The 72,089-nt window shown below is 44.3% G+C and overlaps 2 pseudogenes across 1 annotated transcript; both read left to right on the forward strand.

Moving 5' to 3' along the window:
- Window positions 1–20,055: 20,055 nt before the first annotated feature.
- On the forward strand, window positions 20,056–20,149 carry LOC141571957 (U6 spliceosomal RNA; annotated as a pseudogene).
- A 1,616-nt stretch (window positions 20,150–21,765) lies between these two features.
- On the forward strand, window positions 21,766–43,129 carry LOC109450906 (DLA class II histocompatibility antigen, DR-1 beta chain-like; annotated as a pseudogene). The gene is made up of 4 exons (XR_016020351.1): window positions 21,766–21,965; window positions 28,124–28,378; window positions 41,994–42,275; window positions 42,968–43,129. The product of XR_016020351.1 is annotated as a DLA class II histocompatibility antigen, DR-1 beta chain-like (transcript).
- The last annotated feature ends 28,960 nt before the right edge of the window (window positions 43,130–72,089 follow it).

Below are 72,089 nucleotides of genomic sequence, written 5' to 3' on the forward strand. Positions count from 1 at the left end.
CATTCATTTCTGGACTCTCTAGTCTGTTCCATTGATCTATGGGTCTGTTTTTATGCCAGTACCATGCTGTTTTGATTACTGTAGGCTTGTAGTATAATTTGATGTCAGGTATTGTTATACCTCCCACTTTGTTCTTATTTCTCAAGATTGCTGAGGCTATCCGGGGTCTTTTATGGTCCCATATAAATTTTAGGATTATATGTTCTATTTCTGTGAAAAACGTCATTGGTAGTTTGATAGGAATTGCATTGAATATGTATATTGCCTTAGGCAGTATGGACATTTTAACTATATTAATTCTTCCTGTCCATGAACATGGTATGTTTCCATCTATTTGTATCTTCTTTCATTTCTTTCTTCAGTGTCTTATAATTTTCTGAGTACAGATCTTTTACTTCTTTGGTTAAATTTATTCCCAGGTATTTTATAGTCTTTGGAGCAATTGTAAACGGGATTGTTTTTTAATTTCTCCTTCTGATGTTTTATTATTGGTATATACAAATGCAACTGATTTCTGAATATTAATTTTGTATCCTGATACTTTACTAAATTCATCTATCAGCTCTAATAGTTTATTGGTGGAGTCTTTAGGGTTCTCTATATATAGTATCATGTCATCGGCATATAATGACAATTTTACTTCCTCCTTACCGATTTGGATGCCTTTTATTTCTTTTTCTTGTCTGATTGCTGTGGCTAGAACTTCCAGCACTATGTTGAATAGAAGTGGAGAAAGTGGGCAAACTTGCCTTGTTCCTGATCTTAAGGGGAATGGTTTTAGTTTTTCCCCATTGAGTATGATGTTAGCTGTGGGTTTATCATATATGGCCTTTATTATGTTGAGATATGATCCCTCTATTCCCACTTTCTTAAGGGTTTTTTATCATAAATCACTGCTGGATTTTATCAAATGCTTTTTCTGCGTCTATTGATAGGATCATGAATATAGATGCAAAAATCCTCAACAAAATATTAGCGAACAGAATTCAGCAATACATTAAAAAGATCATACACCATGATCAAGTGGGATTCATCCTTGGTATTCATTTTGTTAATGTGGTGTATCACATTAATTGATTTGCGGATGTTGAACCACCCTTGCATACCAGGGATGAATCCCACTTGATCATGGTGTATGATCTTTTTAATATATTGCTGAATTCTGTTCGCTAATATTTTGTTGAGGATTTTTGCATCTATATTCATTAGAGATATTGGTCTGTAGTTTTCTTTTTGTGTGGTGTCTTTGTCTGACTTTGGGATCAAGGTGATATTGGCTTCATAAAAAGTGTTTGGGAGTCTTCCCTCCTTCTGGATTTTTTGGAAGAGCTTGAGGAGAATAGGTGATAATTCTTTTTTGAACGTTTTGTAAAATTCACCTGTAAAGCCATCTGGTCCAGGGCTTTTGTTTGTTGGGAGATTGTTGATTACTGATTCAATTTCCCTGGTGGTAATCAGTCTATTCAGGTTTTCTGTTTCTTCGTGAGTTAGCCTTGGAAGGTTGTACGCCTCTAGAAAATTGTCCATTTCTTCCAGATTGTCAAATTTGTTGGCATATAGTTGCTCGTAGTAATTTCTTAAAATTTTTTGTATTTCTGCGGTGTATGTTGTCACTTCTCTTTCATTTCTGATTTTATTAATTTGGGTCCTCTCTCTCTTTTTTTTAATGAGTCTGGCTAAAGGTTTGTCAATTTTGTTTATCTTCTCTAAGAACCAACTCTTGGATTCATTGATCTTTTGTATTGTTTTTCTGGTTTCTATTTCATTTATTTCCTCTCTGATCTTTATTATCGCCTTCCTTGTACTCCCTTTGGACTTATTTTGCTGTTCTTTTTCCAGATCCCTTAAGTGTGAAGATAAACTGTTGATTCGTGATGTTTCTTGTTTCTTTAGGTAGGCCTGCAATGCTCATAATTTCCCTCTTAGGACTGCTTTCACGGCATCCCATAGATTTTGGGTCGTCGTGTTTTCATTTTCGTTTGTCTCAAGGTAACTTTTGATTTCTTCCTTGATCTCCTGCTTGACCCATTCATTATTTAGTAACATGTTATTCAGCCTCCATGAATTTGTGTGTCTTCCAGCTTTTTTCCTGTAGTTCATTTCTAATTTCATAGCACTGTGGTCAGAGAAGACAATTGGTATGATTTCAATTTTCTTAAATTTATCCAGACTTACTTTGTGGCCTAACATATGGTCTATCTTGGAAAATGTTCCATGTGCGCTTGAGAAGAACATGTATTCTGCAGCTTTGGGGTGAAATGCTCTGAAAATATCGATTAAATCCAAGTGGTCCAATGTGTCACTTAAGGCTGTTGTTTCCATATTGATTTTCTGTCTGGAAGACCTGTCCCTTGTTGTCAGAGGTGTGTTGAAGTCCCCTACTATGATAATGTTACTGTTGATCTCTGTCTTTATGTCAGTCAATATCTGTTTTGTATGTTTAGGTGCTCCTATGTTGGGTGCATAGATGTTTACTAGGGTTATGTCCTCTTGTTGGATCGATCCCTTTATTATTATAGAGTGCCCATCTTTGTCTTTTAATATGTTCTTCATTTTAAAGTCTATTTTGTCAGATATAAATATTGCAACTCCAGCTTTCTTCTCATTTCCATTTGCATGAAATATCTCACTCCAACCCTTCACTTTCAGCCTGTGTGTGTCTTTTGATCTGAGGTGAGTCTCTTGTATACGGCATATACAAGGGTCTTGCTTTCTTATCCACTCAGCCACCCTATGTCTCTTGATTGGAGCATTTAATCCGTTTACATTTAAAGTGATTATTGATAGGTACATAGTTATTGCCATTTTTAAATTTGTAGTTAGATTGTTTTCATCTTCTATTTACAGAAGTACTTTTAGTATTTCTTGCAATGCTGGCTTGGTGGTAATACATTCCTTTAGCTTACTCTTTTCTGGGAGGCTCTTTATCTCTCCATCAACTTTAAATGATAGCCTTGCTGGATAAAGCAACCTAGGTTGTAGGCCTTTGTTTTCCATCACTTTGAGTATGTCCTGCCACTCCCTCCTGGCCTTCAATGTTTCTGTAGAAAAGTCATTTGATAGTCTTATGGGAGTTCCCTTTTATGTAACCCTCTGTCTTTCTCTTGCTGCTTTTAGGATTCTCTTTTTGTCTTTAACCTTTGCTATGTTAACTATAATGTGTCTTGGTGTGGACCTGTTTGGGTTTATCCTGGTTGGAACTCTGCACTTCCTGGGCTTGTATGTTGGTTTCCTTCATCAGGTTAGTGAAGTTTTTGGACATTATTACTTCAAATATGTTCTCAATCCCTTGCTTCCTCTCTTCACCTTCTGGTATTCCTATGATGTGCATGTTGTTGCACTTGATGTTATCCCATAGTTCTCTTAAACCACCTTCATTGTTTTTTATTCCTTTTTCTTTCTGTTGTTGTTTGGGTGATCTCTGCTAACTTGTCTTCTAAGTTGCTGATTCGATCCTCTGCTTCATCTAACCTGCTGTTAATTCCTTCAAGTGAGTTCTTTATTTCAGTAGTTGTATTCTTTAGTTCTAACTGGTTGTTCATTATGATTTCTACATCCTTCTTTATGTTGTCTCTAAGCTCCTTAAACATTCTTATCATCAGTGTTCTGAACTCTGTCTCTGATAGGTTGGTTACCTCTGTTTCATTTGGTTCCATTTCTGGAGGTTTCTTCTGTTCTTTTATTTGGGACGTTTCTTTGTTTCCCCATTCTGGCTGACTCTCTGTGTTTGCTTCGATGTATTAGGTAGATCCCCTAGAGTTCTTAGCTCTTGCTGGGTTATCTTATGTAGTATGTGTCCTTTATATTTGACTTGCACTACTTCGTTCTTCTCCTCTGCGTGTGCTCCAAAGGTGACTCTTGTGTTCTGTATATTGTCCTGTTAAAGTTGATCGTTAATTGCTTTTCACTTGTCAGTATGTAGGGTTAACTCCTTGGCTGACTAGTTGTGAGACTTGGCTCTGCCCACCGCAGGGTGTTCTGCTGCGTGAGGGTTGACCGCTTAAATGTGGTTTGGCCCCTATGGGCTCTTGTGTCTGTAGAGAATTCCCTCTGGGTTTGTCACTTGTAGGTCAAACCCGGTAGTACTCTGGTTTGGTCTGGAGTTGGCCTCTGGGTGTGTTGAATCTTGTGCCTCTTAAGCTGGGCCCTGGTAGGGCAATTTCAGAACAAAGCAAATCACCAAGCACAACAACAACAACAAAGGAAAAATCAAATACATTCACATGTAAAAACAACCGACAACCCACACTCGACACAGGCAAAGATATCAAAGATATAAAAACAAAACAAAACAAAACAGAAAGCAGCGCCAGTCTTGGCTTAAGCCCACCAAGTAATCTCCTGGTTGTCCTCTGCTGTACCAAAGAGTCCCCTGCGTATTGTGCAGGCAGAGCCGGTCACCTGGTGCCCAGAGTGACATTGGGACTGCAGATTTAGATGTGTGGGGCTGAGGGGTCTGGATGGTAGTTTCTACAAAGTCTGCAGTTTCTCCTCTTGCCTACACATATGTGCACTGAGAGTAGCACCACTGTGTCCAGTTCTCCTGAGTCTTAGGGCACTTCTTCCGTGTGTGTGTGTGTGTGTGTGTGTGTGTGCGCGCGCACGCAGGGCGGGAGATTTCTGAGCTGCTGAAAACCCAGAGCTGCATCTGCCGCTTACAGCTGATCCCTGGGTGTGTCAGCACAGTTGTAATTGCTCTGTCCTAGGCAGGCCAGAAAGGGTGGGGGCTGGGAATGGAGGGGTCTTCTCTCTCCCAGCCCAGCCGTGTCACACTCTTCCCGCAGGCCAGAAAAGGTGGTGGCTGGGGGTGGAGAAGTCTCTTCTCTCCTAGCCCAACAAAAATCACACTCTTCCCAGCCTCTTCCCTGGGTCAGAGCTGCATGCCAATCTTCCCAGAGCCTGAGCACTAAGGCTCTTCTGTAATCTGACACTACTCCTCAGTTCAGGGGCCAGTTTAAGTCTCTGGAAGGGTGGGGTAGGATTGGAAGAGTGGGGGATGGGCCCAGGTATGGAGTTTGTGTCCTTTGTCTGGCCTAGGGCCCAACTGGAGGTCTCACTGAGGTTATTGCCTCAAATGCTGGATATGCTGCCCCCTCGGCGGGAGAGATCAGCTGTGGGACGCAGGGAAAGAGCCCACCTCCTGGCTTTTGTGTTTTCTGTTCTGTCCTGGGATCCCCTGCATCTCTGCAGCTGTGGATGGCTGCCGCATTTCCATAGCCACAGGTGTGGACCACGTCTCCACTCCGCTCCCTTCCCTCTTCCCCTGCTTGCCCAATTTGCCCACCTTTAAGGAATCCTTGCATGAGTCTCTTAGCTGTTCTGCGTGATGAGCAGAGAGTCCTTTGATGGGTTATAGATGTCCCATTTGTGATAAGATCTGGAGGAGAACTCAAAAAGTGTGCCCCGCTGCCGCCATTCCTAGGACATCAAGGATATTCTTCACTGCAGAGCATTTCAGAGCCTTGGCTAGAAAGGAGTTTACTGGGATTCTACAGAATGCAGTTTCTCTAACTTATGTGACCATGGAAGCCCCTTTTGTAAGGCACATTTTGTGGGATTAATGTTTTATGGAAAATACTGCAAGGAATCAAATTTTCGTCCCTGTCCCAAGGTGGCCCCCTGAAAGGGGGTGTCCTAGGCAAATAACAGGTCATGTCCATCCCCTTGGGTACGTGGCCACTGGTTAGATACACTGTGGAAAGTTTATCTAACTACTATAAATCTGCTTCCTGAAGGTTTGACTCACCTGAAACAAGTCCCCTGGGCCTGTGCACCCTGGATGGACCAACTATAATTGAATTTCCGTGGTTGATGGGCCTCACCATGCCTGGGACCACCATCACCCCAGGTGCCTGGCTCTCAAGGCCCTGGTTCTGCCCAGTCAGCCCCTTCTCAGGAGGAATGAGCCCCAGGAGGGGCAAAAGGAAAAAGAGAGAAAAGGGACAGGACTAGAGAAAGGGAGAGAACAGGAGAGGAAAGAAACTGTCAGGAAGCAGACGGCACCTCAAACAGGAGAACAATCTCCCAAAGGCACACACCAGACTCTGGAAAACCGTCGAGGCTGGTGCATGCCTGGGGCTGGAAGATCGGGGAGCCATGGCCACCCCTACACCTGCAGGGGCAGGGGAGGGTGTGCCCAGAGAGGGTGGGCATGGAGGGGCTGCTGCCAGGGCTTGGTGCTGCCGGTCATAAACACCCATCCTGTTGTCCTCCACCCTCTGATTTCCTACTGATGCCTGGAACCCAATCAGACGCCCACAGGGCAGGGAGCTGCTGGTGCAAACAGCACTGGGCAGGGTCGGGAGGCTGAGGAGCTGGGCTGAGGGGCAAATGGAGATTGTCCAGCGCAGGGAGAACTGGGAGACGGCTGTGGGAAGCGGAAGAGGATGGGGGCGGGGGTGGGGAATGAAAATGCAGATCAAAAGGGAGAGCCTTAAAAGAAAGAAGGGGAGAGAGGTGAGGAGCCCCAGGGGTGGAAGCAGCTTTGCTCAGCCCCTTCTAGAAGGATGGGGTCATTGCCCACGTCTAAACCCCCAGATCGCTAAATTTTAAAACAGCCCTCCCTGGAAAGCAGACACGTGAGCACAGCCCCTGCAGGCAGTAAAGCCATAGCCTCTCCCCACACCTGCCAGCTCCCACATATCTGGTGGGTGGATGGATCTCTGCTGAGATCAGCTCAGCAAACCCACCTCTGATGTGCGCAATCCTCCCTTTATACAAGCCATGAGTGCTTGAAAGGTTGGGAGCATAAATCAATGCCAAGCAAAAAAATTCTTGTTGAAATTCACCAGGAAAACTCATCGCTGAGAATTCTAGAGTTAGTTCCTCTCGATAGAGAACAGTTGTCCCCTCATTTGGTTTTTGTCTAATAGCAGATGTTCAGATACTGGAGTGGTTGAAAGCGGGCCTGCTCTGTCTATAGGATTTCATCATGGGGCCATTCTGGCTGGACTGGGAGAGGTGGTGGGCTGCCTGTCCCTCCCAGGTCCCCAGGGTTGGGGGAAGCTTGCTGGCTCTCACACCTCACTCTCTGCTTCACCCCTCCAAGTTCTGGTCCCTGTGGGGAGGGCTGGACCAGCACTCAGAGACCACTCAGGCCTGTCAGCCGCCCCGCCCTCACCACCAGCTGCCTCCCTGGACCTGGCCAGGTGGGGACATGGGGAAAGTCACCTTCCCTGTTCATTCCAGCACAGCAGCACCAGCTCCTTCAGCAAAATAAAGCTGGGAGCACTGTGACCAGGCCCGGGAAAGTGATCTCTGAGGCCAGGAAATCCATCACAAGGAGAGGCAGCTGCTGTAGATCAAAGCAGAGTCCCTGGTCTCTGTACCTCTATATCATCATTAGCAGAGGGCAGAGGTAGGGCAGGCTGGGGGGCAGGAGTGGGCTTGAGGAGAGATCTTTAAATCTACCAAGTAAAGCTGATGCCCCAGGGGCACCTGGTGGAGGTGAGGGGGCAACTCCAATGCCCTCTGAGCCCAGGGTGTGGTGGGTGCCCAAGGAGGGGCTCCATGTACTGGTATCCAGTACATGCCTTGGGTAGGCAGACACCTATAATGAGGGAGTCTTCACCTTTGGGAGCTTAACAGAAAGATAAGGCACCACCAGGAGAAGTCTTGAATCCAGAGACCCTTCATAAAGTGCCCATTAATGAGGTATATAGATGGGCAACCAGGGAGGGCTTCCTGGAGGAGGTCAGTCTAAGCACCGCTTTAAAGGAAGGGAGTAAAGAGAGAATGTAGACCTGGCAGACCCTCCAGCTCCACGCCTTCATTGCTCCCAGGATCTCTCCTCTTCAGCCAGTCTCAGTTTGAGGTGGTATGCCTCTCTGTTTAATTGGTCAATTAATGTTTGCCATTCTCACTGGGCTGTGGGCTCACAGTTTTGCCCACCTTCGTGACATAGTGAAAGCTCAATCAATGTTTTCAGAATGAATGGCCCTAATTCTCATAAAGTCCTAGAGGTGGAGTGGGTGAGTGCCATGCAAGGGGCGGAAGTCAGCAAAAGGCTCTGGAGATTTCTAAGTATAAGTGGAGCCGGGATGATTGAGCTGGGCACAGGGCAGTTTGGAGCAGTAGGACAGGGTTTGTTGTACTTGTTTTGGGGGACTAAGGACAACTGGGCAGAGAACTGGGAAGGGGGCAAGGTTAGGACTGGATATAGAGCAGACCATCTAGAACCGTGGGGATGGCTGGGGCTCAAGGCGTGGAGAGAAAAGGAATCCCAGCATGAAGCCAAGTCTTGTATCATCAGCACCCCAACCCCGTGGCCTCTCTCCCCAGCCCAGGATCCCTGGGAATCACAGTGCCCCTGACTCTGGTCTCCCCCCCGCCCACCTCCTTGGTCTGATTGCACAGAGTGATTTGTGGCCCTGACAAGTTGAATTGTGGGTAAAGCGGCTGTCCAAATGGGGAGCAAATTGGAACTGCAGCTCCAGCGGGCGGGCCATCCATCACACGGAGAAAGGCTCCGTCAGCACCTTGCTGCCCAGCCTGACCAGGCCCAGCCCTCAGTGTGCCTGCCCAGGGGCACAGGGGGCTCTTCCTTCCTCCCTGCACTCGGGTCTGAAGGGACCATGGGGAGTGGGCAGCCTGGCCTAGGGAAGAGGAGGACTGAGACCCAGGGTGTATATTTACAGGGTCTACTTTGGGCTTCTTCATAGCATTTTAATGCTGTTAATGTCCCATAAGTCTCCCAAAAGGTGTATATATTTACAAATTAGGAAACTGAGGCACAGTGTCCTCAGGCGACAGGCCCAAACTCGCATGGCATTTAACAGAAACTGGGGCATGAAATTTGTTGCTGTAATACCTGGAATTCTTAACAAAGTGGCTTCCTGCAACATGGAAAAATTCAAAAGCAAATAAACATTCCATCTGGCAAAACTCCTAGTCCTTGGAGGTGACACTTCAGTGACTCCATTATGAGCCAGTGAAGTAAAGGAACCACAAAAGCACTATAACCCCCAAGCCCTGCCTTGGAGGACTGCCGCCTGCGAGAAGAGCAGGATGTCCGGGATTGGTGTGTTTGCTGTGCCCCACCTGCAGCCCCTCCTAAGCCTTCACTGCATGGCACCCATGCCTCCATCCATGTGATCCAGCTCCGGGCCATGGCTTAGACCAGAGGTGGTCACCAGAGCCAAAGACTCTCCCTTCATAGGTTGGTCACTGACCTTGAAGTGAGGCCTGGCTGAAAAAGATGAGCTAAGCCAATCAGATTGAAAGTATTGGGACTCAGCAACACAACAGATAAAAGAGTGAGCCACGCTGAAAAGTCACATGTGACCTCAGAAGTCATCTTTCTCAGGGGCCCAAACTCTCTACCTCCTGCTTACTTTCCCTCTGCCTCTCCCCCAAGTCCTCCTCCAGAAAACTCTGTGTGTAGAAGGGAGGAGGTGGAAGAAGGGTAGGAAACTTGCTCTGTCATCCTACCTGCCCAGCGTCCTGAGCTGTTTAGCCACATGAGTCATTTCCGTTTCTCCTTGAGGGCTGCGATTTTGAAATTCAAAAGCCAGCCAGGCCAGGACTGCTTGTTTCTCTCTTTATGCTGAGTCATCCCTTCCCTGAGACAAGAGCTGTCCTGCTGGCTACTGCATGAAATGGCCAAGGTCGGGAATGGGGGTACCACAGAATATGAACTAACGTTTCAACATGTCATCCTGCCACACAAAGCTATGTGTGGCCAGGGACCCCCAAATACTGAAGCATCAGGAAGGGAGAAAGTACCCCTCTGCCTTCTCCAAGGCAGTATGAGTGTGTGTGTGTGTGTGTGTGTGTGTGTGTGTGTGTGTGTGTGTGTGACCATCTGCAGACTCTGTAGCTCCAATTTCACTTTTTCGTGGTCCTTCCAGGCTGCCTTGGTCCTAGGACCCCTCATGGCCTGTTAGCTTCGTGTTAAAACTCTGAGCCATTAGCACAAAGTGCCTTTGTGACTGTTTCTATCAGGATCCAGGGCAGGAAACAGAAGCCGTACGAGGATTTTAAGCAGAGATGGAATGAACAGGGAATTGGGTGCTTACAAAGTCATGGAAGTGCTGTAGGGGTCAGCTCCAGGCTGGGCGTCCAGAATGAGACACAGCGCACTGCTGAATTGGCCACCTGGCGAGGCAACTCCCTCACCCAGCAGGGACCCGGGGGCCGCCGCTGGGACATAGGGCTGCAGCTGCAGTCTCAGGGTCTGGAAGCCACTGTCACCACCACACTTGCATCTGGGATCCCAAAAAGCTGGTGACTGGACATGGGAATGCTGTTGAAGGAAAATCCATGTGCCATCAGCAAATAGCCAAAGAAACAGGAAGCTGGCTGCATTTCACTTCTGCCTTCCAGACCTCATACAAGTGCATCCATTTAGCAGAACCTAACTCTGGAATTAAAACCTTAAGTGCATGGGAGTCTGGGAAACACACTCTTTAGCTTTTTAGCTTCTGCAGTGCCAGAAGGAATAGAATGAATGCTGAGTCCAAACACATATCTCAGAGCTCAATTCCCCAGAGACCCTATCTTCTACAGCCAGTGCCAGCTCACTGCCCTTGGTTGAGGCCTGGCCTGGGGGAAGCTTTGTAAACACAGAAGGGTTTATCTGGCCACACAGGGTCAGGGCAGGCAACTAAAGAGCTAGATACGTGCGTGCACATACGTGCACACACCTGGAGGAAAGGAATCAGGGGTTGGGAGACCAAACCCAGCTCTACCCACATTTTCACTGAGCCTCTGATAACATGAGCAGCCAAGGCAGTTAGAATCAAATGTGAAAGTCAGAGGCAAGGTGGACCTCATGAGTTCCCAGGTCTCCCTCGAGCCCTGAGTCATTAGAGTCATTTCTGATAAACTGGAGTCTTTGTCTCTCACTGAGCTACAATTGTTGTGGGGGTCCCAGAATTTATATTCAAAAGCAGGGTACCTAGAATGTCCCTCTCTTCAAAATAGAATTGTGACACAAACACTCTGCACCCAGGTTTCCTGAGGGAACCTGTGCTGGGAGGAGGCACAGCAGCATTGGGGTGCAGACCCCAGACAGTGGCCGGCTGTCTTCAGGCCACAGGGTCAGGGTGGGAGCCAGGGGGAGAGAAATGCCAGAGCCAGGAGCAGTGTGGCCTCGAGGCTGCGGCCTCCGTGCTGAGTCCTCAGCGGGACTGCTCTCTCCCTGTACTCATTACATAGCTCGTTCGCTTGCTGCCCTCACTGCTCCCTGGGAAGATGCACTGCTACAGAGGAGGGAGGCACCTCCAAGCTGAGCGCCGCTTGCTGCAGGATAGGCACAGCCCTCCAGGAATGTAACCTGCTATGAGGCAAGCAAAATAGCCTCGCTTTGCCCTCCACTCCTCAGAGAAGTGCTCCAGCCCATCTTGCCTCAGGTGTGACCTACGAACAAGGAGGGGCTCAGAGGTCAATGAAGGGTTTCATCACCATTACCTCAACTCAGTACGTCCCACATAAAATGGCCCCTTCTCCCTCGCCCTCAAATTGCCTCTTTCTCCCAACTGACTTGTGTGTGTCACGAGGGCCCCCAGGTCTGCAGTCTCTAAGACCTGCTGCTTTGTCCCCTGAGGTGTCTTTCAGATGTGGCCCCTCCTTCTCATTCCACCCTTGGGCCCTGCTCTCCATTTACCCCTCATTGCATTAGTCACCTTGCCCGTGCCCTCCCTCGCTCAGCTCTCTCCTGTCCCCATTAAAGCCCTGTCCGGGTCAAATGACTTCTTGCTCTAACACCCCTGGTCTGTGATCTCCAAATAAAGCTCCAGAGACTCAGCCTGACTTCTGAGGCTTTCTGCAGCCTGCCCCCCACAGACCTTTCCAGACTGTCTCCCACACATCCTCTACCTTCTTACCAAACTATCGAGTTGGACAATTAAGTTCGCAAACTCATCCTAGAAAAAGTGCTACATACCTCATTGCTGAATATCACTACGGTCACCTTCAAAGTACTCCCCTTGGGAAGCTATGCACCAACACCGGTGCCTAGCCCACCCTTCAAAGCAGTTTTGGAACTCTTTTTATGGAGTGGCCATCAGAGCTGTCACCGTATTACCCTTGATGTCCTGAATGTCATCAAAATGTCTTCCTTTCAATATTTCCTTTATCTTCGGATAAAGAAAGAAGTCATTGGGGGTCAGATCAGGTGAGTAGGGAGGGTGTTCCAATACAGCTGTTTGTTTACTGGCTAAAAACTCCCTCACAGACAGTGCTGTGTGAGCTGGTGCATTGTCGTGATGCAAGAGCCATGAATTGTTGGCAAAAAGTTCAGGTCGTTTCGTCTAACTTTTTCATGCAGCCTTTTCAGCACTTCCAAATAGTGAACTTGGTTAACTGTGTGTCCAGTTGGTACAAATGCATAATGAATAATCTCTCTGGTATCAAAAAACGGTTAGCAACATTGTTGCAACAAGTTCGCAAACTTAATTGTCAGACCTCGCATTATTTGTTACTTCAAAAACAGTGGTTAAGAGCACAGCCCTGGACACCTGTCCCCTTGGGTCAAATCCTGTCTCTGTGCTTCTTACCACGAGAACTTGGGAAGTTGCTTAATTGCTCTGTGCTTCAGTTTCCTTATCTGTAAAAATGGAGATAACAATACATCACTGTCATGGGTGTTATAAGAAATAAATGAGTTAGGATACGCAAAATGCTGTGAACAGTGTCTGGCACATATAAGAACGCGGTGAAAGTGGGAAGTTATTATTATCACTCTTATGCCTTGATGCTCCCATTTCTGAGCCTTTGCTCAGGCTGTATCTCTGTCTGGAATGCCCATCAAATCCCTTCCCATCCTTACAGCATATATATTTTGCCTGCCATTCTTTGGAGAGCCACCCTTCCTCAATCCCTAGGGATACCACTTGGTCCATGTGATTAGAGAAGGCTGACCCCACTCTCCAGAGGCCAGGTTAGAAGTGTAATAGGGCCTGACCAACCAGAGACCCACTGTGCTCTGGCTACAGTGATCAACTTAAGAATGGACATGTGACTCAAGCTGGCCAATTAGAACCCTCAGCTGGAACTTTTGCCTGAGCTGGTCTTCTGGGATTCTGAGCTATAGGAAAGGTATGGTGGACTGAAAAAACGTCTCCTTCCCAAGGATACATTAACTTCCCTATACCCAGAATCTGAGAATATTATCCTTATGTGCCAAAAAGTGAATATTATTCTACGTGCCAAAAAGATATGACTAAGCTAAGGATCTTGAGAGGAGAAAAGTATCCTGGATTATCTGGGTGGGCCTTAAATGCCATCACAAGTATCCTTGTAAGAGAGATCAGACAGAGAGGAGAAGGCGATGAAAAGCAAGCAGAGAGAATCTGGAGAGACTGTTATCTGGAGCCCCAATTTTTGAGACTGTCAGCCAGCGAACACCTCCAGGTTGTCTGGTCTGGTGGTTAGCAGAGCTTATGATTGTGGTTCCAAAGAACTGTATATATTTGCATGCTTTAAAAGTTATAACCTGAGGGTCTAATCAGCTTGAATATAGGTGCTGACTGAGATCCCATCCTTTGGGACACTGACAGGTCTTGGCACATGCTCAAGAACTGGGAGGTATTAGAAATAAAATGGTTTTGTGGACGATCACAAAGATTTGAGAGACAATTGAAAGCTTGTGCAAGGTTGAATGAAAGTTCTCCCACACAAGGCTTCTCGTTCAAGACAGAGAGGTGGCTATTTCACCTAATACATAGAAACAAATGCAGAGAGTTAATCAAGATGAGGAAACAAAGGAATATGTTCCAAACAAAAGAAAAAATACATCCTCAGGAAAATAATCTTAATAATAAAATGGAGATAAAAATATAACTGATAAGGAGTTTAAAGTAATGGTCATAAAGTTGCTCATTGAATTCAGGGGAAAACTGGATGAACACAGTGAGAACATCAACAAAGAGATAGAAAATATAAGAAAGTACCAAATAGAAGCATAGAGAGGACGAATACAAAACTAAACTAAGAAATACACTAGGGGGATTCAACAACAAAATAGACAAAGCAGAAAAAAGGGTCAGTGAATTGAAGACAGGGCAAAGGAACTCACCCAATCAGAACAGCAAAAAAATAATAATAATTTAAGTGAAATAGCTTAAGGGGCTATGGGACAAAATCAAGTAGACTACCATGCACATTATAGGAGTCCCGAAGGAGATGAGAGAGAGAAGAGGAAAAAACTTACTTGAAAAAATGGTTGAAAACTTTCCTAACAAAGAGAAAGAAACAGACACTTAGATCTAGAAAGCCTAGAGAATTCTAAATATGATTAACCCAAGGAGACCCACAGTAAGACACATAAACAAAATGTCAAAAGTTAAAGACAACGAGAGAATACTAAAAAAAGCAAGAGAAAAACAATTTGTTACCGAAAAAGGAAGTCTCATAAGACCATTAGCAGATTTTTCAGCAAATCTTTGCAGGCTAGAAGGGTGTGGCACAATATATTTAAAGTGCTGAAAGAAAAAAAAAAAAAAAACTTCCAACCAAAAATATTTTACCTGACAAAGTTGTCATTCAGAATGGAGAGATAAACAGTTTTCCAGAGAAGCAAAATTGAAGGATTTCATCACCATTAAAACAACCCTACAATAAACATGAAAGGGACTTCCTTAAGCTGAAAAGGAACAGTAATAATTAGTATTAAGAAAACATATAAAAGTATAAATCTTACTGGTAAAGGTAAATATATGCAGGTGTACCTTAGAGATATTTCAGATTCGGTTCCAGATCACCATAATAAAATAAATATCTCAGTAAAATGAGTCACAAAAATATTTTGGTTTCCCAGTGCATGTAAAAGTAAACCATACATGGTTCAACATACGCAAATCCATCAATGTGATACATCACATAAACAAAATAAAGGCCAAAAATCATATGATTATATCAATTGATGCAGAAAAAGCATTTGACAAGATACAACATCCATTTATGATTAAAACACTTAATAAAATAGGTATAGAAGGAAAATACCTTAACATAATAAAGGCCATATATGACAAGCCCTCTGCTAATCTCATAATTAATGGAGAAAAACTGAAGCCCTTTGCTCTACGTTCAGGAACACGACAGGGATGTCCCCTATCACCTCTGCTTTTCAACATAGTGTTGGAAGTCCTTGCCAGAGCAATCAGGCAAGAGAAAGAAATAAAAGGCATCCAAATTGGGAATGAAGAAGTTAAATTATCACTCTTTGCAGATGACATGATGCTATATATAGAAAACCCTAAAGACTCCACCAAAAAGCTATTAGAAACAATCAACGAATACAGTAAAGTTGCTGGCTACAAAATCAATGCACAAAAGTCTATTGCCTTCCTATATACTAACAATGAAATCTCAGAAAAAGAAATACAAAAAACAATTCCTTTTGCAATTGCAGCAAAAAGAATAAAATACCTAGGAATAAACTTAACCAAGGATGTGAAAGACCTATATGCTGAAAACTATAAGACATTTTTGAAAGAAATTGAAGAAAACACAAAGAAATGGAAAGATATTCCGTGCTCATGGATTGGAAGAATCAACATAGTTAAAATGGCCATATTACCCAAAGCAATATACAGATTCAATGCAATCCCCATCAAAATCCCAATGGCATATTTTAAAGAAATAGAACAAAAAATCATCAGATTTGTTTGGAACCACAAAAGACCCCGAATAGCCAAAGCAATCTTAAGGAAAAAGAACAATAATGGAGGTATCACACTTCCTGACTTTGGCCTGTACTACAGGGCTACAATAATCAAAACAGCATGGTATTGGCAGAAAAACAGACACATAGACCAAAGGAATAGAATTGAGAACCCAGAAATAAAACCACATAAATATGGACAGATAATTTTTGACAAAGAAGCTAAAAACATACAATGGAGCAAAGACAGCCTCTTCAATAAATGGTGCTGGGAGAATTGGATAGCCACGTGCAAAAGAATGAAATTGGACTGCTATTTGTCACCATGTACCAAAGTTAATTCAAAATGGATCAAAGACTTAAGCATAAGACCTGACACAATAAACTGCATAGAAGAAAACATAGGTACTAAACTTATGGACCTTGGGTTCAAAGAGCATTTTATGAGCTTGACTCCAAAGGCAATGGAAGTAAAAGCTAAAATAAACAAATGGGACTATATGAAACTTAAAAGCTTCTGCACAGCAAAAGAAACCATTGACAAAATAAAGAGGCCACCAACTGAATGGGAGAAGATTTTTGCAAACAGTGCCTCCGATAAGGGGCTAGTATCCAGAATATACAAGGAACTCTTGCAACTCAACAACAAAAAAACAAACAACCCAATTGAAAAATGGGCAGAGGACTTGAAGAGACATTTCTCCAAAGAGGACATACAAATGGCAAATAGACATATGAAAAAATGCTCAACATCACTAATCATCAGAGAAATGCAAATCAAAACCACAATGAGATATCACCTCACCCCAGTCAGAATGGCTATCATCAACAAAATAAATAGTAACAAGTGTTGGAGAGGCTGTGGAGAAAAAGGAACCCTCATACACTGTTGGTGGGAATGCAGACTGGTGCAGCCGTTATGGAAGGCAGTATGGAGGTTCCTCAAAAAATTACGAATAGAATTGCCATATGACCCAGCAATCCTTCTCCTGGGTATTTACCCAAAAAATCTGAAAACATTTAGAGATAAAGACACGTGTGCTCCAATGTTAATTGCAGCTTTGTTTACAGTGGCCAAGACATGGAAACAACCAAAATGTCCTTCGATAGATGAATGGATAAAGAAGTTGTGGTATATATACACAATGGAATACTATTCGGCGGTAAGAAAAGATGATATAGGAACATTTGTGACAACATGGATGGATCTTGAGAGAGTAATGCTGAGCGAAATAAGTCAGACAGAAAAAGCAGAGAACCATGTGATTTCACTGATATGTGGTATATAAACCAAAAACAACAAAAGAACAAGACAAACAAATGAGAAACAGAAACTCATAGACACAGACAATAGTTTAGTGGTTGCCAAAGGGTAAGGGGGGTGGGGGGTGGGGGGTGGGAGATGAGGGTAAGGGGGATCGAATATATGGTGATGGAAGGAGAACTGACTCTGGGTGATGAACACACAATGGGATATATAGATAATGTAATACAGAATTGTACACCTGAAATCTATATAATTTTACTAACAATTGTCACCCCAATAAATTTAATGAAATTTAAAAAAAAGTAAACCATACATTTGCATGTAAACCACACATTAAAAGGATCATACACCATGATCAAGTGAGATTTATTTCAGAGATGCAAGGATGGTTCAATATCCACAAATCAACCCATACAATATATCTCCTTAACAAAATGAAGGATAAAAATTATATGATCATCTCAATAGATGCAAAAAAAGCATTTGACAAAATTCAACATTTATTTATGATAAAAACTCTCAACAAAGTGGGTATAGAGGGAACTGATCTCAACATAATAAACGCTATATGGAACAACCCCACAACTATCATACTCAGTGATGAAAAGCTGAGTTTTTCTCCAAGATTAGGAACAAGGAAAGGATGCCATGTTCACTCTATCATTTTATTCTCCATAAAGCAAATTTTATGAACTATAATAGGCTATTAAACTTGTAAGATACATATTTTTATTCATCATTTTTTGAGAGTAGAGACCATTGGGCAAAAGTAAAAGACTGAAACAATAAAGAAAATGTTACCTACGTAAGCTTCTCACAATTGGTATTCAGATTGGCTAAAGTTATTTGATGTTTTTCCCTGGCAATGTCTAGCATTAAGGGAGTTGTCCACAGAGACATAGAATGTGGACAGGAAATACTACAGTTAAGTGATATAAATATTTATCTTCCTTGGTTTTTGTTTATTTGTTTGTTTGTTTTTTTACTTATGAAAGTTTGGGAGTTTTACACTGTTTCTATTATTTGGTGATCATTCTAGAAATCACAACATACATACTTAAGTTCGAATTGAACCCAACTCCTGGATAACACATGGATCTTAGAATGATTTAACACCTTACACTCTCTCAAATTTACATTATTTGTTTTGAGTACTTAATTATATATTACTTTTAAACTCCACAGAATAATTTTAGTATTGCTTTATTAGTTGATGTATTTTAGAACAGCCCAGATATTTACTGCTCTTTGTTCTTTGTTTCTCATTTCATCCCAGAATTCTATCTGGAGCTACTTTCCTTCTGCCTGAAATACATCCTTTAGAATTTTCTTCATTGAAATATGCTGGTGGCAAATGATCTTGACTTTAGTTCACCTAAAAATCTTTTCCTCGTTCTTAAAAGATATAGTCACTGGGTATAAAACTGCAGGCAAGCAGTTATTTTCATTGGGCACAAGAAAATCTTTGCTACATTGTATCTGGTTTCCATTATTGCTGCTGAAAGCCCGCAATAGTCTAATTTTTACTCTTTGAAGATAATCTGCATTATAATCCCTCTGCTGCTTTTAAAATATTCTCTTTGTCTTATGTATTCTATTATTTTGCCAGGGCATATCTAGCACGTTTTCCTTTTCATTTATACTTCTTGGGATATTTTGAGCTTTTTAAATATGTGAATTGGTGTTCCATCAGTTCCAGAAGATATTTTCAGAAGAGGTGGCATCATCACCAATGCTCATGAAGCATTCTTCAACATCTTCAGGATTTGGTATTAGCATATGGCTGGCTGGCTACGGCATAGGTTCAATTTTTAATAATGGGACAATTGACCTATCAGCAGCTGGTGGCTACCATTGTTACCACAGTGAGTACACATCAGCTTGCCATATATCCTGATTAGAAAGATAAAAGTATCCTTGATAAATATAGCGTTACCCCTAACTGTGTCTGAATATAATCTCCAAACCCACCAAAAAATGATCTCTTAGACTGACAGTAGGGTAGTAATGAAGGGTTCTCTAGGTTAAGACACCTTATGTCAACGTACTCTCTGTCGAACCATGCTGAGACCACTGGAGTTGCTACATTGTTTTAACTGAGCTATTCTTATATTGAACTAACATTGAAGAAAAGTGTGACATATGTAATATTTAAAGCAGTACATTTTTGTCACTCATAAATGTGTACAACATACAGAATTTAGGTCATAGTCATTGGCCCATTCTTTTTAAAAATAAATTTGTGTGATCTGTAAATTACATGTCGAATTTATACGAACAAGTTTTGATAGTGCTCTCTTTAACTATATTTCAGTATGTTCTTCATATAGAATTCCTTTTGTTTGCCATTCCTTTTATCCTAATCTAAGGTGAACCTTAGCTTGGCTTTCCCAGATTACCACACATCACAATTAGTTTCTGAGTTAATTATGATTGTTTGCTTGTCAAATTAAATGTGACATTGTCCTGGTGGCATTGTACAACTGCTAATAGTACCGAATTATCACATCCAGGGACAATAGTGATTTCTTTCCAAACTCTCCAAGAAGCTTTGACCTTTCAATACTAATAGAAATATAGTTTTCCAAAGTAAGTGAGATAAAATTTCTATTCTATTTTTAGGTGTTCAAATTTGTACTTAATATGCTGAAAAACCTGGAATAATGAAAAATAGATTGGATTTAGGAATTTGGAGGCCATTGTTATCTTTAATGAGAAGGAGGCTTGTGCAGGAGCTACGGTGTCATTAATAAGATAAATATAAAATTTGTCATTTCCAGAGAAGGGTTAACAATGGTGATGTGGAAATCTTTTGAAGGAAGTAGAATCGCTACACTGTAGCTGCCTCAAATTTTATAACATGCTGTCATTCATTAAAAGGAGTAGTCTTATTGTTATGCATATCCATGAATTAAAGTGACAAGAATAGTTTTAACATAAGGACACTATTCTCTTCAGAAATTGAATACGGGGTGGTAAGATGCAATGGCTGAGTTTGTGGGGCTTGGAATCACAATTGCTTGGCTCAATCTGGAGTGTTCCATTCACTAGCTTTGTATCCTTGCAAAGGTTGTTTAACCTCCATCATTTTATTCTCTCCATCTGTGGGGATGAAAAGGGTACTTATCTCACTGAGATGATGTGAGGATTATATAAAATATGATACATAAAAAGCCCTTATATAATTCTAGGTACAGAGTAAAATGTTCAAAAATTGCTCAATAGCATGGCCCCTGCACAAGGATGACACGCAAATTCGTGAAGCGTTCCATATTTAAAAAAAATAATAATAAAAAAATTGCTCAATAAATTTTAGTCATTTTTTATATTGAGGTATAATTGACATATAACATTACGTTAATTTCAGGTGTACAACATGATTTGATATTGATATATATTGTGAAATGATCACCACAATAAATCTAGTTAACATCTATCACCACACATAGTTACAAACTTTTTTCTTGTGATGAGAACTTTTAAGATCCACTCTCTTAGCTTACATTGCATCTTCATGACTTATTTATTTTATAGCTTGAAGTTTATACCTTTTGATCACTTTCATTTACTTCACTTACTAAATTATAGTCATTTTACTGCAGCATGATGAGTATTCTGTCACTAGAAATATGAAGGCACACGAAGGACTGCTTATCAGAACTACGGTAGAGGGTGCATGAATGCAGAACTTAGATATGTAGTTGTCCTTTAAAGTCCATTCAGGATTGAGATATTACATTTATATTAAAATAATGTGTAATAATTATATAAAGTAGAATTATATGTTTTAAATTATATGATTACATCACAGGATGTAATTCATAGTTCCGTAGTGTTCCATTTCCTGAACACTGTATAATAATTTCATTAGCAAAGTCTTCTTGTATCTTTTCTTTGAATAAAAGAAAAGTTGAATAAATAAGAGGACGTGTCCCCAAGAAAATGAGAAAATCATAATGGGAAGCAGAAATAAGGAATTGAACGTTTTTTCACATGAAATATTAATTATTCTAAAGCAGAGCTGCTGTGCCGAGAGCTGACCTGGAGTCCTTTATCCATCTCTCAGTCCCCTGCATACTTTGACTTGGACAGTTGGCTCCATCACATTGTTAGTTTAAGTGCGATACAGAGGTACTTTCAAGACCCTCCATTCCATATAGATCACCATCTCTAATCCCCTTTCTCTATGTGTGTTCTGGAGGTGCCACTAACTCAGCGACAGCAACAGGAGACAAACCTGGAAAACCCTTTCACTCAGGTCAATTTATTGATCAACTATCAATACCCTTCAGTTGATCAGAGACCTCCTTTCCCGTGAGGAGGTGCAGACTACACTCTCCAATCCACAGCTGTAAGTCAGTCACATCATCAGTTACTAGGGGAGGCTGCTCCGCCAGGTGTCCACAGAATCACAGAATGTTCCAGTATTGAAATACCTGAGAGACCGCAGTGCCTTCATTTAATCTGAGAGGTTAAGTATTTCCCCAAACCTACAGCACTAAGTTATGGTGCAATAAGGACCAGATTAAAGGTCTCCTAACTTGGAATCATCTTCCCTCCACCCTCTCAACTCCTAACACTCACTCATACATTTGTCAGAACAGCTCTGTCTTCAGGTGAGAGAGATGAACGCTCCTAAAAGGCTCGAACTTGTGTGCACATCATGGACCAGCGCAGAGCTGGCTCACAACAGGGGCCCAATGCTTCAGATACAAGTGGATCAAGCCTTTAAAGCACCAAATTTAAACAATCCTTTTAATGCAGGAATTTCTAAGTTTCAGAAGAGGACCTTCTCACTGAATCTCTGCCCAGCAACTGATGATGCTATTCATCTCTGGTGCTGATTGGTTCTCCAACACTGAGGTTACTCAATTCAGGAACAGAGAAATGAGGGCCTTGGTTTCTATTATTTGGGGTGATGCTGGAGGAAGGCCACAGTCCCCTCTGACTGAGACTCGCCTGCTCCCTGTGCCCTGTCCTCTCCGTTCCCCAGCATGGTGTGTCTGTGGTTCCCCGGCGGCTCCTGGACAGCAGCTCTGACTGTGATACTGATGGGGCTGAGCCCTCCCCTGGCCTCGGCCAGGGACACCCCACATAGGTGCACACCTTGGGGGGTGAGCTATTGTGTAGTGGATGAAGGAAGGGCCGTGTCCCTTAGAAAATTGTGACATTGTTTCAGTAAACACATATACTTATCATATGCCTCCCCAATTGTTACATACTCCTTAGCAGATTCCGACTTCTGTGGCCACCGTCCTGCTGTCTATATCAACCAACACCTTTTCTGGGGTCTGATGAGCGTGGCATCGGGCGTCTTAACCCGGCGTTGGGTTCATCTCACTGCGCCATTTGTCGTGCAGGGCGGCCTGCGTGGTCTCTGCTCCCGCTCCCCACATAAGAACGCAGGACATGGTGAGGCCAAACAGGAACACCCACGGAGCCATAGGTAGGGGAGTCATGCTACTATACTCTTGCTGGCGGCTGGGTTCACATGACGTGCAACCTGCTGTCTGCTTTCTGCCAACCAACCGACTCTACTCTCCCCAGCGCAGCCAAGGCAGTTATATCAGTGGCCAATTGGCCAACCGGCTACAGCCGACGGCCATCTACTACCCGAGCCAGCACCTTTCCACGTGAGGCCGAGAGCCTGGAAACTGCTCTCTGGGGCTCTGTCCCCACAATTACCATGCTTGGTTACCTCCACTTCCAGGTCTTCCCTATTTTTTCTCCAACTATGTCCTCACCATTCCTGAGAATCCCCAAAGTTTGCACAGCCCTCAAGCTCTATAACAGATGTATCAGACGAGATGAAACTTAATGAAATTTTCTCTTTCTTAAAACACCATTTACTTACCTGTGATGTTTCTTTCAACTAGTAGGAGGAGAAAGAGGAAGTTTGTCTGAATTTCTCACAGGAAGCGGAAGGGATATAAAGTGTCATCAGAGTAAAGACTGTTGGGGCTTGAGCCCCTTCTCGCTTTCCAGGATCCCCACAATGACCAAGCCCCAGCACCGCAGGTTTACTCATGTGGACCACAGGTACCCATCTGAGCACAATTCTGTACTGGGCTGTTCTAGGCTCAGAGAATTCTATTTGAATAAGAGAAAAGTCCCCTATCATGGAACTTACCTAAAGTCAGGGAACAAAGTACAATAAACATTTAACAAAAATATTTCAGAGAGTAATATGTGCTCAGGAAAAAAAAATCCAGGATTGTGGGACAGAGAGAATTGGATTCACCTGACTTCAGTTCAAGTGGCTGGGGAGCCCTCCTTGAGAAAGTGACATTTAGAGACATTTGAGACATGAGTCATGAGAAGCCAACCGTGTGAAGACCTAAGGGACAAGTGTTCCAGAGAGAGGGACTGGGGGAAAGAGCAAAGTGTGGGAAGATGTGTGCTGAGTTTAAGGGACAGGAAGGCTGAGGTGGCTGAAGCACAGCAAACAAGTTCAGGGTCGCACAGAAGAGACTGGAGAAGTCAGGAGACAAATCATATTTGGCCCCAACGGCCATGGTAAGAAATCTGATTTTTATTTGAAGAGATATGTGAAACTACTGCAGGGCTACAAGGAGAGCCAACTTACATTTATTTTAAAAACTAATTTTAGCTACATGTAGAGATTGGATTGTGGAAGTTCACAAGTGGAGTCAGGGAGACCATTTAGGAGCATGGAAGATTTCTCCAGGGAAGACATGCTATGGCTTCATTTAGTGTGGCAATGACAAAGACAGCAGTAAAAATAATGTGAACAGACCTGAGATAGATATTTGTATGACTTGTTAATGAATGAAACAGGGGAGGCATAGAAAATCAAGCTTATCCGCAAGTATTTTGTCTTGAGTAATTTGAATAAACTTGGTGCTGCTGTTTATTGAGAGAGGGAAGACTGTGGAAGAAAATAATTTGAAATGAGTGGCTAGGAATAAATATTTTGTTTAAGTTTGAAATGCTTTTTGACATTTGTGTGGAGCTGTCAAGAGGTCAGTTTAATACAGGAACCTGGAGTTCAGGGCCAGCCAGGGCTGGAAGTATGTATGTTGGTGTCATCAACACATGTATTATATTAAATTCCAGGAAAGTGAAGGAGGTCATATAGTGAGAGAGAGAGAGAGTGTATGTATAGCAGACAAGAAGAGGCCAAGGGCCAATGAGTCAGCAAAGGGGACTGAAAAGGGGTGCCAGTGTGTTAAGGAAAACCAAAAAAATGTGATGCATGCAAGTGAAAGACAGTAGATTTTTTTTTCCAGAGGAGGGAGTGGCCAGTGTGGTGAGAACCACTAAGAGGTGGGTAAAGGGAGCACATGACAGAGAAGTGAGCAGTCAGTGGAGCATACAAGATAGAAACTGGATTGGACCATCTGAAGAGAGCATGGGAGCTGAAGAAGGGAAGGATGGATTACAGATGACCTCTTTGAGTAGCTGACCTCAGGGGCCGTCTGTGATCAGGGTCAGGGAGTCAGCTGGACCTAAAGTATAAGAGTAAAAGAGCCTGACGAGAGGCTGAGAGGACTTCAGTCATCAGCAAGGAAGCACTAGAGTGACCTTGTATGCAGAGGTAACTGGTTAGGCAAAAAGACATTAATTATACAGCCAATAATTATTAGTGACCTAGAGTATACCAGTCATCAAGTTAGGTGATGAGGCTGGAGTGATGAACAAAATAAATCTGCTCTCCATCAGCATGGAGCACCAAAACATTTTGCAGTTCAGTATATAACTCTTATACCTATCCTCTCTTAACTGTAGCAAATAAAAGCATAATAATCTATAGACTAAAATTCAAAGTGTTTAAGAATCTTACCCAATGTCATATAGTTAATGCTAGAGCCCTGATTATAAAAATCTGAATATCTAAAACTATTCAGATTTTAAAATATATCTAAAAATAAAATCTAAATAAAATCTAAATCTAAGTAAAAATAAATATCTAAAAATAAAATCTGAATATCTGAATACCCTGATTATAAAAATCTGAATATCTAAAACTATTCAGATTTTAAAATATATCTAAAAATAAAATCTAAATAAAATCTAAATCTAAGTAAAAATAAATATCTAAAAATAAAATCTGAATATCTGAATATCTTCTATGTCAGCATACTCCTTTTGTATTACATTGATGTATATTCCATTATTATACATAAACCAATGTTTCAATGTTTCACATAAACCTTATGTGTTCAAATTGGTAATTAATGATAAAATTAATTGAAGATGATTGCCAAATGATAATGAGATATTTGCTTTAAGAAGTTAAGGAATAGAAAGATCTTGTGAGCTTGCATCCATAAGGATTATAAGAATTAAAATAGCAATATATTTATTGAGTATTTATTGTATGATCAGCATTAGAAAGAATCACTATTTAATTTCACACTTAATAAATATCCTGTGAGGAATATACTGTCATTAAATCTATTTTAGAGATAAAGAAAAAAGGTCCATGGATGTTAAAATCTGACCTATGTGGAAAAGCTAATATTCAAATTTAAAATGTCTAATTCTAGATCTTGTACTTCTAACTACCACTAGTGAGCAATGGCTTGGTTGAGTCTAAATTATTGATAAAATTTCTGATGTTCCTGTGTAACAGTGTGTGACTTAGGGTTGGGGGCAGGGAGACGCAAGGGCTGCTAGTTCCAATAAATGGGAAATTTTTATTTATTTTACATTTGTTATATGAAAAGTTGCATATGGGCTCACACTATGTGCAGGCTGTCATAGGCAGGTGTGGAAGAACACAAAGTATTAAATACACTCCTTCTGAGATTTTATTAGCAAGTTGGCCTCGGGTTGCCAAATAAAATACAGGATGCCCAATTAAGTCTGAACTTCAGAGAAACAAGAATTATTTATCTGAAATTCAAATTTAATTGAGAATCCTGTATTTTTATTCGCTATATCTGGCAACCTTAAGTTGGGTACATAAGCATGGATTAACAGTGCTAGCCATACAGGCTACAGTGAAAAATAACTCCACACTTTTTTATTTTTCACCTTTCTCATGTGTTAAGGAGGTACTAGAGAATATGTGAATAGGAAGATAGACCTGGTCTGACCAGAATCCACTGCTCTCTGCCCTCATTTCTAAGCAAAGGTCTCTACTCAAAGTCTGGGACCTGATCATTTTTTATAAACTGTCTATATGAGAATGTCATCTTCTTCTTAGTGTTTCCACTTCTGAGGGGACCCGACTACAGAAATGAGAGTTCTACATCTAGCCTAAGCTGGTCATTTGATGGCTACTGGTATTATTGGGAGTAGGAGACAAAGTTAGAACACCAATTAGTTGAGGCATTAAACAAGAATAAAATGGCTGTGGCTGTAGCTTAGTACTATAGGTAAGTACTGAACCAGTGGCAAAGAAATTAAGAAAAAAGATGGTATGAAGGATAAATGATATGACTTGGTGATTGGTTGGCAAATCAAAGAAATGGGTAAACCTTGGTCCTGAATAAATTTATCTTGCTGGAAAAATAGTTCTGCATTGGGACCAGATTCCTGAAAAATACAACTTTCATGTAAGACCAAGATGTTCAACAGATATGATATTCGCAAAACTTTCCATATAATTCTCAGCTGCTCCATAATTAACTGTTTCTTTCACCACAGATTTTTCTGATGGTTCACACCAGTGGAGCTCATCCTGTGAAGGTTCTCCACCCCTCCCCCCTTCCCAACCATCCCAACATCTGGCAATATCTGAAGCCATTTTTAATTCTTACACGGGGGTGTTTTCTGATAACTCGTGGTGAGAGAGCCCAGGGATGCTGGTAGGCCTCCTACTAGGTAAAGAACAGCACCCCCAACCACAGAGAATGATCTGGTCCAAAAGGCCTACAGTCCCAGGTTGAAAACACTGCTTTACACTGTGCTGCTTCTAAAAGTTCTAGATTCACACTTTATTCGTGTACACACATTCATATTCCAATTCAGTTCTTCATGGTGTGTTTTAGCTTGTCTCATTACCACACAGTTGTAAACATTCAGCACTTTCTTGCTGAATCCATTCAGTCAACTGAAGTTTAAGATTTTCATTTTTATTTTTTGCCTCATGCAATGCTTTTCAAAATATCGTGAGTTCTTGGCCACTGTATCTCTCTTAACTTCCAACAGCATGTTTATTTTAAGTCACAAATAGTGGTGACTACCACAAATATTTTTCAGTAAAATGCCTCAAATTTCTGCAGTAATTCTACTTTCCACACTATTGGTGAGATCAGAAGCTTCAATTTATCCATCTCACTTTTCACCATAGCATCAGTCTTCTGGTTTCTGCGCTTTCTTGGTTTGGAAATGCAGGAAAGGGACGTGGACTTGTATTGGGACTATGGTTCAATCTCTTTTAAAATCTTGAGTAGTTTCTTGTTATACTTCTTATATAAAATCCTACCGTCACCCACAGGCTTTTCAGCACTATCCCGACCTGCTTCTCCAGTCTAATCTTTCCCCTCCTTCCTCTCACTGTGCTTCAGAGAATTGTTTTCTTTTGGTTTCTGGAGGAAGTTCATCAATCCTTTCAAGCTTTTATCTGAAATGTGCCTCCCCTTCTTCCAAACATATACACACACACTATTTTCCTCTAGCTCACACCAACTTAACCTTTCACGTCACATCTTAAATGTCACTCAGAGACCAGTCTTCTGACACTCTGACACCTTAATGTAATTTAGACCATCCTACTGTGTTAACGCATCTGACATTTTTCACTACTGTTTAAATTCTTGTGTATTTAACTATTTTTCATCACCTTCACTGAATTTCGAGCTCCAGGAGTGGAGGGAAGATGTCTGATTTTCTTTCTTCGGATTCCCAGGGGCAGCACGGGCCTGGCACAACATCAGCAGTAACCAATGCTTACAGAATGAGGTGGACATGTTTCAGGAATGGCTAAAGAGCTGTGGGGTGAGAGGAGGAAGTGGTATCTTTAGTGTGTAGGTTTCTCGAAGGAGGTCGTGCAGGAGGAGGTGATGAGGCAAAACTCTGTTTAGTTCCAACTTGGGGGTCTGCAGCCATGCAAGGAACCGGAATGGATGCCAGTAGCTCCTGATCTGAGGTGTCTCCCCTGCTCCCCCTGCCTCCCTCCACCCTGAGATGAGAGGTGAGCCGGTGGATGCTGGTAGTTGGGGGCGCAGGTGTCCTGCTGCCCTCACCCTGCCTGGGGGCCCTGCATTGGGGAAGGGGGGGGCATTGCCATCAGTCTGTTCCCAGGAGCCTGCCGGGTGAGCGCATCTTTCCTGTCCCCACAGCACATGTCATGTGGCAGGGTAAGTCCGAGTGTCGTTTCTCCAATGGGATGGAGCGAGTGCGTTTCCTGGCCAGAGCAATCTACAACCGGGAAGTGTACACACTTCAACAGCAGCATCGGGGAGTTGGTGGCAGTGACCAAGCTGGGGCGGAGGGCTGGGACGCGGAAGGACTCCACTCAGCAGATGCGGACCACAGTGGACTGGTTCTGCAGAGAAGCTACTAGATTTCTAAGAGATTCCTGGTGCATCAGCGAAGTGAGCACGGTGGGGGTGGTGTGTGTGTGCGTGCGTATGTGCGTGTGTGTGTAGTCAGTGGGGTGAGTGTGTAGGACTGTGAACGTGCAGAAGTTCTGAGGGGACGTGTGAGGGGGTGATGTCCGGGACACAGTGTGTGATTTTTGTCCGTGTGTGTGTGTGTGTGATTGTGAGGCGAGTGTGTGTGAGGGGTGCATGTGCGCTGAGGTGGGACAGAGAGTGTGTGTGGTGGGGGGGTGGCCTGGGGTGTGAGGACCCGGCGGGCGGGTGGGGGTGCGAGGACCCGGAGGGAGGGTGGGGGGTGCGAGGACCCGGAGGGAGGGTGGGGGTGCGAGGACCCGGAGGGAGAGTGGGGGTGTGCTGCAGGGAGGCTTCAGGGGACCACGGTGGCCGCTGTGGACAGGTGACATGGGGGAGAGCGGCAGTGCGGGGGCAGGAGGTGGAGGAAGCATTGATGGGGGTGTCAGAGGTGAGGGAAGGGAAATTTACCGTGGTGTCTGTGGTTGGGTGGAGGTTTAGGGGAGCAGAGATGAGGAATGTGAAAGGTTGGGGGGAATGTGAGGCGGTGAGTCACCGTCTGTCTTGGATACACGCTTCTTAATTCTGAAACCGTTGGAATAGGGTGATGTGTTTGTGCATAAACATTTCATTGAGAAAAAGTATTAGACTAATTTTTGAGGAGTGGGGGGAACCTCTGAGACACCACTGATCTTTCTGAGGCTTCTTTTAGTTCCAAATTTCCTATTTTTTCCCTTAGTATACGTATTTTTACATAGCTGAAATGATTGTGAAACCAGCTTTTTGAATTATAATTTTGTTACTTAGCATACTGTTATTATAATGCTAATAGTATTTAAGTAGTTACATGTTATTTCTTTTTATAATTGTAACAATGTACCTCACATTCCCCTTTGTTACATCTTTTTTTAATATTGCCAAATAATCCGTTGAAAATGTACATTTTTTAAAAAAATTTTTATTTATATATTTTTTTTGTTTCTAAGGTTCTTGAACATTTTTCACATATTTGTTGACTGTTACTGCTCTAAGAATTATCTGTTGTCTATTATCTCTGGGGTCCTGTTGTTTCTATCAGTGGTCTTATGTGTTCTCTATACAGGAAGATTAACACTTTGCTAATATTTGATTCAGCATTTTCTCCGGTTTGTGGTTTATATTTTGGTTCAGTTCATTATTTTCCATGTTATGAATTTAAACATTTTTGTTTATGAAATATACTGCAAAATTGTTAGCGATGATTTACCATCAGTCTTAAATCTTGTGGTATTATAAAAATGTTTCCCCCTCCCCTCAGGTTTCTCCTTTAAAAAAAAATTAGATTGGCAAGATGGTGGATTAGATAAATGTTATGCCTAGTGCATCCCAGGATCACACAAAAATTACAAATAAATTATAAAACAATCAACCTCAAGAACCATCTGAAGACTATCTGAACAGAACCCCCATAACTAAGGATATAAAGAAGAAGCCACATCGAGACTGGTAGGAGGTGTGGAGATGTGAAACCGGCTGAACCCAAACCCACAGACAGTGGTTGAACACTGCAAGGAACATCTCAATGGTGGAAGTCCACCTAGGAAGAGGGAGGGATCCCCACATACTGAACTCCCCAGCCTAGAGGTCCTGTGCTGGGAAGAGGAGTTCCCACAACATCTGGCCGTGAAAATCAGCGAGGACTCTGTCTGCCTGTCCTGGTGAGAAGGAAAGTGACTGGAAATTCAGATGCCCTCTTAAAGGGCCTGCACACAGCCTCACTTGCTTACAGACACTCACTTGGTCTCTGGTGGAGGAACAGCAACTCAAGAGGCATCAGAGACATACAGGGAAAGACTGAGTTGTGTGGCTTCAAGGCAAGGGCTAGAGGGACAGCAGCCATTGTCCCTGTCTGGAGCCTGCTCATGTGCAGCCTACAGGAGACCACCATCTTTTCTATATTGAACCCGCCCCCAAAGGCTTCAAATACTGCCAAATATAAGACCGCATTGGTATCATAAAATCTTCATGTGAGCACCACTGTGGTGACACCCTGGGTCTCCTCCCCAAGCAGCTAGTCCTGCATCACCTGGGCACTCTCAGCTACTGAGCAGCAGGATGGCCCCACAAACTGCAGAAACCTTTTACAGCAGCAGGCCTCCTGCAGCACCCCAGGAAACTTGGTGGGGGGCAGTGAGCCACAATCCACACTGCAGCCTCTTTTGTGTGTTTCTCAGGGACCTGCGGGCCTAAGATGAGTGGTGGCAGGCAACAGTGTTCTCAGGGCATTTTTGCGAAGTGGTCATGGACCCGCACCAGTGCAAGAACCAAAACTGCACTAACTTTGTAAAAACCACTGCTCACACAATGTAGCTCCCTAGGGCCCCTCCCCACCCACCTAGAGCTGCATTGCTGGTGGCATTCTCAGGGCCTGAGCAGCTGGCCCTGCTCCACAAGCTATGGAAGACTTTTATAACAGCAGATGACCTGAGGCTGCCGGGGAAACTTTTGGGTAGGAGTGAGCTGCAACTTGCATTGCAGCTTCTCTTGGGCAGTTCTCAGGGATCTGTGAGCCCAAGGTGAGTGGTGGCTGGCTGCAGTGTTCTCAGGGCATTTTGCAAAGTGTTCACAGGCCAATGTAAGAACTGAATCTGCATTAACCTTGTAAAAACCACTGGCCATGCTTCTTGACTCCCAGGAACCCCTCCCCACCCAGCTAGTGCTGCATTGATGAAGGCACTCTCAACATCCAGGTCAACCAGCCAGGCCTGTGCACCTAAGGAGGCTCCTTCAATGGATGAGCCTTACATACAGCTGACAGGTGGCAATAGGCCTAGGGAACCCTGGGCCTTTTGCTAAGCTGCCGCTGGCCTAATACTGGTGGCAGCTGGCCTCAGTTCACAGCAAGCCCACCACCACATGCCTCCAGGTCCAGCACAGGCAGCAGCCAAACACATATAGCTTTCTAACTCCTACCAGGTAGTTGCAGGCCAGTCACAGGCAAGGCTGAAACTGGCCTGCAAGGGAGCCACTCCCAATACACACCAGAAACAACACACCCAGAGGCCAGCTTCAGACCACACCAGAGCACTACCTGGTAACACCCACAAGCAGCACACCCAAAAGGTGGTCTCAACAGGCACAAGAGCCCAGAAGGATGAATCCACCTCTGAGGGGTCAGCCCCCACACAGCAGTTAATACATTGTGGGCATAGCCAGTCCCCACAGTCAGTCAGCTTGGGAGTCAGTCCCACCCACTGATGCACCAAAAGCAATCAAGGCTCAACTACAATAGGAAAGCACACACAACACACAATGACACTCCTGGACCACACATACAGGAGATTAGGGAGATTGCGCCATTGGACCACACGGGACACATACTACATAAGGTCACCCAGCAAAGACTGAGAGACATAGGAGATTTACCTAATACACAGAAGCAAACACAGAGAGGCAGCCAGAATGAGAAAACAAAGAAACATGTCCCAAATAAAAGAACAGGTGAAACCTCCAGAAATGGAACTAAATGAAATGGATGCAACCAACCTACAAGAGACAGAGTTTAAAACACTTGTTATAAGAACGCTTAAGGAACTTAGTGAGAATTTCAACAAAGAGATACTAAGCATAAAAAAGAACACAAAAACCATAAAAAAGAAATAGTCGGAAACAAAGAATACAGTAACTGAAATGAAGAACACACTAAAAGGAATCAACAGCAGATTAGATGGAGAAGAAGATCAAATCAGCAATTTAGAAGACAAGGTAGCAGAAATCACCCAAGCATGAAAACAAAGAGAAAAAAGAATTAAAAAAAAAAAAAAAAAAAGATGGCTTAAGGGACCTGTGGGACAACATCAAGAGTAACGACGTTTGCATCGTAAGAGTACCAGAAAGAGAAGAAAGGGAACAAGGGATTGAGAACCTACTTGAAAAAATAATTGAAAACTTCCCTAACCTGGTGAAGAAAATAGACATATAAGCCCATGAAGTGCAGAAAATCCCAAACAAGATGAACCCAAACAGTCCCACACCAAGACACATCATAATTAAAATGGCAAAAATGAAAGACAAAGAGAGAATCCTAAAAGCAGCAAGAGAAAGGCAACTAGTAACTTATAAGGGAGTTCCCATGTCAGCTGATGTCTCACCAGAAACTTTGCAGGCCAGAAGGGAGTGGGAGGAAATATTCAAAGTAATGAAAAACAAGAGCTTACAACCAAGACTACTCTACCCAGCAAGGCATTCGTTTAAAATTGAAGGAGAGATAAAGAGCTTCCCAGGCAAGAAAAAGCTAAAAGAATTCATTAACATCAAGCCAGAATTACAAGAAATTTTACAAGGACTTCTTTAAGCATAAGAAAGGAAAAAACAAACAAACAAATGAAGATAAAAAAATATGAATAATAAAATGGCAATAAATATGTACCTATCAATAATCACTTTAAATATAAATAGACTGATTGCTCCAATCAAAAGATATAGGATAGCTGAATGGATACAAAAACAAGACCCATGCATATGCTGTCTACAACAGACACCTCTGATCGAAAGACATGTAGACTGAAAATAAAAGAATGGAAAAGATATTTCATTCAAGTGGAAATGAGAAAAAAGCTGAGGTAGCAATACTTACATTGGACAAAATAAACTTTAAAATGAAGACTATAATAAGAGACAAAGAAGGACATTACATAACAATAAAGGGATCAATCTAACAAGGGGACGTCACCCTAGTGAACTTTTATGCACCCAACACAGGAGCACTGAAATATATAAAACAAATATTGACCAACATAAAGCAGAGATCGACAGTAACACAATCATAATAGGGGACTTTAACACACCACTGACACCAATATGGACAGATCCTCCAGACAGAAAATTGACACAGAAACAGCAGCCTTAAATGACACACTAGACAAGATGGATTTAATTGATATTTTTAGAACATTTCACCCCTAACCAGCAGAATATACATTCTTTTTTCCCCCCTTTCTTCCACCTCCCCCCCCACTACAACCACCATCACTCCGGTTCAAGCTGATGTTTCTCAGTCTATTTGTGTAGGACACAGCTCCCTGGCCCATGCTGGTGTTATGAGCCTTGCACTCCCTCCGGTTGAGGCAGTCGGCCGCCACTCGTCGGTCAGCTGCTCCGAACAGCTCATGGCAGCTCTTGCCAGCTGCCGGCGCTCATGATGGCTGCCAGCCACTCACACTGGCCACTGGCTGCTCATGGCAGCACATGGCAGCACACAGCAGCCCACGGCAGCACACAGCAGCTCACACTGACCTCCGGCTGCTCACTGCAGCCCACCTCCAGGGAGAGCCATTGTTCACAATCTTAGCTGTAGAGGGCGCAGCTCACTGGCCCATGTGGGAATCAAACCCATGACCTAGGTGTTAGGAGCTCCGCGCTCTAACCACCTGAGTCACCAGGCTGGCCCTATACATTATTTTCAAGTGTACATGGAACATTTTCCAAGCTAGACCACGTGTTAGGCCACAAAACAAGTCTCAATCAAATTAAGAAGACAAATCATATCAAGCATCTTCTCTGACTGCAATAGTATGAAACTAGAAATTAATTACAAGAAAAAACTGAAGAACACACAAACACATGGAGGCTAAATAACACGCTACTAAATAATGAGTGTGTTAACAATGAGATCAAGGAAGAAATCAAAAGATACCTTGACACAAAAATGAAAACATAACGACCCAAAATCTATGGGACACAGTGAAAGCAGACCTAAGAGAGAAATTCATAGCAATGCAGGCCTACCTCAAGAAATAAGAAAAATCTTAAATCAATAGTCTATCTTTACACCTAAGGGAACTGAAAAAGGAACAGCAAACAAAGCCCAAAGTGAGTACAAGGAAGAAAATAATAAAGATCAGAGTGGAAATAAATGAAATAGAGACTAAAAAACAATACAAAAGATTAATGAAACCATGCAAAAGATCAATGAAACCTGGTTTTTTGAAAAGATAAAAAAATTGACAAAACTTTTACCAGACTCATCAAGAAAAAAAGAGAGGGGACCCAAATAAATAATCAGAAATGAAAGAGAAGTGACAATGGACATCACAAAAATACAAAAAAATAAGAAAATTCTATGAGTGGGTCAGCCCGGTGGCTCAGGTGGTTGGAGCTCTGTGCTCCTAATGCTGAAGGCTGCCGGTTAGATTCCCACATGGGCCAGTGGGCTCTCAACCACAAGGTTGCCGGTTCAATTCCTTAACTCCCGTAAGGGACGGTGAACTGCACCCCTTGCAACTAAGATTGAACGCGGCACCTTGAGCTGAGCTACCGCTGAGCTCCCAGATGGCTCCATTGGTTGGAGCGCGTCCTCTCAACCACAAGGTTGCCGGGTGTCTCCTGCAAGGGATGGTGGGCTGCACCCCCTGCAACTAACAATGGCAACAGAACGTGGAGCTGAACTGCACTCTCCACAATTACGATTGAAAGGACAACAACTTGACTTGGAAAAAATCCTGGAAGTACACACTGTTCCCCAATAAAGTCCTGTTCCCTTCCCCCAATAAAATCTTTAAAAAAGAAAGAAAGAAAAGAAAAAAAAGCAAATGCTACGAGCAACTATACACCAACAAATTGGACAATCTGGAAGAAATGTATAAATTCCTAGAAGTATACAATCTTCCAAAGCTGAATCAAGAAGAAACAGAAAATCTGAACAGTCTGACTACTACCATGAAATCAAACCAGTAATCAACAAACTCCCAAAAAACGAAAGTCCTGGACCAGGCGTCTTCATAGGTGAATTTTATCAAACATTCTAAAAAGAATTAATACCTATTTTCCTCAAACTGTTCCAAAAAATCCTAGAAGAGGGAAGACTCCCAAGCTCATTTTTCAAGGCCACCATTACCCTGATTCCAAAAAGACATTATAAAGAAAGAAAACTATAAGCCAATATCTCTAAAGAACTTAGATGCAAAAATTATCAGCAAAATATTAGCAAACTAAATTCAGCAATATATTAAAAAGATCACACACCACGATCAAGAGGGATTCATTCCTGGGATGTAAGGTTGGTTCAATATCTGCAAATCGTTAACATGATACACCACATTAAAAAAATAAAAAATAAAAATCATGTGATCATATCAATAGATGCAGAAAAAACATTTGACAAAATCCAGCATCCATTTATGATAAAAACTCTCAGCAAAGTGGGAATAGAGGGAACATATCTCAACATAATAAAGACCATATATGACAAACCCACAGTTAACATTATACTCACTAGGGAGAAACTAAAAGCATTCCCCTTAAGATCAGGAACAAAACAAGGATGTCTACTTTCACCACTTTAATTCAACACAGTACTGGAAGTCTTAGCCAGAGCAATCAGGCAAGAAAAAGAAAAAAGTTCATCCAAATGGGAAAGGAAGAAGTAAAACTGTTATTCTTTGCAGATGACATAATACCATATGGAGAGAACCCCAAAGATTCCACCAAAAAGCTATTAGAACTCATAAATGAATTCAGTCAATGAACAGGATAAAAAATTAATATTCAGAAATTAGTTGCATTTTTATACACCAACAATGAACTATCAGAATGAGAAATTAAGAAAACAATCCTATTTACAATTGCATCAAAAAATAAAATAAAATACTTAGAAATAATTTAACCAAAGAAGTAAGACCTGTACTAGGAAAATTATAAATCGTTGGAGAAAGAAATTAAAGAAGATACAAATAAAGGGAAGCATATACAGTTCTCATGGACAGGAAGAATTAATGTAGTTAAAGGGCCCATACTACCCAAAGCAATCTACAGATTCAATGCAATCCCTATCGAAATACGAAGGGCATTTTTCACAGAACTAGAACAAATAATCCTAAAATTTACATGGAACCATAAAAGACTCCAAATAGCCATGGCAATCCTGAGAAAGAAGAACAAAACTGGAGGTATAATGCTACCTGGTATCAAATTATACTACAAAGCCATAGCAATCAAAACTTCATGGTACTGGCATAAAAACAGACGCATAGATCAATGGAACAGAATAGAGAGCCCAGAAATAAATTTATGGCTATATAGTCATTTAATATATGATAGAAGAAGCAAAAATTTACAATTTACATATAAGGACAGTCTATGCAATAAATGGTGCTGGGAAAACTGGACAGATACATGCAAACAAAAAATGAAACTGGACCACCTTCTTACACCATATACAAGAATAAACTCAAAATGAATTAAAGACTTAAATGTAAGACCCAAAACCATAAAACTCCTAAAGAAAATATAGGAAGTAAACTCTCAGACATTACCCTTAGTCGTATTTTTACTGATATAGTTTCTTGGGCAAGGGAAGCAAAAGAAAAAATAAACAAATGGGACTACATCAAACTGAAAAGTTTTTACACAACAAAGGAAACCATCAACAAAACAAAAAGACACCCTACTGAATGGGAGAAGATATTTGCCAATGATATATCTGATAAGGGGTTAGTATCCAACATTTATTTTTAAAAAAACTCATACAACTCAACACCAAGAAAACAATCTAATTTAAAAAATGGGCAGAAGCTGTCTGAATAAGGTCTTGGAGCTGCAGTCTCCCCCTTTGTTATTTGTCTTGGCACCAGAGTATCCCCTGTTGGCCACAGGATGTCCACACCTTTTGTGTGAGGTGGGCAGCCAGGGAGGGGTAGCCAGCTCCCATGCACCCTTGTGTTGCAAGACTCCCAGCCCACCCTGCTTGATGGTGGGACATCCTTACCTAGCTCCCGAGGACCAGCTCGTTAGCCCCAAGTGTCTCTCCCTCTTCTCCTCCCTCCCCTGCTCTCTCCACTTTATCCACCTGAGGCACCAGGCAGCTAGGTGGAAGTCTGCCCTAAGTAAATGCTGGCTCTGCCCAGTCAGTGGACAAGCATTGCGAGTAGGCTCGGCAGCTCGTGTTGTTCTCAGCCACTTCCCACCATGGTCAGCTACCTCACCTCTTCCTGCTTTTTCACCCTCTCTGCCTGGGTCTCTCAGGCCAGGCAGCAGCTGTGTGGTGCAGCATCTCAGCACCATCAAGTTGGTTAGGCCTGTCCAAGTTCTAGAAGTTTCCTAACCTTAAAATATCAGTTATTCTCTTCTCCTTGGATCTATGAAAAGTGTAGCCCATTGGAGGGAGGGTCGTGGCCTCAGCCCTGTGGGTCTGAGCTCAGTTTCCCCCTCAGTGAGAGGAAGCAGCAAGACAGAGCTTAGTGCCTATTCCATTGCCGTCCTCTGACCTCCTGGCTCCTTTGGAGTGTGGTTCTTCTTTTCTCCCTATCTCTGTCCATCTGTCACTTAAACTCTCACTCCCATTCCCAGATATCCACCTGAGAAGAATTACCCTCCCAACCCCTACCCCTACCCCCATATCCTGTCATGAGGGCTGCCCCAGGCACGTGTCTCCCTACCCACCACCAGGGCACTCACTAGCAGCTTTAGCCCAGGACAGAAAAACTGTGCTTCAGACAGGGGCACTCTCTGCCTCTTACTACCCAGCAGGCCCCTGCCTCTTACCTGTAGCTAGGAGGATGCCACAGTCTGTTACCACAGACTGGCTCCATCTGACCCCCTTCTGGGCACCAGGGACTAACGTTGCAGGCCTCAGCCTCGTCTCATCCCAGAGGCACTGGGACAAGAGGATGGGAATTCTGTCCTGCCACCGCAATGTGGTTTGCCACTCGTGGCTGCCTTTCTGAGTGTATTAAACACTTACTTGAGAAATCACCTGTTTACAGCCAGAGGAGAAACGTGCCCAACACTAGGTGGAGACCGCCCCTCTGGATAGGGGGCGGACTCTGTGGCATTGCCAGTGGTGGCCCAGAGTGAATGAAGGCAGAGAGACCAGGGGCAGGGGCTCACGCCCTGCACTCCCTCTGCCCCCTGACCCTGCAGTGCTAAGACCACTCCTCACCTTCCTCAGCTTTCTTTTCCCTGGACAACCCCCGCCTCTCATCCCCTTCCTCCAAGATTCTCAGCTCCTTGACATATCAGTTGTCTCCTGGAGAACCACTGTTTGGAGCAATAAGATTAATATTTCTCCTTGAGTCTTTTTCAATGAACAGGAAAAGAGCTGGCATCGTGGGCCTCTTCTTTCTCTTTATGCTACTGGCTGTTTACCTTCCTAAAAGACAGATCTTCATAGGATGGGTGTTTGGGTTTCAGGTTTGGGGTATGTTTTGGAAGCTTGGAGAAGCAGGAGTTGGGCTTCCACCCCCTAAAGAGGGGAGCCTAACTGTCCTGGCTTTGTTCCATGACACCTGGGCTTCCATTCCACCTACCAAGTATGCCTCCCACCCTTGGTCCTGCTCATGCCACCTCCCATGTGGGGCACTGGTGGCTCTGTCTCTCGTGGGACTCTTGCATTATTGTCCCCATGACTCCTCTCCCCTTCCTAGGTCTGTCTGGTGGCCCCCAGACAGACACACCTGTTGGGTCTCCTAGGAACTGGCAACCTGACAACAGCCAAGCTTGAACTATTCAGCTCTTCAGGCCGAGGGGCTTGGGGCTGAAGTCCAGAAACACTGCCTCGGCCATCCCCCCACACTGGGCTGAGGCACAGTCTTCGGGACGACACAGGCCGGTCTCTGACCCTGCCCTGCTAGGCCTGGAGGGCAGGGGCTCCTTCTGGAGAGATGCCCTCACAGGGAAGCAGGAGGTGTGACTAATGTAAGCATCCACAGCCATCACTGAGAGATGACCCGACTGCCAGTGGTTGCCCAGAACACCCCTAAGATTGCAGGGGGCAACAGAAGGGAGGCCCATCTTTTTCCATAAGAGGCCACAGGAGGAAGGAAGTTCATTTAGGGACATTTTAAAGACATCTTTTGTGCCTCAGGGGCTTCCTTCCATCAGAGCAGGGGAGTATGCTGCAATGATTTAATAGTCGTGTGCAGCTGACTTGGGTGAGAGGTTTCAACCCGGGCACAAAGTTCATTTCAAATACTAGTTAATCTATTTTCCTTTTCTTTTTTTGCACAGAAGCTGGTAATCTAGGACCTATGTGTGAACAACTTTATATGAATATTTTTTGGACTTGGTTTACTTGGGTTGGTCTGATACATTATATTTAAGTTCCTTGAACACTGTGGATCCCCCTAATGTGTGTGAATGACTGAGGCTTTGTAAATGAAGGGATATTTATGTGAATCAAGTTATTTGACAGGGTCAAAGAAGCCATATATGATTTGGAGAAAATAAAAATTGAGCAGAGGACCTGAATAGACATTTCTCCAAAGAGGACATACAGAGGGCCATTAGACATATAAAAAGATGCTCAATGTCATTAATCATCAGAGAAATGCAAATAAAAACCACAATGAGATACCACCTCACTCCGGTCAGAACCGCTATCATCAATAAATCAACAAACAAGTACTGGCGAGGATGTGGAGAAAAGAGAACCCTCGTGCACTGTTGGTGGGATTGCAAATTGGTGCAGCCACCATAGAAAACAGTATGGAGATTCCTAAAAAATTTACAAATAAAACTACCTTATGACCCAGCAATTCCACTCTTGGATATTTATCCAAAGAAATCCAAAACACTAATTCAGAAAAATATATGCACCCCTATGTTTACTGCAGCACTATTCACAATAGCCAAGATATGGAAACAACTGAAATGCCCATCGATAGATGATTGGATAAAGAAATTGTAGTGCATTTATACAGTAGAGTATTACTTAGTCGTAAAGAAGAATGAAATCTTACCATTGGCAACAACATGGATGGACCTTGAGAATATTACGCTAAGTGAAATAAGTCAGACTGAGAAAGACAAATAACATATGATTTTACTTATATGTGGAATCTAAAGAACAGAATAAACAAACAAACAAAACAGAAATAGACTCATAGATACAGAGAACAAACTGATGATTGCTTGATGGAAGGGGTATTAGGGAAATGGGTGAGAAAGGGGAAGGGATTAGGAAGTACAAATCAGTAGTCACAAAGTAGTCACTGGGATGTGAAATATAATACAGAGATTATAATCAATAATGTTGTAAAAACTATGTATGGTGTCAGACGGGTACTAGATTTATTGGGGGGATCACTTCATAAACTATATAAATGCCTAACCAGTGTGCTGTATGTATACCTGAAAATAATCTAAAATAATATTGAATGTCAACTATAATTATACACACACACACACACACACACACACACACACACACACACACACAGAGGGTGCCAAAAAATGTATACACATTTTAAGAAAGGAAAAAACTGATTAAAATTACGCTGATGGTAACCATTTTGAGCACCTCTTATATTATAATTGCAGAAGTCAAACATGACTTGTATCACGTGACTTTTGTTATCAGTATATATCGAGTATTACAATTTTAATACAGTTTTTTTCTTTCTTAAGATGTGTATATATATATTTTGTCATCCTCTGTGTACACACACACACACACACACACACACACAGAGTGACAGGATGTACAGTACAGCATGGGGAATGTATCAATGGAATTGTAATAGTTTATGTACGGTGTCAGAAGGGTGTCAGACTTGTTGGGGTTACCACTTTGTGAAGTATGTAAATGTCTAATCATTACCTTATTTTGAACACCTGAAACTAACAAAAAAAGAGAGAGAGAAAAAAAGTTGAGTTGGAAGGAGAAAAAATATATTTATTGAGGCTGGTAGTGCCAGGGATTGCCTAGGGCACTAAGCACACACATTAAAGAGTTCCAGGCCCTGCGCTGAACACAAATGTCAGGTTAAAAGAGAGAAAACTGCAGAATGATAACAATTCCAGTAATAGGTCTGCTTGTTGGCAAAGAAGAGAGATGGATCAGCTGAGTGTAAATATAAGAACTTTTTAAATGATTCACATTTTGCTCTTTTTCCCTCTCCTTCAGAATTCAGGCTTTTCTGGCACTCAGCTCACAGAGAATCACCTGTGTCTTTCCTGCTTCCCAGGGTAGAACCATTTCTAGGTGTTCTCAGGTGTGAGTGTAGCATTCCCAGGATGTCATGCTCTAGCTCACCATCTACCCGCAGCTGTCCCCCAATTTGTCCACACAGCTTTGACTGATATTTCCTCTCCAAGTGAACAAGGATAATAAATAGCTAACATATATTGAAGGCTAAATTCCAGTTATTGCTTTACATATTTGGGGTGCATTGATCCTTACATAACCCTAAGAGGTAAGTTAGTATCCCCTTTATAGGTGAGAAAGCTGAGGGAGAGAGGAATGTAAAAATTCTCCCAGGACCAACCAGTAAGAGGCAGAGCCTGAATCTGGACCCAGGCAGCCCTGCTCCAGAAATCACACTTTGAATTAATGCATTTGGTGCCTTGCAAAGATTTGTAAACATTTCAATTCAACAATGAATAACTACTTCACACTAGGAACAACATACCCACAAATGTCCTCAACACCTCTCAAATCTAATGGCCCGTGCTGTAAAGACTAGACCCAAGGCTCATGCTGACTCCTGGGGGCCACATGGCCAGCTGTGAGGGAGGCCTGCCTGAGACCTGATCTGGGAATGGAGCTGGAGGCCAGACAGCAGCCACCCAAGCAGACGTCCTCTGTCTTCCTCACGTACTCCCCCCACCTTTTCTCTCCTAGCGGAGCCTGCAGTGACTGTGTATCCTGCAAAGTCCCAGCGCCTGCAGCACCACAACCTCCTGGTCTGCTCCGTGAATGGTTTCTATCCAGGCCACGTTGAAGTCAGCTGGTGGCGGAATGGCCAGGAACAGGAGGCTGGGGTCGTCTCCACGGGCCTGATCCGTAATGGAGACTGGACCTTCCAGACCCTGGTGATGCTGGAAACAGTTCCTCAGCGTGGAGAGGTCTACACCTGCCAAGTGCAGCACCCAAGCCGGACGAGCCCCCTCACAGTGGAATGGAGTGAGAAGCTTTCTGAACTCACAAGTGCCTCACCCACCATGAGGGGACTTTCTTATCCCTGGATGTCAGGGTTCTCCTCTCCCCACAACATGTTTTCATTGGCTCATGTTCTCCTGTCCTTCAGCACAGGTCACGGGGGGGGGGGGGGGGGGGGGGCAGTGATAGTCTCTATAAATGCTGTAGCTCCTGGGGAGGCCCGATGCCTGGCAGGCAGGGAGGACGTGGTCCCTGCTGAGTCCTCTCACGATGTCGCAGCTCATGATTCTCCCTTGGCCCTGGGCACCCGTCCCTGCCTCGGGCTGGGCTGGCACTTCTGCTCTGTTGCTCTGAGTTGTTCACTGTGACCTGAGAAGAGGTGCATCCTCTACAACATGGGGACCTTCCTGACACGAGGGGAGTCCAGTCTCCGCGCTGCCTTCTATGAGCTCTGTCACGCTAGACCAGCGACTCAACCTCCCTGAGTCCCGGGCTCCTCGTCCCTCAGATGCTGCAGTAGTGACCCATGTTGGGGCTGTGATGTTTCAGTGAATTCAGTGCCTGTTCTTATATCTGCTCAGTGATTTTTAAATCTCTTTCCCAGAAATAGCCAATTATTCTAGTTCTTCCCCATTCACAAAGCTCCCAATCCCAAAGTCTCAATGAGAGAACTTGGATTTGGGGGGAAAATCACTAAAAGGAGCTTCTTGTCTCAGGGGCACAGCCTGACTCTGCACAGAGCAAGATGCTGAGCGGCGTCGGGGGCTTCGTGCTGGGGCTGCTCTTCCTCGGGGCGGGGCTGTTCACCTACTTCAGGAATCAGAAAGGTAAGGAACCTGTGGGCAGCTGAGACTCCCCATCGGCTTTATGGGGGAGGAAATAGGACTTTGCTCGAGTTAGTTCTCTGTATATCCAAGGCCTGTATAAAGTCTTTCTTTACATGGTCAATCTCAAATTTCCTGGAAATCCAGAAATCAACACTTCATGGTTATTTGTGGTTGAAACATAAGGAATTGTGGCCTATGGAGGTAAGAAAAGGGCGAACATGCAGAGAGATATTGGGTGAAGATCCTGGGGTAAATGAGGGAAGAGCCTCTACGGTTAATACAATTACACTGGATTTGTGTGACAGAAACTTCATGGGTCGCTGCTCTGTTTCTGCTCTTCTCTCTGCTCTGGCCTCATGTGATGTGGGTTGTGATGTTAAAGAAATCTCAGGTTGGGGGTCCAGGGCTGTGGACATTTTATCTGGGGACAGACGTGCCTCCATATTTTTTAAGTATGTATCTCCCCTCTCTTTTTCCCAGGACACTGGACTTCCGCCAACAGGTAATGCCCTTTAATCCTCATTTAGAGACACATTTGGATTCCCTAGAACAGAATGTAGAGGTGACAGACAGGCGATAGCAATAATGGGAAGACTTTGGACCTGACTTCTGGTCAGGCTGTTTACAGTAAATTTCTTCTTTCCACTTAATGAAAGGCCTGCTCTCTGCAGTAGCTTTGGCTTAGGGTGATGTCAGAATTTTTTCTTCTTCTTACTTCAGTGTTATAACATGAGGCCCTGAGAGAGGGGAAAGCAAGATGCTTGTTGAGCTAGGTCTGGAAACAACACTCTCCTCTGTCTGTAGGACTTCTGAGCTGAAGTGAAAATGGTGACACTCAAAGAAGAAAGAACTTTCTGTCCCAGGTTCTTTGTAGCATGAAAGTTTCCCTATTTGGCTCTTATCCACAACGAGGGCTTCCTCAGGATCTGTTTGCCCTGGTTCAGTGACCCTGCAGAAAATGTCTTCCCTAATGGCTTCCTCCTCCTTTGCCTTTGACCCGGAAGTTCCTAATATTGATTGCAGTATCTTATCCTCATTCTTCCCTAGTCCTCTTTGTTTTCAACCCTGACTGCCTTTCCTGTGCCTCTGAACTCACTTCCTGCATACATGTCTTTACACAATTTTTTTCAACTAAATATGGAATGAAAATCATCTGCTTCATACACATTCAAGGACAAGTAGAAAGAGTAAAGAAAAGAAGGATTTCATCACAATACAATAACGATTTTCATTTATATTCCTGAATTTTCATCACCTGTGGATCTGGAAGGTTTCCTTTTTTCCTTCCATGCTTTTTCATGACTTTTTAGTATTCTGTAGTTAGGTATGTTCTCCAGAGCTAAGAGAAAACCCTTAATGAGCCCATGTCATATTGGTATCCTACATCTTGGTGTTCTCAAAGACAAACACACAGGTTACTTCACCCCATGGGATACAGAAAGGGGACAAGTATAAGAAATGCAGGTAACTTGTAAAAATGTGATGCCTTCACAATTTTTATAATTATGTTCTTTTGTCTCTTTTCTCTGATTCTTTAAAAAGAAAGTATCTAAACCTCGGTACTTCTTGAAGTCCTGTTTTGTTAGACTAATGATAAACTTCAACAATTCAATCTTTTTCTGTCTCTCAGATAAAAATCAGTGGTATGCTTACTCTTGACTTGAAATGCATCCTTCCCCATAAATAGGTCTCAGAGGCCATCAGGACAAAACCACAACTCTAGCAGAAAATATGCAGTTCTGAGGCCCTTTAGATAGTGTGACAAACTCACTATCTGTCACAGGAAAATCCTTTCATGGGTCTTATCTTAGCAGGAATCAGAGCCTGCTGGGGAACAAAGGGGAATGTATGAATATACTGATGTATATTCAAACAATAGAATACTCTGCACTGAAATTTAAAAAAAAATAAGAATACTCTGCTATGGAATAGCCTCCAAATTGTGTTTGTAGCAAGGAACAGGAGAGTTTCTGTGCAACATTTTGCTTAATTAGAGGAGAATAGGAATATACAGTTATATCCATTCATTTTATCGATCATATTTATCTATATTTGTCTATGATCTATATTCTTAAACTTGTAAATAGAAACAATGGAAGACTTTTAAAAACTGGCTGTCTATAGGGCAAAATGAGGGAATAGGTTCAAGGAAACTGGACTTTTCTGAATATACCAGGGGTGCCAAAAAAAAGTACACAAGTGGACACTTTGGTCAAAGTTGCTCACACAGTAGTTCGGCATCATCAGAAATGTCTGCACACTGATGGTAACCACTCTGAGCACCTCTTATAATTGCAGAAGTCAAACGTGACTTGTATTCATATTTTCTTATTGGTATATATTGAGTATTATAATTTTAATAAGTTTTCCTTTCTTAAAATGCATATACATTTTTTGGCACCCTCTGTATATCTTATTTAATAAGTTTTAACTTATTAAGTATTTATTCAAATATTTTCTGTAATAAAAATTTCAATCAAAAGGTTAAAAAGGTAATACATAAAAACTAAAAACAAACTGTAACAATTGAAACAAACTGACAAAAAGTATATGATGGGAAACGAGCTAGAAAAATAAATTAATCAAAGGTTTCCAGTCCAAGATGGCAGTGCAGGGAAACTCTAAACTCACCTCCTCCCATGTCACATTAAATCTACACCTACAGATAGAGCAATCCCCCCTGAGGAAGAAGTGACAGCTAACTGAACAACTTCTGCACACAAACAAAAGAGAAACCACATAGAAACAGGTAGGAGAGACAGAGATATGGTACCATGGAAACCCCATTCCCAGCACACTGACCTGCGGCAGGAAGGGACCCTGAAGAGCCTATGTGCAGACTCACCACCCCAGGGTACAGCAAAAAGCAGTGGTTTAAAGAGCACCTAGATTATACAGGAAGGAAGTCCATTTACTAACACTAGAGCATCTGCTGAGTGGGAGGTGAACTGCAGGAGGAACTCTTGTGCTGGACAGTGGAAAGTGCAAGTCATTCATTGACCCTCGCCCTCTCCCTTGATCTCACGGGCATGAGCACAATGCAGATGCTCTAGCCAGCCCGTCTTGGTTGTCAGAGTGCATACCAGACCCCAGGCCCACACCAGCTCCGTGGCTTCTCCCCAGGACTCCCCACAGCCCACGCCCACTTCTGCTACAGCTCCAGACCCTTTACCCCAGGTCTCCTCGTGGCCCACTCCTGCTACAGCTTCATCTCCAGTTGAACAACTATAAACACACAGTACACATAGTCTACAAAGGGGAAGTTCATAAACAACGCTACCTCTTCAAGACTGTAAGAGATTGCTGTTTTACCTACTTCATAGAAACAAACACCGAGAAACAGCCAAAATAAGGAGACAGAGAAATATGTTCCAAATGAAGGAAAAGGGAAAAGAAAGAAAAAAAAAAAACAGAAAAAGAACTAAATAAAATGGAGATAAACAATTTAACAGATAAAGAGGATGCTCAATGAACTAGAGAGAAGAATAGATGAACTCAGTGAGAACTTCAACAAAGAGATAGGAAAATACTAAAAACAGACCAATCAGAACTGAAGAATACAATAATTGAGATGAAAAAATATTCTAGAGGCATAGTAGATTAGTTGATTCAGAAGAATGAGTCAGCAAACTGGGATACAAGGTAGTGGAAATCATTCAATCAGAATAGCAAAAATATATATTTTTTTAATTTTATTGGGGAATATTGGGGAACAGAGTGCTTCTCCAGGGCTCATCAGCTCCAAGTCATTGTCCTTCAATCTAGTTTTGGAGGGTGCAGCTCAGCTCCGAGTCCAGTTGCTGTTTTCAATCTTTAGTTGCAGGGGGCGCAGCCCACCATCCCATGCGGGAATTGAACCGGCAACCTTTTTGTTGAGAGCTCACGCTCTAACCAACTGAGCCAACCGGGCACCCTTCTGGGAGCTCAGCGGCAGCTCACTGTCTTCAATCTAGTTGTGGAGGGCGCAGCTCACTGGCCCATGTGGGAACTGAACCAGCAACCCTGTTGTTCAGAGCTCACGCTCTAACCAACTGAGCCATCTGGCTGCCCCAGATTTTTTTTTTTTTAATGAGGACAGTTTAAGGGACCTCTGGGACAAAATCAAGTGTACCAACATTCACGTCATAGGGGTCCCAGAAGGAGAAGAGCGAGAGAAAAAGGGACAGAAAACTTATTCAAAGAAATAATGAATGAAAACTTCCCCAACCTGGTGAAGAAAACAGACATCCAAGTCTGGGATGCACAGAGAGTCCCAAACAAGATAAACCAAAGAGGCCCACACCAAGATACATCATAATGAAAATGCTAAAAGTTGAAGATAAAGAGAGAATCTTAATGGTAGCAAGGAAAAGCAGCCAGTTATGTACAAAGGATCCGCTAGTTACATACAAAGGATCCTTCATAAGACTTTCAGCTGATTTTTCAGCAGAAACTTTGTAGGCAGGAAGGGAATGGCACAAAATATTCAAAGTGATGAAAGAAAACACCTACAACCAAGAATACTCTACCCAGCAAGGTTAACATTTAGAATAGAAGGAGAGATATAGAGCTTCCCAGGCAAAACCTAAAGGAGTTCATAACCACTAAATGAACATTAAAAGAAATGTTAAAGGGACTTCTTTAAGTGAAAAAAAAAAAAAAAAAGACCAAAATTAAAAATATGAAAATATAGAAAAGAAAAAAAATCTCACTGATAAAGGCAAACATTTGTAAATGTACTGGATCAAACAATTATAAAGCAGTGTGAAGAATAAAACACAAAAATAGTAAAAGCATGAGTAAATATAGTAATAAATTAAGGCAAACACACACAAAAATATAAAATATGATGTCAAAAACATAAATGTAGAGGGGTGAGTAAAATAATATAGTGCTCTTAGAATTCATTTGAGCTTAAATGACCATCAAATTAAAATACACTTCTATAAACATAGCTTGTTATATATGAATTATCTTATGGTAACCAGAAGCCAAAAACCTATAATAGATACATTTAAAAATAAAGAAAAAGGAACCCAAACAAAACAATAAAGAAAATTATCAATCTGCAAGAAAAGAGAGCAAGAGAAGAAGAAAGTAATAGAGAACTACAAAAGCAATCAAAACAATTAATAAAATGGCAATAGGTACATACACACTTATCAATAATTACTTTAAATGTAAATGGAATAAATTCTACAATCAAAATACAGGGTGACTGAATGGATTTAAAAACAAGACCTGTACATATGCTACCTACAAGAGACTCACTTCAGATCAAATGGAACATAAAGACTGAAAGTGAAGGGATGGAAAAACATATTTCATGAAAATGGAAATGAAAAGATAGCTGTGGTAGCAATACTTATACCAGATAAAATAGACTATTAAAAAAAAGACTATAACAAGAGACAAAGAAGGGCATTATGTAAGGATAAAGGGATCGATCCTACAAAAGGATATAAACTTGTAAAAATCTATGCCACAAACATAGAGTGCACCTAAATATTTAAAGCAAATATTCACATAAATAAAGGTAGAGACTGACAGTAACATAATAATACTAGGGGACTTTAACACTCCACACACATCAATGGGTAGATTATCCAGAAAGAAAATCAACCAGGAAAAAAAAATGGCCTTAAATGACAGGCCTTATTAGAACAGATGAACTTAATAGATACTTACAGAACATCCTGCCCAGAATCAGCAGAATATACATTCTTTTCAAGTGCTCATGGAAAATTTTCCAGGGTAGACCCCATGTTAGACCAAAAAACAAATCTCAGTAAATTTGAAAAGATTAAAATCATATAAAGCATCTTCTCTGATCACGAGGGTATGAAACTAGAAATCAATTACAAAAATAAAACTGGGGAAAAAACAAACACGTGGAGGCTAAACAACATGTTACTAAACAATCAATGGGTTAATGAAGAAATCAAGGAGTAAGTTTTTAAAAAATCTTGAGACAAATAAAATGGAAACAAAACAATCCAAAATCTTTGGGACACAACAAAAGCAGTTCTAAGAGGAAAATTCACAGCAATATAGGTCGACCTGAAGAAACGAGAAAACTCTCAAATAAAAAATCTAAACTTACACCTAAAATAACTAGAAAAAGAACAATAAACAAAGCCCAATGTGAGTAGAAGGAAGGAAATAATAAATATCAGAGTAGAAATAAATGAAATAGACACTAAAAAGATGATAGTAAAGATCAACAAAATTCAGAGCTGGTTCAGTGAAAAGATAACCAAAATAGATAAACTGCAGCCAAACTCATCAAGAAAAAAGAGAGAGGGCCCAAATAAATAAAATTAGAAATGAAAAAGAAGTGACAAGTGACACCATAGAAATACAAAGGATGATAAGAAAATACTACGAAAAATTATATGCAAAGAAATTGGACAACCTAGAAGAAATACATAAATACATAGAAACATATAATCTTCCTACTCTGAATCAGGAAGAAACAGAATATCAGAACAGACTGATAATTAGAAACAAAACTGAATCAGAAACACACACACACACACACACACACACACACACACACACACACACTCCCAGCAAACAAAAATCCACAGCCAGGTGGCTTCACAAGTGTATCCTACCAAGCATTCAAAGAGGAGCTGATACCTATCCTTCCCAAATTATTCCAAAAAATTCAAGCAAAGAGAAAGCCTCCAAACTAATTTTATGAGGACAGTATTATTCTGATACAAAAACCAGACAAAGACACTACCAAAAAGAAAAGAAAATTACATGCCCATATTCTGGATGAACATAGATGCAAAAATTCTCAGCAAAATATTAGTAAACTGAATTCAGCAATACACTGAAAAGATTATACACCACAATCAAGTGAAATTTATTCCTGGGATGCAAGGTTGGTTCGATATCCACAAATTAACATGATACACCACATTAAAAAAAAATCATATGGTCACATCAATAGATGTAGAAAAAAATTTGACAAGTCTAACATCCATTTATGATAAAAACTCTCAGAAAAAAAATAGGAATAGAGGGAACATACCACAACATAAGAAAGGCCATATGTGACAAACCCATAGCTCACATCCTAGTCAACAGGGAAAAGCCAAAATTGTTCTCCCTAAGATCATGAACAAGACAAGGATGCCCACTTTGCCACTTTTATTCAACGTAATATTGGAAATCCTAGCCACAGAAATCAGTCAAGAAAAAGAAATAAAAGGCATCCACATTGGAAAGGAAGAAGTAAAATTGTCACTATTCACAGATGACATTATACTCTATATAGAAAACACTAAAGACTCCATAAAAAGCTATTAGAATAAATAGTTGTAGGATACAAAATTAATATTCAGAAATCTGTTGTGTTTCTGTATACAAGTAACAAACTATCAAAAATAGAAATTAAGAAAACAATCCCCTTACCAAAATTTTTGTGATGCAGCAAAAGCAGTTTTAAGAGGGAAATTTATATCATTACAGGCCTATCTCAAGAAACAAGAAAACTCCCAAATAAATAACCTCATGTTACACCTTAAAGAACTAGAAAAAGAAGAACAAGTGAAACCCAAGGTTAGCAGAAGAAAGGAAATAACAAAAATCAGAGCAGAACTAAATGAAATAGAGAACAAAAAGACAATAGAAAAAATTAATGTGACAAAGAGCTGGTTCTTTGAAAGGATTAACAAAATTGACAAACCCTTGTCTAGACTCACTAAGAGAAAAAGAGAGAAGACACTAATTAACAAAATCAGAAACGAAAAAGGGGAAGTTATCACAGACACCACAGAAATACAAAGGATCATCCAAGAATACTAAGAAGGACTATATGCCACAAATTCAATAACCTAGAAGAAATGGACAAGTTCTTAGAAATATATAGCCTTCCAAGGCTGAACCATGAAGAACTGGAAAATCTAAACAGACCAATCACCGGTAAGGAAATTGAATCAGTCATCCAAAACCTTCCCAAAAGCAAAAGTCCAGGACCAGATGGCTTCCTAGTGAATTCTACCAAACCTTCAAAGAGGATCTAATACCAATCCTGCACAAACTCTTCCAAAAAATTGAAGAAGAGACAGTACTCCCTAACTCATTTTATGAGGCCAACATTACTCTGATACCAAAACCTGGTAAGGACAACACAAAAAAAGGAAACTACAGACCAATATCTCTGATGAATACAGATGCAAAAATCCTAAACAAAATTCTAGCAAATTGAATACAACAATGCATTAAAAAGATTATTCATCACGACCAAGTGGGGTTCATCCCTGGGACACAAGGATGGTTCAACATCCGCAAATCCATCAATGTGATACATCACATAAACAAAATAAAGGACAAAAATCATATGATTATATCAATTGATGCAAAAAAAGCATTTGACAAGATACAACATCCATTTATGGTTAAAACACTTAATAAAATAGGTATAGAAGGAAAATACCTTAACATAAAGGCCATATATGACAAGCCCTCAACTAATCTCATAATTAATGGTGAAAAACTGAAGCCCTTTGCTCTACGTTCAGGAACACGACAGGGCTGTCCCCTATCACCTCTGCTTTTCAACATAGTGTTGGAAGTCCTTGCCAGAGCAATCAGGCAAGAGAAAGAAATAAAAGGCATCCAAATTGGGAATGAAGAAGTTAAATTATCACTCTTTGCAGATGACATGATGCTATATATAGAAAACCCTAAAGACTCCACCAAAAAGCTATTAGAAACAATCAACAAATACAGTAAAGTCGCTGGCTACAAAATCAACATACAAAAGTCCATTGCATTCCTATATACTAACAATGAAATCTCAGAAAAAGAAATACAAAAAACAACTCCTTTTGCAATTGCAACAAAAATAATAAAATACCTAGGAATAAACTTAACCAAGGATGTGAAGGACCTATATGCTGTAAACTATAAGACATTTTTGAAAGAAATTGAAGAAGACACAAAGAAATGGAAAGACTTCCCATGCTCATGGATTGGAAGAATCAACATAGTTAAAATGGCCATATTACCCAAAGCAATATACAGATTTAATGCAATCCCCATCAAAATCCCAATGGCATTTTTTAAAGAAATAGAACAAAAAATCATCAGATTTGTTTGGAACCACAAAAGACCTCGAATTGCCAGAGCAATCTTAAGAAAAAAGAACAATGTTGGAGGTATCACACTCCCTGACTTTAGCTTGTACTACAGGGCTACAATAATCAAAACAGCATGGTATTGGCAGAAAAACAGACACATAAACCAATGAAATAGAATTGAGAACCCAGAAATAAAACCACATAAATATGGACAGATAATTATTGACAAAGAAGCTAAAAACATACAATGGAGCAAAGACAGCCTCTTCAATAAATGGTGCTGGGAGAATTGGATAGCCACGTGCAAAAGAATGAAACTGGACTGCTATTTGTCACCATGTACCAAAGTTAATTCAAAATGGGTCAAAGACTTATAAGACCTGACACAATAAACTGCATAGAAGAAAACATAGGTACTGAACTTATGGACCCTGGGTTCAAAGAGCATTTTATGAATTTGACTCCAAAGGCAATGGAAGGAAACGCTAAAATACACGAATGGGACTACATGAAACTTAAAAGCTTCTGCACAGCAAAAGAAACCATCGACAAAATAAAGAGGCAACCAACTGAATGGGAGAAGATTTTTGCAAACAGTGCCTCCGATAAGGGGCTAATATCCAAAATATACAAGGAACTCATGAAACTCAACAACAAAAAAACAAACAACACAATTGAAAAATGGGCAGAGGACTTGAAGAGACATTTCTCCAAAGAGGACATACAAATGGCAAATAGACATATGAAAAAATGCTCAACGTCAAAACCACAATGAGATATCACCTCACCCCAGTCAGAACGGCTATCATCAACAAGACAAATAGTAACAAGTGTTGGGGAGGCTGTGGAGAAAAAGGAACCCTCATACACTGTTAGTCTGAATGCAGACTGGTGCAGCCATTATGGAAGGCAGTGTGGAGGTTCCTCAAAAAAATTACGAATAGAATTACCATATGAACCAGCAATCCCTCTCCTGGGTATTTACCCCAAAAATCTGAAAACATTTATATATAAAGACACGTGTGCTCCAATGTTCACTGCAGCTTTGTGTACAGTGGCCAAGACATGGAAACAACCAAAATGTCCTTCGATAGATGAATGGATAAAGAAGTTGTGGTATATATACACAATGGAATACTATTCAGCGGTAAGAAAAGATGATATAGTACCATTTGCAACAACATGGATGGATCTTGAGAGTATAATGCTAAGCGAAATAAGTCAGACAGAAAAAGCAGTGAACCATATGATTTCACTGATGTGTGGTATATAAACCAAAAACAACAAAAGAACAAGACAAACAAATGAGAAACAGAAACTCATAGACACAGACAATAGTTTAGTGGTTACCAGAGGGGGGGGGCGGGGGGGAAATGAGGGTAAGGGGGATCAAATATATGGTGATGGAAGGAGAACTGACTCTGGGTGGTGAACACACAATGGGACTTATAGATGATGTAATACAGAATTGTACACCTGAAATCTATGTAATTTTACTAACAATTGTCACCCCAATAAATTAAAAAAAAAAAGAAAAGAAAATCCCATTTGCAATTACATCAAAAAGAATAAAATACCTATGAATAAATTTAACCAAGGAAGTAAAAGACCTGTACTCAGAAAACTTTGACTTGAGGAAAGAAATTGAACAAGATACAAATAAATAGAAGGATATACCATGCTTACGGATTGGAAGAATTAATATAGTTAAAATGTCCATACTATCCAAAGCAATCTATAGATTCAATGCAATCCCTATAAATTCCAATGACATTTTTCACAGAACTAAAACAAACAATACTAAAATTTATATGGAACTACAAAAGATCCCAAATAGGCAAAGATATCTTGAGAAAGATGAACAAAGTTAGTGGTACCGTGCTCCCTGATTTCAAATTATACTAAAAAGCTATGGTAATCAAAACAGTATGGCACAAAAAGAGACACATAGATCAATGGAACAGAATAAAGAGCCAAGAAATAAACCCATACTTATAAGGTCAAATAATCTACGATAAAGGAGGCAAGAATATACAATGTGGGAAAGACACTCTCTTCAATAAATGGTGTTGGGTAAACTGGACAGACACCTGAGGGAAAAAAAAAAGGAAACAAGATCACTTTCTTACACCATACGAGGTCAGACAATTAAGTTCCTGAACTCATTCTAGAAAAAGTGCTACATACCTCATTGCTGAAAATCACTATGGTCACCTTCAAAGTACTCCCTTTGGGAAGCTATACACCGATGCCGGTGCCCAGTCTACCCTTCAAAGCAATTTTGGAACTCTTTTTCTGGAATGGCCATCAGAGCTGTCGTCGTATTACATTTGATGTCCTGAATGTCATCAAAATGTCTTCCTTTCAATATTTCCTTTACCTTTGGGTAAAGAAAGAAGTCATTGGGGGCCAGATCAGGAGACTAGGGAGGGTGTTCCAATACAGTTATTTGTTTACTGGCTAAAAACTCCCTCACAGACAGTGCTGTGTGAGCTGGTGCATTGTCTAGAGAAGAATGTTCCAAAAAAATGAAGATAGTTCATGAGACCTCTGGAACAACATCAAGCATTAACAACATTTGCATCATAGGGGTACCAGAAGGAGAAGAGAGAAAGCAAGGGGTTGAGAACCTGTTTGAAGAAATAATGACCGAAAACTTTCCTAACCTGACAAAGGAAATAGACATGCAAGTTCAGGAAGCCCAGAGAGTCACAAACAAGATGAACCCAAACAGGCCCACACCAAGGCACATTATAATTAGAATGGCAAAGGTTAAAGACAAAGAGAGTGTGGGGACAGAGCCCCAGAAAGTAGTTTACAGGCTCTCGGCCTCACGTGGAGGGGTGCTGGCTCGGGTAGTAGATGGCCATCAGCTGTGGCTGATTGGCCGTCAGCTGTAGCCAGTTAGCCAATTAGCCGCTAATACAACTGCTGCGGCTACGAAGGAGAGTGGAGGAGAGTGGAGGAGAGTGAACGAGAGTCGTCGGTGGGTTGCAGACAAAACGGACAGCAGGTCGCACGTCCAGTGAACCCAGCCTCCAGTGAGACCGTAGTGGTATGACTCCCCTACCTATGGCTCCGTGGGTGTTTCTTTTTGGCCTCACCATATCCTGCGTTATGTGGGGAGCGGGAACAGAGACCCTGCAGGCCTCCCCGCACGACAGAGAGAATCCTAAAAGCAGCAAGAGAAAGGCAACTAGTAACTTATAAGGGAACTCCCATAAGATTGTCAGCTGATTTCTCAACAGATACTTTGCAGGCCAGAAGGGATTGGCCGGAACTATTCAATGTGATGAAAAACATGGACCTGCAACCAAGATTACTCTACCCAGCAAAGCTATCATTTAGAATTGAAGGACAGATAAAGTGCTTCCCAGACAAGAAAAAGCTAAAGGAGTTCATCACCACCAAACCAGTATTTCAGGGAATGTTAGAGGGACTTCTTTAAGATGAAAAAAAAAAAAAAAAAAAAGATCAAAATTATTGATAATAAAATGGCAATAGCTACATATCTATCAATAATTACTTTCAATGTAAATGTTTTAAGTGCTCCACACAAAAGACATAGGAGGGCTGAATGGATAAGAAAATAAAACCCTTACATATGCTGCCTACAAGAGAATCACTTCAGATTGAAAGACACACACAGATGGAAAGTAAAGGGATAGAAAAAGATATTTCAGGAAAATGGAAATGAAAAAGACAAAAAAAGCTGGGGTAACGATACTTATAACAGAAAAAATGGACTTTTAAACAAAGGTTATAATGAGACAAAGAAGGACCCAGTAATCCCAAAGCCTAATTCAAGGGGACATGTGCATCCATATATTAATTGCAGCATTGTTTACAATGGCCAAAATGTGAAGGCAGCCTGGGTGTCTGCCAACGGAAGAATGGGTAAAGAGAAAATGGTACATATATACAATGGAATATTGCTTAGAAGGGAATTGGTTCTTGCCATCTGCGGCAGCATGGATGGACCTGGAGGGTATTGTGCTGAGTGGAGTGTCGGATAGAGAAAGACAGGTGCAATGTGATTTCGCTTATATGTGGAAACTAAAGAACAAAATAAACAAACAAAACTGAAATAAGCTCATAGATACAGAGAACATTTTGATGGTTGCCAGATGGGAGAGAGGTTGGGGATAAGTGAAAAGGGGGAAGGGATTAAGGAGTACAAATTTGTTGTTACACAGTAATCATAGGATGTAAGATATAGCATAATGAATATAGTCAATAATATTATAATAACTGTGTATGGTGTCAGATGGGTACTCGATTTATTGAGGTCATAGATGGGAGGGGGGTTGGGGGACAGGGTATAAAAGATGAAGGGATTAAGTACAAATTGGTAGTTACAAAACAGTCATGGGGATGTAAAGTAAAGCATAAGGAATACAGTTAATACTATGGTAATAACTATGCATAGTGCCAGGTGGGTACTAGACTCGTCAGGGGGATCACTTCTTAAATTATACAAATGTTTAACCACAATCCTGTACACCTGATATTAATATAAAATAATAATGAATGTCAACTGTAATTGAAAAATTTAAAAGGGGGGAAAAGGTGAAAAGGAATAAGTGGTCCAAATTTCCAGCTATAAAACAAATAAGTCATGGGAATGTAATGTACAGCACAGGGAATATAGGCAATAATATTGTGTTAGCTGGTAAAGTGTCAGGTGGTTGCTGGACTTATCACGGTGATCACTTCTTTAGGTACATAAATGTTGAATAACCATGGTGTGCCCCTGAAACTAATATAATATTGTATGTTAGCTATATTTTAATCAAAATCTTTTTTAAAAAAGAAGTAAAGCATTACACATACAATTGAAATCCTTTGTGTGCTTTGCCCTCCTCCCTTGTGTAGCCCCTCCTCTCCCCCAAAGGCAGCCACTCTAAGTTGGTATCATTCCCATGCATGATTTCAAACATTTATTACCTACATGTGCATGCATAAGTAATATATAATGTTTGTACATATTTTTACATTTTTATAAATAGTATAAGACTTCCTGCAACTTGCTTTTTTTCAACCAACAGTATGTTTGTGCACTTTAATCCCTCTTGATAACGTGTGACATTAATTTTAACCACTGTTGAGAATTCCATTTCTGACTATCCCAGACTTTATCCTTTCTCTGGTTAGAAAATGCTGAGATCAGTGACAATGTTTTTTTTTCCCCCATAAAATGCTGCAGCTCTTGTTTCCTTGTTCACACTAGTGACATCACGTCTGGGGATTCACACGCCGTCGTGCAGTAGCTGGGTCACAGGGCACACTCGTCTTCCTGCTTACAAGGCACAGTGAAGCGCGCTCCTAAGTAGTGGCACCAAGACTGAGTGAGAGAGTTCCTTTTCCCACATCCTTTTTGTCAGTTCACGGGGTAGGAAACGGTCCTCTTTGTGGTTTCCGTGTGCACTTCCCTGCCCACCATGCTGGCTGTCACCGTGTCCCATCCAGGTTCTTCTGTAAGTGCCTTCGCCTATTCTCCTGAGCTGTCTGCCTTTTGAGCTGGGGTATGCTAATATACTTAAACCTTACTCATCTCTCAAGGTCAGACACAAGTGCCTCTCTTCCATGAAGGCTTTTCTCAGCATCCAGCCAGAAGCCCTGCCCAGCAGCAATGGGAGCTGAGGCCTGGCCGGAAGTGCTGTGGGAAATGAGCTGCGTGTTGGCTCTTCCCCAGGACGCAGTCCCGATGGAGCTGGAAAGCGGAAAGACAAAGGAAGCAAAGGCCTGTTAGGGAAGGGGAGCCCAACTGGGGCTCTGGACGCCACTGAACTGCACGAACTTGGGAGATAAGCAGGCACCTGCACTGACAGCAAAAGGGTGCCAGCTTTCTGCAGGCGTCTGCCAGGCTCTGGCCTGCCCAGGGTCGGGGAGACCCTTTAGACAGAGGGCAGAGAAGCCTCCTGGTACTGGGGTAGCAGCGCTGACGACTTCCTGCCAGGGCTTCTGCGCAGGCCCGGGCCTGCTGACCTGGGGGGGATGCTTGCCGGGCGCCCCCTCCTGCCCCACTGCCTCACATCCCCCCTTCTCACCAAGTCTAGAGAAGCATGTTCCAAAAGATATAGCTTATGGGAAAACTTCAGCTGAATCAATTAATGATAAAACCCTTGAGCAAACACAGTTACTTTTATCATTTTAGAATTTGTGAGTTGAGCGGCAAAAGAAATTAAATTAAAAACGCAGAGACTCGGGGTCAGAACCCCAGCTGCTCTCGCTGGTTTTTAATCTCCTGTTAAACGATCTATCTTCTGATGGCTTTTGTCAGCTTATTCAATGTAATAACCCAGGACACGTGGCCCGCTGACCCCCCCCCATTCCCTCCACATGGCTGGGGGACACAGGGTTCTGCTGGAAGCCCGTCAACTGACAAGCTTAAAATGGGGAAAGAAAAGGGGCCACACAGGGCTTTTCAGACATCACCAAAGCTGTGTAGGCAAAGGGCAGGGTTGTGAGGTACCCTGGGCCACTTATCTAACCCCTCACATTACAGATGGGGCCCCTGGAGCCCAAAAAGCAAAAGGTTTCCCATGTCGCACTGAGTCAATATTGAAATCCAGGTGCCCGACAGCTGGCCCCCCGCTCATTCTGTTGGACCACCCACACAGGTCATCCAGGAAGGGGACTGGGCTTGGTGCAGGCGGTGTGGTCCCCAGCTCCCCGCCTTCTCTCAGGGAGTATTGAGCTCAGCTGGGGCGCAGAGGTAGGAGTCCAGTCCCATCCTGGGGAGACCTTGGTCTGATGGGATAGGCAGTTCCCATGCTTGGGAACCTCCCAGTGTGAGGGTGAAGGCACAGCCCTACCCTCAGGAAACTCCCAGTCTGACTGGGACACAGGCCAATAAGATAGCCAAGCTTACAAGGAAATGGTTTTGGTGAGAACACATCATGACAAGAACGAATGGCTTGGAATTTGTGTTGGCTTCACCAAGGAAGGCTTCCTGAAGGAGGCTGAGATGTAAGGAGGAGTTGGTCTTACCATAGCTTAGGCAGAGGATCTGCGGCGAGCGGGAGAAGCTGGAGCTAGTGAGGGAGATGACGCACGGGGTAGGTTGCCTCCGTGAGTCGTCTGTACCCACACGGCACACTGATAAACATACGGGCCTGTTTGCACACACTCACGCCTATGCCTACATGCACATACTCACCCAGGCACGCTCATGACCACATGCTACCTGCCAGAGATAAGCACACACAAGCGTCCTCATACCGCCATGCACACACGGATGTGCACACATGCATTCGTGTACATACTCGTGCAATCATATACAGACCTACACTGAGGCCAGCTGGCTTTGTATATAGTTCAAATATGTTCTCCTCTGTACATAGGTAGGGAGGCCGGCACTGCCCCCAGTCACACTTGGGGGCCCCCCAGCAGCCGTATCACCTATCAAATGTCCCTGAGCCCCCTTGCCTGGGCTCCATCTGCATCCTCTGCCCCTGCCATGGTCCGTGTACCTGCTGCCTCCTCTGACAGTGGCTGGCAGGGGGCTGACCTGGAGGTTACTCCCAGGGGAGCCCTCTGGTGCTCCTTCCTGCCCAGAGGACCCACAGGCCGGGGAGGAGTCTCCAGAGGTTGTCTGGGCCACTCGCCAGCTTCAGAGCAGGACTCTCTAGCTCCCTGGGCAGCCATTAACTGCCTCCCTCTTGTTTACTCCAGGTCTCTGTGACAGGTCAGGCTCTTGTGAAACAGGCTCGGACACAGAGATTCGTATGCAGGTTTCCCGAGAAGAGCTAGCTCCTAGGAACAGCACCCACAGGGATGTGAAGGAGGCAAGCCTAGGCTGAGTGAGGAGCTGGGCTGCAATGCAGTCACAGAAAGGGCCTCAGCCACCGCCTGGAGCTGTGCAGCGGGATGGCCCTGCAGGTGGTCCCACATGGGCGAGGGGGTCTGTGTACGCTGTACAGCTACCAGTCACTGGATGTGGGCTGGCCCCAGGAAGGCGGCTAACCTTGAAAGAGGAGGTTCCCTTCAGTCAAGGCACTCACAAGGAGCTGTCAGCTGCCGAGACGCCCACCGCTGGGAGACCGAAGGCGGTACATGGCAGCAAGGCGATGCCCACTGTCGTGGGCACAGGACGAGATGCCCAGCTCCCTTCCTACTGCTGCTCTCACGTGAGTCCCTCTAGAGCAGTTGGATGCTCCTCTCTGGAGTGTTTCTGGGCCCTGCTCCCTTGTCTGTCCCTCCCACAGCATCCCATCGCGGCACTGGTGGTGACAGCTCCAGGTTGCAGGCTTCTGTTTTCCTCTCAGAAAGCGGAGAATGAGGTTCCCTGCAGCAGCCTCTCCCTCCTTTTCAGGAGGTTGAGACTATCTCTGAACTCAGGGGAGCTGAGTAATCAGGGGAGGGGTTAATGCCGTCCCCTCCCGCTTCCTAGTTCTCCAATGAGTGGCACAGGGCTGAGGCCACCCAGTTTGCCTGGGCTGACAAGAGAATGGGTGGGCTTGTGACTTTATTATTCTGCAGGCTCCGTAGGTGGGAGATTGCTTTCCACTTTGTGCTGACAGAATCCCCTTCCCCGCTTCCCCTAGTCCTCTGGTGATAGAATTACTGTCTCCGTCTCCTCACACAGTCAGCCCTGGCAGGAGTGGGAGCACGACTGTGGATCCAAGACAAACCTTCATTCCTTCCTTTCCAAGGAAGGCGTGAGCCAGAGAACTGCTGGCTCGGAGGGGTAGGGGCTGTTCCACCTGGACTGTGACTGTATTTCATCTAAGATGCACATTTGTTCTCACATTTTAATGTCCCTAAAATTGGGATATATCTAACAATCGGCAGTTTATCCTGATTTAATCAGCAGCAGTTTTTGGCCTGCATGTTACCTAAAATAACGTTTACTTTTATTTTTAAAAACACTTTTTTTATTGGGGAATATTGGGGGACGGTGTGTTTCTCCAGGGCCCATCAGCCCCAAGTCATTGTCCTTCCATCTAGTTCTGGAAGGCGCAGCTCAGCTCGAAGTCCAATTGTCGTTTTCAATCTTTAGTTGCAGGGGGCGCAGCCCACCATCCCATGCGGGAACTAAACCGGTAACCTTGCTGAGAGCTCACACTCTAACCAACTGAGCCATCCGGCTGCCCCTCTGGAAGCTCAGTGGCAGCTTTTTGTCTTCAATCTAGTTGTGGAGGACACAGCTCACTGGCCCATGTGGGAATCGAACCGGCAACCCTGTTGCTTAGAGCTCACACTCTAACCAACTGAGCCATCCAGCTGCCCCAATAATGATTACTTTTAAATGGAAGGTATTTTAGGTTTGATGAGATCAGTTCTTTGCATCCACCTGAGAGGAGATGTCCCCTCTCCACCTGGAGGTGGGGAAGGCTGGGGGGCACTGAAGCTGGACAACCTTCGAGCACCTCCTGCATCAGGTTCTCACAGCACAACTTCAGGATCTGGACCCTCCCAAGGCCTCCTGCAGGCAGATGAAGAGCAGAACCAAGTTTCGGAGCCAAACAGAAAAGTATCTTAAAGACTCAGGGCTGAGGTTTGCTTCCAGTGCTCTGCAGATTTCATTTGCCAGTGGCCAAAACCCTCCTTCTGAAGCCTAAATAAACGTAGCTATTATTCAGCCATTTGAAAAAAAGAAAAAAAAAACAAGAAAATCTTATCATTGCAACAACATGGATGGACCTCGAGGGCATGATTTCTAAGTGAACTAGGTCAGACAACAAAAGACAAATACTGAATGATCTCACTTATATGTCAAATCTAAAATAAAATAAAAACTCATAGAGAAAGATATCAGACTTCTTGTGGGGACAGAGCCCCAGAAAACAGTTTCCAGGCTCTCGGCCTCACATAGAAAGGTGCTGGTTCAGGTAGTAAATGGCCATCTACTGTGATTGGGTGGCCATCAGCTGTGGCTAGTTGGCTGTCAGCTGTAACCAGTGAGCCATTGGTCACTAATATAATTGCTGTGGCTATGCTAGCAGAAAATGGGGGCTAGCAAGAAGATGCTGGCTGGCAACATGGATTGCAATTAGCACGGCGGAGTGCGGGTTGCAGATTGCAGAGAAGTAGACAGCAGGTTGCAGACAGTGTGGCTCCTGCTTCCTGTGTCTCCAACCCAGTTGCCAGCGAGAATACAGTAGCATGACTCCCGTATCTATGGCTCCGTGGGTGTTCCTTTTTGGCCTAGCCACATCCTGCGTTCTTATGTGGGGAGCAGGAGCAGAGACCCCGCAGGCCGCCCCACAGGACACATGGCGCAGCAGGCAGGGTCTCTGTCGTGCGGGAGACCCTGCTCGCTGCGCCATTTGTCGTGCGGGGAGGCCTGCAGGGTCTCTGGTTCTGCTCCCCACATAAGAACACAGGATATGGTGAGGCCGAAAAGGAACACCCACGGAGCCATAGGTGGGGGAGTCATACCACTATGGTCTCACTGGAGGCTGGGTTCACCGGACGTGCGACCTGCCGTCCACCTTTCCGCCAACCGACCGACCGACGACTCTCCTCCACTCTCTCGACCCTGTTCCTCTCCTCTCTTCCGCTCTCTTCGGCTCTTCTCGGCTCCTCGGCAATCCTTCGTAGCCACAGCAGTTATACCAGCGGCCAATCGGCTAACCAGCCACAGCCGACGGCCGTCCACCACCCGAGCCAGCACCCTTCCACGTGAGGCCGAGAGCCTGTAAACTACTCTCTGGGGCTCTGTCCCCACAGTCTCCTGTACAACAAATGGCGCAGCGAGCAGGGTATGGTGTCGGCCAAAACCTACCGAAGCATGGTGGAATGGTTTGTTCGTGTGAGAGCCCAGCTTCGGGAGGCCCATGAGGAGCGACACCGGGAACGGGAGGCGCGGTCTGCCTGGGAGACTCAAGTCTCCAGCTGGCACACCACCTTCTTGGCCATAGAAGGCATTGTCCTCCTTTTGTTGATCTGCTGCGGCCTTAGGATCCGAGGGTGGTGGACATCTTACAAGGAGGCCTCCACCCAGACACCTGGCACGGTGAGCAAGATTCCGACCAGGTAGGAATGGTGTCTGACTCTGGGCAGGAGGACGTGTGGCCCCCACACAGTGTGTGGTGCCCAGTGGCCACTGTTCTCAGGAGTTGGACCCCCAAGGAGGGGTGGGAGGACATGGATGGCTCTCCGGCCAGTGTGGAGAGGGCCCTGCAGGCTCTGGCTGAGCGGTTGCCGGAGGAGGAGAAGGCTACAGCCGGCCGCGTGGGCTGGATGTTCCTCAAGGCCTTGAGTCTCAACACGGAAAATGCGCTTAATGAAATGGCCCAGGGGCCGAACCAGGTGTCCCGGTTGGAAGCGCTGGAAGCCCGGGTCCGCCTATTAGAACAGGGGCCCCACAGTGGAGACTCTGAGGCAGAGGCGGAGGAAGCGAGTGGAGACAATGTAGCTCCCAACCCCCACGCCTGGCCAATCTTGAAGCAGAGGGTAAAATGTGAGCAACCTTTGGGCCCCGGGGGCGTTGCTGCCTGCAACCCAGCTGTGACTGAGTTCACGACCTACACCCCATACACTCCCACTGAGTTGCAGGAGCTGGGGAGGTGGTACAGACAGCGCCCTGGAGAGCCAGTCTCGGCTTGGCTGTTACGTTTATGGGATGAGGGAGCAGACAGCATTCTCTGCTCCCCAGGCGAGATGGAAAAGCTAGCCTTCGTGACAGTGCATCCATCCCTGCGACAAAGGTTACAGAACTGCCATAGGTTGGCCCACGGCCAGGGCAACCATTCTCTAATGGCGTGGCTCACGGCTGTGGTACGCACAGTATGGGGACAGGCTGGCGAGCTGCCAGACACTGTGAGTCAATGGCAGTCATATACGGAACTTACTCAAATTATCCGTGAAATGGGTATGAGACATGCTATTTTTAACCTCAACATGCAGGGCCCAGATGACGAGCTTTTTACTGCCAGCATGAGAGATCTGGTTTTGGACACTGCACCTGTGAGTGCTTTTGGATCCTTGGTTGCTATTCTTACACCGTATGTAGGGCGACGGATCCATGAAGTTACAACTGCCATGGCCACCCTAGGGGATGTTGAAAGCCGGAGGCGAAGGAAGTTAAGACAGGAGGTCCGCGCAGTTGAGACCTGGAAGCCCAAACCAAAGGTAAAGGGGCGAGGTCTCGGGCCTCAGAGAGTAACACGCGCACAGATGTGGCGTGATCTCGTGGCAGCAGGGATCGATAGGAAGAAAATAGACCGACAACCCAATGCACTCCTGCTGGAACTTTGGAAACAGTTGCGTCCGGAACAACAATTCCGGAGAAACATAAAGGAGGAGTCTGGCAAAGCGCGACCCGTGTCCCTCCAGGACTTCATGCGGCCGCTTGAGGCCGACTCCTTCCAGCTTGATTAGGGGTGGGGCCAAGGTACCCGGTCAGAGGGGACGAGCAGGGACCGGAGGCCCCACGTGGAACTGTCCATACATTGGTCCCTTCTAATATGCAGACGGTTTTGGCCCTAGATGACACATGGCACAGCGAGCAGGGTCCCCCGCAGGACACTTCTGGTTATTAGAGGTGGAGGGTGGGGGAAGGGAAATGGAGAAAGGTGGTGAAAAGGTACAAACTCCCAGGTATAAGTACTAGAGATAAAATGTACAGGACGGTGACCAGAGCTAACACTGCTGTAGGCAGGATATATAGGAAAGCTGTTAGAGTAAATCCTAAGAGTTCTTATCACAAGGAGAAATGTTTTTCTTTTTTTTCCTTTCTTTTCTTTTCATTGTATCTGTATGAGGTGATAGATGTTAGCTGAACCTACTGTGATAATCATTTCACAATAGATATAAATCGAACCACCGTGCTGTACACCTTAAACTTCTACAGTGATGGATGTTGGTTATTTCTCAATAAACTGGGGCAGGGGAGGTAGCTGGGAGGGTGTCGAAGACGTAAAGGTGTGGACACTCTGGGGAAGAGGCCTGGGCTGCAGTGCCAGGTGAGGCCGTTGAAAGTGTTGACGTGGGCCTGGCCCTGTCTCCAGGTGATAGGATCAGCCCTGCGGAGGCCCAGGTGTAAAACACCTGGGAATTCAGAAGGAAAGTGCTGCCCTGGAGGAGCAGCAAGGCTGGGAGCCAGGGCTGCTGAGCTCACCGTGGAGGAGAAGCACATCTGGAACTTGCCTGAGCACAGGCGCTGGGAGATCTCCGAGTAGGCTCCCGAGGGACGGTCTCCCTGGACTGGGCTCACTCTGCACCAGGCACTCACTCTCGTTGATCCCCAGAGTCTTGGTGAACTTCCAAATGGCCACCTGAGCAGATTCCTTGTGGAGAAGATCACAGGAGGGGACATTGAGATCTGAACCTCGACAACAAGATGAGATGTCAACAAATAGCAGAGACCGGAGGAAGCCCTTCCAGGTGCAGGGGCAGGTGTGAGCGAGGCCCCAAGGGACATACTGGGTGCTGAAGAGCCTGGGGGACCAGTGGGCAGTGTGGCCTGGGAACCCCATATGCTCCCTCCTGTAACTGGAGCCAGAAGTCCACAGCAAGCGGCTCCGGGAAGTGTAGTCTGCAGGAGAAAGCACGAGGGCTCCAAAAGCGTGCTGGCAGCTCCCCAGGTCTGCAGGGCTCTGTGCCAGCCCAGGCAGCTCCTGTGCATTCTTCTCTCCACAAATATGTACTGAGTATCCACTACAGGCCCGACACTCAGCTGGGTGCTGGGGATTCAAGCAAACAGCAAAAATCCCTGTTCTCAAGGAGTCTGTGTTCTAGTCAGGAGAGAAAAATAATAAAATGAACATATAGAACGTCAGTGTTGAGTGCCATGGGGAAAGATCCTATAGCATGAGGGGGTTGGGGGTGCGGGCTAGGAATGCTGCTTCTATAGTGCAGTCAGGGAAGTCGCTCTGCAAAGATTTGACTAGAGACTGAAATGAAATGAGGGAGAATACCAGCAGACAGTGTGTTTCAGGCTCCCCAGCAGCAGGTGCAAAGGCCCCGGGGCAGGGGTGAACCTGGGATGGTCCAGAACTAACAAGAAGGCCAGTGGCTGGAGTACAGGGAGCCGAAGAGAGAGGAGGAGGACGTGGCGAGGACACGGAGGTAGGTGGCATCAGACCCTGCAGAATGGCCACGGAAAGGACCTTGGCGTTCATGCTAAGTAAATTGGGGAGCCGGTAGAGGTTGAGCAGAAGGGTATTATCTGCCTTGGGTTTTAGCAGGAGAACAGACTGGAGGCGGCAAGGAGCTGGAGGCGGCAAGGAGCTGGAGGCAGGAAGACCCATTAGGAGACCATCGTAATCTTCCAAAGCAAGAGATGATGGAGGTTGGGTTTGGGATATACTTAGACGCAGAGCTGACAGATTGGATTCAGGGTGTGTTCCAGTTACATACTGCTACATAACAAACCAACCCCTAATACCTGGTGGCTTACAACAACCACAGTCTGTTTTTGCTCCTTTGTCTATAATTGGCAGAACTCACCAGGAAGGGTCATCTGCTCCATGTGACATCGGCTGGGGCAGCTTGACTGGAGCTGCTGGAGCCACCTCCAAGATGGCGTCACAGCAAGTGTGTGTGACAGCAACTGAGCTTAGCCTGGGCTGGTGGCCGAGGTCTTACGTCCTCTTCAGACGCGCCTCTCCCGGGGCTCCTTGGGCCTCTCAGAACATGGCAGTGGGGTAACAAGAGCAAGAGGTCCAGGACACCAAGGTGGAAGCTGCCAGGCTCATGATGAAGCCTCAAGCCCCAGAATGGCGTTTCCACCACCTTCTACTGTCAGTGACTCTGCAAGGCTAGCCCTGATCAAGGGAGGGGATCAGGCGCCACGCTTACGTTTCAGTAGAACAGAGAATTCTCGGCCACAATAATCTGCCGCAGGGCATAAGAGAAAGAGGTGCGTGGAGGGTGACTCCAGGATTTGGGGGCTGAGCACTTACATGTTGATTGGGGATGCCATTTACACCCCAATTATCTTACCCTCCAGAGATAAAGCTGTGTGACCGTAGCCAAGTCCCTGCCCCTCTCTGGACCTGTTTCTTCCTGTCAAATGAATGGTTTGGATGAGAAGACAGCTGCCCCTTCCAGGCCTGGTACACTAGGCGCAGAGGCTGGGAGCAGCCTTTCCTGTGGGCTTCCCGGAGACAAGTGACCTCTCCTCCCAGGACTCTTCCCAGACCTCAGCTGGGGCCTGAGACTCAGGCTCGGGCAGCTGGACTTGGGAGGACCACAGAGCAGGATCCCAACTCTCAGCCGTCCCCCTGGCATCCCGCTTCTGCTTCCAGGCTGTGCTCAGATGCAGCCCTCCCCATCACAGTGGGCCTGGCCCAGGCCACAGCCGCCCCTGGAGGCCTGCCGTCAGGAAGGAGGTAGAAGGGCCCAGCCCGCTAATGCCAGTTTATGGTTTCCAGATATCTCCAGGCCCTTATTTATTGTGGCATAATCAACATCAGGGGACCCAGAGGCAATCAGCCAAGCCCTGCCCACTGCTGTCTGCTCTGGGCCAGGCAGCGCAGCGGGGACTCGGAAACGCTTTCCTGATGCAGAAGAGGGGCAGGAGGGGGCTACTGCAGAGGCTGTGAGCACACATCTTTGATGGCTGAGAGCTGTACAGTTCCCCCTCCTGGAGGCAAGCCTGAGGGATGAGGACCCGCCCCTGAAAGCACTCCAGCACAAGCTCTCATGTGCCCAGGAAGCTTCTGGGGAGATTGTTGAAACGCTGGCTGGATCTGATTCAAAAGGTCTAGGAGCGCCTGAGATTCTATGTCTGTAATCAGCTCCCAGGTGACAGCAGTGCTGCTGGTCCACAGAGCAAGGCTCTGGTCTGGCCAGACCTGTGACTTCCCGGTTGACACTGCAACACAGGCGGCGTAGCTGGAGGACCATCACCCAGGCCCGCTGCTGCAGACGACAGAAACCGTAGCACAGCGCACTGAGCACCTACAAAGTCACCGGTCATCCAGGGAGATGAGCTATGGGACCATGGGCAAGTTCTTTCTTTCTACATCTCTGTTTGCTCACCTGAAAAAGGGGGAGAGGCTTAGAAAGTGGGAGGGAGAAGGAGGAATTGAGGGAGGAGGGCAGGGGGGAATGGGGAGGAATGTAGCACAGAGAGAAGGGGAGGATTGAAAAGCAGAGGGGACGGGAAGCGAGGGCAGGGTGAAGGGACCTTGAAGACAAAATAATCTAGCAGGCGTCATAGCTGGAGGGTGGCACTGAGAAAGCCAGAGCGAAGAGGGGAATGAGGCGCTGAGAGGGCTGGTGGGGAGGGGACCAGCGTAGTGAGCAGGGGAGGGTGGCCTGAGGGGCAGCAGTGCCTCTCACCCATCCCAGCCTCTGAGGCACAAGGGAAAAACGAGATCCAGCTGCAACCCTCCTGGGAAACTTCTGCCCTTTCATGTATGAGGGAGACGCAGAAAACGACCAGGGGAGGTGTCACTGCTGTTTTTTTAAGCAATCGCAGCAAAAATGTCACCACTGGGAGCATAAAGCCCATCAGTATGGTTAAGTAATGGCCTGGCCGCCTTCATCTGGCTGGGCTGCCCACAGACTCCCCTGCCTTGGGCAGTATTTCAGTCCAGGGCCTGTGGCCAGACTTGCCTGTGGGCTCCAGGAGACAAATGGTCCAGGAAACCAAGGTGGGAGCTGCGAGGCGAGTGATGAAGCCTCAAGTCCTGTAACGAGCTGCAGGACGGCTGTAAATTACACACTACTGGTCATCTCACTGGCTAGGCGGCTCTTCTGATGCAAGACCCAGAACGTGCAAGGCCTAGGCTGCCTCATCCCACTTCCATAGCACAACTCCAAGCAGGGAAACTGAGGCAAGGGACTATTCCCCACCCCTTTCTGGACCACCAGACCTATTTATTGTACTGGCTACCCCCCCCCCCCATTCAGGGACCTGCAGGGGACCAGAGCTGTCCTTGGGCTCGTGGAATGAGCGTTTGGGGACCTCCTTGAAGAAAAGAGAAATGGATGGATATCTGTAACTTGCTGTAGCCCATCCCCCACCCCATGGAAACTTTCTCTGGACTTTTGCCGGAAATAGTTCTTTGTTGGGTGAAGCTGGCAGTGGGGAGGGAAGGAGAGGCCTCAGAGAAAACCAAAGAATGACATCATGCACTCTCCATGGTAGAGGTTGGTAGCAGGGCAGCAAGGGCTCGGCCTTTGTACGGGGTGTAATTAGCAAGGGCTCCGTGCTGGCAATGCCTGCCACACTCAGGTGGGGGCTGGGCTTTGAGTGGAAGGGGGGTCTGGGCCAGCCCATCCCCCCTGTACGGGACTGGGGTGGGTTGGCAGTCCCTGCCACATCTTGGCACACATCTTGGCCTGGAATGTCCTCTCCCTCCTGTACAGTTGTGAGTTACTCATCCATTAAGGCCCAACCTGGATGCCACCTCCTCTAGGAAGCCCACTCTGAACCCTCCAACCTACCAACTCCCGCCTTCCCTGACCTGCTCAGAGCCAGCTTATAAATGGAATCCTGTCCGAGGAAGAATCACATAGGGCCCCATGGCCAGTCTTGTCTCTTTCTCTAAACACACCAGAAGCCCTTCCAGGCAGAGCCTGGCACTTGCCCTGGCTCATGTGAAGAATGTTTGGAAAGGGGTCTCCAGACCCTGGCCTCCTGGCTGTGTCCTGAGACCTCTCTGCCAGGCCCACCCCGCCCTGCTTCATTCTTCTGCAGGGCCGTCCTCCCAGCCTGATACTCTGTATAGCTCAGTTCTTTACTTGTTGACTGTCTATTTCTCCCACTAGAATGTAAACTTCATCTGACCTGCTATTTTTGCCTGTTTTCTTCACTGCTGTACCCCGAGGTCTACACTAGTGCCTGGCACACAGTAGCTGCTGAATAAATGTTTTTCATATACCGTGCTTACAAAGAGTGAATTTGAGCAGTGGAGTTTTTCTTTGCTTTCATCTACAAACCCAGGTCACATGGGCAGCTGATTGGCAGTGGTGTTTTCTGCATTAAGTAAGCTCAGGGGAGAAGTAAGTCCTTCCATATCATTGTGGGGTCTTACCCCTTCCCGGTGAAAACGGAAACTGGTGGCATCTCCCCCATAAAATTCTTTTTATCTGGATCATAAGCCTCAGAGAGCTCAAAACACAGATTTTTGTTGTTATTATTTATGTATTTTGTTTGGACACATTGGAGAATATCTAGAAAACAACTGCCTTTTTAAGATGAGAGAAGGACAGTGACTTGCGTTAGGTCACACAGGAAAGTAGTGGCCCAGCCAGAGCTCCACCCTGACACCCCCACCCCCAGCCCCAGGGGAGGGCACTGGCCATCAGCCCACACTGCCTCTCTTCTGCCATCCACTGTGGCTGAAGGAGGCAAAAGGCAAGGAAATTAGCTGACTTTAGGGTTTTGCTCCAAAATAAAATGTGAAGGTCTGTGAGTGAGGTTATGCTTACCACACCTCCACTCCTGGCTGGACCAGGGACACCGGGTGGGGGGAGAGGGGCCCTGGGTCCAGGGGCTTCAGCACTAACCTACCGGTTCTCAGGCTGGGACTCCCGTGCTTCTTACCCAGGGGCCGTGCTGGGCCTGGGCCCTGGGCGGCAGATCCAGCAGGTCTGGCGTGGAATCAGAATCTACATTCCTGACCAAGGCTGCTGCTGCTGGGGGGGCGCCCACCTGGAGAACCAGGGCCTAGAGAGAACAGACCCGCTGTGCACAGGCTCTGCTGGGGAATTAGGTTGGGAGGGAGAGAAGGGCAGGCACTTTCACTTCTTATTTATTCACTTCCGTACGGTTATGCACGTTTAAAACCCACAAGGATTATTTTTGTACCAATTTTTAAAGTTTTAAAAGAGAATGAGCAAGTCATGCATGGTGTGAATGGCAATTATGTATTCAACCTAATAAGCATGTAGTATGTGCCTACTGTGTGCAGAGCAAAATCTTAAATGAATCAGACCCATTCACCATGGCCTGGACACTGAAGAGTCATGATGGGGAGTGAGACAGATAAAATAGCACTAATCGAAAGGAGGAGGGACCGCACTCGAGGTGTTGACAGGTACAATGGGAGCACAGGTGGCCATTAATTCCACCTGAGGAATCGGGGAAACCTGCCAGAGAGAAGGTGGCATTTTCGCTCAGCCTTGAAGGACCCCAGCCAAGGGGAACAGCATGAGTAAAGCCTGAAGAAAAGCAGTGCCTACATCTTTAAGGAACTGGACCAAAAGCCTGGGGTGTGGGGGGACCACCGGATGGGGAGATGGAAGGCACTGGAGTCAGGCCAAAAAAAGCAGGTGGTGAAAGTCCCTGTCTATGGAGCTAAGTGGCTGTGACTTCACAGGGAGCCCTCCAAGTTCTGAAGCAGAAAGATGAGACCCTCCTTCAGCTGTGCATTTCAGAAGGGCGTCTTATAGCAATGCAGGTGGACCAGATGGGACCAGGCCGAGAAGAGAGGCTGGAGATGAGGGAGGAGGCGGGTTGATCTTCAGTAAGAAGTGATGGTGTCCTGGGTTGGGGGACAGCGGGGCAGTGGGCATGGAGAATGCCCTTGTTGACACCTGGCCTCAGGAAGGGAGAGGGAGAGGGAGGGAGGGAAATGCTCAGAGGTTCCCGGCTTGGCCACAGGGCTCTAGTGGCACCACCATATCATGTGACCCCGCCCTATTTCTCCTGCCAGGGCCGATAGGTATACATCCAGTCACATGATTCACCTAGGTGCAGAGTTTGAAGAGGTAAGATTCTGCCAGTAACCTGCTCTGGAGGATTCCTCTGCAAAATATGTATAATTAAGGGCTCAACCCTGGTACCCCATACACACATTCCTGGCTACAGCACAGGACTGGGCACTCAGCATGGTATTCATTGAACAGGAGGGCAGAAAGAGCTGGTGCGATCAAAGAGGGCTTCCTGGAGGAGAAATTTGGGTTTGAATGGACAGAGGGGAGGGCAGAAGCCAAGGCAGGAGCACAGGACCTTAGAGGCCATCGCTCCCGCTGCAGCCCTCTCGGGGCAAGAGCCCTAGTGCAGCTCTGCACCTCGGAAAGAGCTCTGA

The sequence above is a fragment of the Rhinolophus sinicus genome, chromosome 2, assembly GCF_057876585.1.
Source record: "Rhinolophus sinicus isolate RSI-liver-muscle chromosome 2, RSI-T2T, whole genome shotgun sequence".
NCBI lineage: Eukaryota > Metazoa > Chordata > Mammalia > Chiroptera > Rhinolophidae > Rhinolophus > Rhinolophus sinicus.